This window comes from Lynx canadensis, chromosome C1 (genome assembly GCF_007474595.2).
Source record: "Lynx canadensis isolate LIC74 chromosome C1, mLynCan4.pri.v2, whole genome shotgun sequence".
In the NCBI taxonomy this organism is placed as follows: domain Eukaryota; kingdom Metazoa; phylum Chordata; class Mammalia; order Carnivora; family Felidae; genus Lynx; species Lynx canadensis.
The window spans coordinates 17,548,059-17,619,085 of NC_044310.1; the positions used below are offsets into that span (position 1 = coordinate 17,548,059).

General features: G+C 43.5%; 2 protein-coding genes and 1 pseudogene across 8 annotated transcripts; 1 reads left to right on the top strand and 2 right to left on the bottom strand.

Moving 5' to 3' along the window:
- The first annotated feature begins 7,745 nt into the window (after positions 1 to 7,745).
- On the top strand, positions 7,746 to 12,022 carry PNRC2 (proline rich nuclear receptor coactivator 2). 2 transcript variants are annotated; one of them, XM_030327025.1, is made up of 3 exons: positions 7,746 to 7,984; positions 9,475 to 9,680; positions 9,946 to 12,022. In XM_030327025.1, the coding sequence occupies exon 3, from the start codon at positions 9,964 to 9,966 to the stop codon at positions 10,381 to 10,383; it is 420 nt and encodes a 139-aa protein (XP_030182885.1). In that variant the 5' UTR covers positions 7,746 to 7,984; positions 9,475 to 9,680; positions 9,946 to 9,963; the 3' UTR covers positions 10,384 to 12,022. The 2 variants fall into 2 exon arrangements, with proteins under 2 accessions (XP_030182885.1, XP_030182886.1); XM_030327026.1 differs by lacking the exon at positions 7,746 to 7,984 and adding an exon at positions 8,424 to 8,605.
- Positions 12,023 to 13,449: 1,427 nt separating this feature from the next.
- On the bottom strand, positions 13,450 to 27,214 carry SRSF10 (serine and arginine rich splicing factor 10). Of its 6 annotated transcripts, XM_030327023.1 has the most exons (7): positions 27,039 to 27,212; positions 25,477 to 25,581; positions 21,802 to 21,905; positions 19,572 to 19,734; positions 19,291 to 19,344; positions 19,056 to 19,157; positions 13,450 to 15,682 (listed from the first exon to the last, which is right to left on the bottom strand). In XM_030327023.1, the coding sequence occupies exons 1-7, from the start codon at positions 27,101 to 27,103 to the stop codon at positions 15,622 to 15,624; spliced, it is 654 nt and encodes a 217-aa protein (XP_030182883.1). In that variant the 5' UTR covers positions 27,104 to 27,212; the 3' UTR covers positions 13,450 to 15,621. The 6 variants fall into 6 exon arrangements, with proteins under 6 accessions (XP_030182883.1, XP_030182881.1, XP_030182880.1 ...); XM_030327021.1 differs by lacking the exon at positions 19,056 to 19,157 and having other exon boundaries at positions 19,291 to 19,341; XM_030327020.1 differs by lacking the exon at positions 19,056 to 19,157 and having other exon boundaries at positions 27,039 to 27,211.
- A 16,222-nt stretch (positions 27,215 to 43,436) lies between these two features.
- LOC115522293 lies at positions 43,437 to 45,216 on the bottom strand (annotated as a pseudogene).
- Between the last annotated feature and the right edge of the window lie 25,811 nt (positions 45,217 to 71,027).

Sequence of the window (71,027 nt, forward strand, 5' to 3'; positions counted from 1 at the left end):
GCCAATGGGCAAAACATCCATTTTCATGGCAAGGTGACCTTTTTGCTTACTGCTAGGGAGGGCTGACATTCAACCAGTATGTTCCTGATGGCCCTATTGGCTGTCTAATGTTGATCAATCAGATGTCTGATTGGATGTTGTGTGTGCGACACTAGTTGATCTTTTCATTGTCACTCTTTCTTTTGGGTAATAGAATTCAGCGGTCATTTTAAATTTTAAATTCAATTTTGATTCAGTAATTAAAATTGGTCAGCCCAGGGAATAATCAGAACTCTGAGCTTGATTGACAGTTGAATGCTCTGTCCTTCCTTCCTCGGCCTTCTGCAGCTGGCTAACTGCCAGATCCCTGACATCTCTGGGATTGCAGTCAGGGAAGAAGGGTAAAGGAGAGCAAGAAATTTCCTTCTGGACCAAAAATCTGGTCAGATGGCTTTATGGTTTCCTAGCTTGATGGATATCTAAAGCTGCCTCTTTCTATCATGGGCACTTTGGGGGGCTCTTCACCAACTCCTCCTCATGAGTTCACCTGGTTGCCATTTCTCTACGGTGGGCAGTGTTCCTCCTTAGGCCCTCGCTGCTGCAGAAGCTCCTTCAGCTTCTGCCTCTTAGCAGTATCCTTTCATGGAAGGATGCCCCCTCATGGGCAGGATGCCTTTGAAAACAACTCCATATACAGAGGAATATATAAATACTCTGTTTTTTCTTTGCTTTCTTTCCAAAAGGAGTTAAGAATATATGTGCAAGTTTACTGGGCTGATGATAGCCTGGACTCAGAAGAGTGGCTACCTCCTGTTCTACAGCAAGCTGTATTCTGAGACCCTCCTAGAAATACGGGCTCTGAAGACTGTGCCAGCATAGCAGAGTGGCTCCAAGCAGAGGTTTTGGTATCACACTCGCCCAGGTTTGAGTTCTGAGTGTGTGACTTTGGGCAAATCACTTAACCTATTTCTCCAGGCCTCAGTTTTCTCATCTGTTAAATGGGGATAAAAATACTACTGACCTCAGTAGAGTTGCAGCGAGAAGCAAACAAGATAACGCACATAAATTGCTCAGTGCGGCGTCTTCCTCATAGTAAAGTGGTCAATACTTACTGCTAACGAGGAGCACCTTTAGGGAATGCAAAAGAAAATCCTTGAATATTCTTGAATTCTAAAAGGTAACAGTTATAACAAAATAAAATAACGATATATCAGTTAAAGGCAGGGAGATGATATAAAAATTCATCCATGGTGAACCAGAGTCAAGAGATCGGATTGTCCTTAGGCAGGTTACTTCTCTCCGTGGGTGGGTTAATGTGGGTTTAACGGAGGCTCCCTTGATGTCTGCTATTCTCAGGAGTGGGAGGCGTCCCATTGGTGTCAAGTAGGCTAAACACTTTTAATCATCTATTAAAACTATGTCAGTCTGGGTGCCTTTTTCTGTTGTGGCAAAACATGAGCTCTTGTGCCATGGCAGCTTGACTCACAGTCTCTGCAATCAGCTAGAGGACAAACAATGGCCTGCCTGAGTCAGTGGAAAAGTCCAGATGTTTGTGGCTCATTAACTGCCGGACTGACAGCTATGGAGGTTGTCACCTATGATGAATAAGTACATCTTATTGGCATCAAGTCCCCCTATAGAAAGACGTCCCACACGCATAGTTGTTAAAATTGGGGGCAATACATAACCTGTGGTCTTTTAAAAAAACTTTTGGGGCACTTGGGTGGCTCAGTAAGTTAAGTGTCTGACTTTGGCTCAGGTCATGATCTCACAGTTTGTGGGTTTGAGCCCCGTATCGGGCTCCGTGCTGACAGCTCAGAGCCTGGAGCCTGCTTTGGATTCTGTGTCTCCCTCTCTCTGCCTCTCCCCTGCTCACGATCTGTCACTCTCTCTGTCTCTCAAAAATGAATAAATGTTAAAAAATAAATTAATTAAATCAAAAACCTTAAAAATTCTTTTGACTATTTCTTTTCTATGTAAATTCACCAACTCCTCTTTCAGATCCGATGTCAGAGAAGCAGTCATAAATAACCGGGTGGGAGTATAGTATCCTTAAGGCCAGAAACTGGAGACTGGACTTTAACGCCCTGATGGTGGGGGGGTAAGTCAGAAGTCTTACCTAGATATTTACTGTAGTAATTTCGCCTCTACAATTTATTTAAAGGAAATTTATTTAACAAAATGAAGATTTATCTACAGGGACATTCAGATCAGCATATAATAGCAAAAAATTGGAAATGACAGTAGGGGGTGGTGACATTCATAACACGGTCATAATATAAAATACTGTTAATGATCTAGGTATGTATACATACACAGAAACAGGTTCACAATATATTGGGTTTATTTTTTTTAATGTCTATTTTTGAGAGAGGGAGAGAGCGCAAGTGGGGGAGGAGCAGAGAGGGAGACACAGAATCTGAAGCAGGCCCCAGGTTCCAAGCGGTCAGCACAGAGCCCAACACAGGGCTCGAACTCATGGACTGCAAGATCATGACCTGAGCTGAAGGTGGATGCGTACCGACTGAGACACTCAGGCACCCCATCACAATGTATTGAGTTTAAACATGAAAAATAAGGGGTGCCTGGGTGGCTCAGTTGGTTAAGCATCCGACTTTGGCTCAGGTCATGATCTCGCGGTTTGTGAGTTCGAGCCCCTGCATTGGGCTCTGTGCCGACAGCTCAGAGCCTGGGGCCCCCTTCAGATTCTGTGTCTCCTCCTCTCTCTGCCCCTCCCATGCTCGTGCTCTGTCTCTGTCTCTCAATAATAAATAAACATTAAAAAAATTTTTTTAACATGAAAAATAAAAGGTAACAAAAGAAAATATACCATTCATTACCATTTTTATGAAGAGAAAAAACCTACAAAGATCAGTAATTGGAAGCTTTCTCAGTACTTCAAAATTGTTGATTTCAGGCATTGTTCTGAGTACTTCCAATATGTTGATTTGTTCAATCCTCACACTAACTGTTAGGTGTTGTGATTATCCCCATTTTACAGGTGAAGAAACTAAAACAGAGAGGTTGAAAAGCTGCAGAGCGGAGACTGCGGGCAGGCTGTGGCGTCTGTGCTCTTCTGCACACTGCCTTTCAGTATGGAAAAAAGACTGGAAGGACATTCCCTCAAAACCTTAACAGTGGTTACCTCTGGGAGGTAAGATGTTGAGTGATTTTGTCGTTGTTGATCTGCCTTCTACGGTTAATACGTGTTACTTACGTAACAAGACACACTCTGACAAAAATGTTTAAGGTGGATGTCTATTGCAGACTTGAACCAGTCTCTCAGAGCCTCGGTTTCTTCACCTATAGAATGGTAATAATGCCTATCCTGTCGTGCTAAGGCTGAGATTGAGTGAGATAATGTATGCGAAAAAACTTTGATAGTGTAGATTTGGAACGTGTTCAAAAGGCTATAGGTGCTGTAATACAAGGCAACACAAAGTAGAAAGCGGGAAGACAAAAACGTCCACAGAAATTCAGAGACTGTCGAGCTGAACAAATATGGCAGGAGCTTGAGTGGTTTCCTATCTCACCGGATTCTCTTTAGAGCCTTCCATGATACCTAAGGACAGTGTGTCTCTTCTTCTCCTTTTCTTCTTCTTCTTCTTCCTCCTCTTTCTCCTTCTTCTCCTTTTCTTCTTCTTCTTCTTCTTCTTCTTCTTCTTCTTCTTCCTCTTCTTGATAGTGTGTTTCTTCTTCATATCATAGGTGTGAATAATTGGGAGACAGGTATAGTCATGGTCTTACATAGAATTCGATGGCTCCCATATTCCAGTTTTTTTTTTTTCCAGTGAGTATAGTATTGGGTGTCCCAGACTTCTTCTTGGTATCAATCCGGTTGCCAGTCTGAGCCTGTCTGGATTGTTCTTCTCAAGGTTGCTGCCCACCTTTCTGTTCATACAGCTTCTGGCCTGAAGGACTGGGAGCTCAGACCTCACAGTGGAGCAAGAAATGGACAGTTTGGATCAACAGACTAGCAAGGAAACTGGTGGTAGACCTTGGGAGTCCGCCTGTGTGATGAACACTTTAAAAAGCTGATCCAAATAACTCTGGGTGTTCATTTTTTGTGGTTGTTTGGTATAATCACCGCCTTTGAGGATTACAAAGGACAAAGGAAGTCCCCTTCACACATACAAACCACCTCCCTCCCATCAGGGGAACTGCTCTTGGAAAAACCGAGACCAGTTCTCAACCAGAGTGAGACAGTGGAATCAGCTGTGTCAGGGAAACAAAACCTTAGCTCCACCCTCTCAGGGTCTCTGGCCTGAGAATTAAAATGACAGAAGGCATTAACAGGAGAAAAACACACAGATTTATTTCATATAAATTTTAGGTGAGAAGGAAATAAAGACCCAAAGAAACAACAGCACCTAAATGCCTTCCCATTAGGTGGAACAAGAGATAAATCGTGGAAGAGTAACTAAAATACATGGGGAGGGTAAAGGAAGGTAAGTTCTTTTGACAAGGTCTGTTAGGACAGAATTCTCCAGGCCTCCACTCCCATCTCTGGTGATAAGAATGTTTCTTTCCTCCTGGTGTTGGAGGACATCTTTCACATGGGAATTTTCTGTTCTGTCTTCAGGAAGACAAAGGGAGGAGAGGTCAGAGTGGCCTTCTTGCACCTGCTGTTTTTCAAGTGCCTTTAGTTCAAAATAATCCTTATTTGCCACAGTGGCAAATCTGTGAGTGGCACATTCGCCACTCTTGAGCTCTGCGGGAACACCCACGCAGCCACCCTCAAAGATTCTGATTCTGGGGTGCGAGTCCATGCATCAGAGTCCCTTAAAGGTCCTGGAGGCTGAGAACCCCTGGGTCAGAGTCACAGGAAGTGTGGGAGTTTAGCACTGACTTCCTGTACCCCATTTAGTAATTCAGCTGAAATGGCTGTGATGACTGAGAACTGATTTGCAACAGCTTGGGAATGTGTGAGCAACCGGGGAAGCGCAGCAGATGCTTCCCCAGGAAACGCATTCACGGTGTGTGGAGGGGTGTGTGTTCTGATACCAGTTTGGCAACAAGAGTAGAGCCCTAAGGGACATCAAAACATCAGACAGGTGTTCCACTTTGCTTTTTTGGCAAGTTCCAAGAACTCACTTCTCCTAACTGAAATTAGCCATCAGTTGACTGGCCTGCAAGCGTTCAAAGTTGTATTTTGAATTCACAGGTGAGCTTGAGAAAGACAAATAACCAAACCAGCTTGTTTTGAGATAGACAAACTGGGAGGTACATGATGAGCCTGAAAGCCAGTGGGTCCAATTAGAGACTTGTTTGAAAGGTGTGGCAAACCTGGGTGATTGCCTCACTGCCCTGCCACTCACCGGGTCTAAAATACAGTATCAGCCTGCAACTCACCAATCCTACAAAGCCAGACTTTCCAAAACACCCTTTTGCCCCACTTCTATTTACAGATTAGGTGGGTAAATTTTATGTCACAGATTTTGTTGATTTTGGTTCCTGCTGAGACATAATTCAAAATGCATTCTCCTGGGAAAGGATTCCTTCGAGTGTGCGAATCCCTTCCTTTTCCCCTCCATTCCAGGGGGTCCGGGTATAATGTCTGTAACCTGCACTCCATAGCAGGTTGATTTTTGGGTTTACAAGTGGCACTGTCTGTCCTTGAGTCTTACGGGAAGAACCGAGGAAATGAATGTCCCCAGACATCCAGTTTTCCTCTCTGATAAATTGTCCAGGGAAGAGCCTTTCAGTTCCTTTACCCTTGGGATGGAGCCTCATTCACTTTTGTATCCCCAGGGCTTGGCAGAGTGCCTGATGCAAAGAAGGCAGCAGATAAATCTTGGTTAAATAAATGTTTTGTATTAAACACCCACATACTTATTATGCATTTGGCTCCCAGCGTTGGTGGCTGATCTACATCCTGAGAGCTGTTTCTCTGTATCACCATTTTCCTGTTTGAACTGAGAACCACTAATTGGATTGTGTTGGTGGCACTGACTTTAAACACTGGCAGGGGATAGGCAGAGGCTGCAGGGGATGTCCTGAATGGGTTATGTTTTTAGCTCCTGCTCTCTGGTTCTGAGCTGTAATCAGCGCCTGGTTAAGGATGAAGGATGAGGCAGGAGCTATACCGAGAGGCTGCTGGGAGTCTGGGACATGGTAAAGGCTTTTGCAGTGCTCTCCTGAGGGCAGCCTGGCTCTGACCTGGCAGAAATGGAGGCTTCGAACTGCCCAAGCAACCCCGCAGCCCAGTCAACAGGTACTCAGCGTCTGCTCTGGGCAAAGCACCTTTCGGGCACCGGGAAAGACAGAGGTGACTCAGACACAGATGCTGCAGGGAACGCAGAGCCTGGGCTCCAGAGTCTCAGCACGTGGCTTTCGCCTTTAAACTGCCTGGGCTTCACATTCTTCATCTGCACAGTAGAGATCAAAATAGCACCTACCCCAGAATTTGTGCAAATAAGCAAAAACAATGTAGCACAGGGAAGGGGGCGGTGCAGAGAAAATAGCCAATACATTGTGTGTGTTTTCAATACACAAGGGGGCGCCTGGGTGGCTCAGTCCCTTAAGCAGCCCAGGCCATGATCTCATGGTTGGTGAGTTCGAGCCCTGCATGGGGCTCTGTGCTGACAGCTTGGATCCTGGAGCCCGCTTCGGATTCTGTGTCTGCCTCTCTCTCCGTACCTTCCTGATCAACACTCTTATCTCTTTCTCTCAAAAAATAAACACTCTAAAAAAAATTTTTTTTTTTTTTTTAAATAATCCAATATACTACACGGGTAAGAATCAGAGGGCAGGGCGATTGAATTCTGTAATACAATGTGGAGCCAAAGAATTTTTTTTTTCTTAAGTAACACAGTAATAAGATCCTGTGGAGAGCAGAGAGAAGAGCACAGGGGTGGGAGTGTAATAGGGATGAATTTGAAAGGTATTTCGATGATAGGAAGAAAAAAGAAATAGAAGCAGCTGCTCAGACTGAAACCTTACAAACCATTACATTAAAAAAAGTTTATTGCAAGGGTCTTTTTCGAAGTTAAAATCTTGAAGTCATTAAATACAGCCTGGCAATTACCGGGCATCTTGAGTTTTTAGGAAACAGATGACACTTTGAGTAAACTAGCTGGTGCTTATTACATTCATCTTATTTGACTATAATATGATTAGCACCAGAAAGCCCCATGCTCAAAAATATCTCTTCTATGTATTTCACCAAATTAATTTGATTAACAAACTCCTCTTTTAAAATGCAGCAGCTTCAGTAGGTTTTCTTAAGAAATCTTAACAGCCGTGACTAGAAAAACATAGGGGTGGGGGTGGGGGATGATGGCAGCGAAAACCTGAAGTCTAAAAAACGAATTACGTGGGAGTTAACAAAAAGTGGACATAAACCGGCAATGAACATGCTCATATGTACAGAGAATATGGCGTTCTCTTTTGCAACACTCATTTTGGGTTGCTTATCCATTTACCCCAAAGAAGTTGTCCTTTCCCTCTTCCCAGCACCTCGCTGGCGTAATCACCTAAACTAGATCTTTTCTCCCCGTTCACACTTACAATTGGGCAGAAAGGGGAATAAGCGAGCCCCCGTTCTCGCCACAAAGTTTTCTTGTTCGAGAGGCTCTGTTCAGAAAACTAGAAGCCGGCCTCGCCCTTCGAGGACGTGGTGGCGGGTGGGTGCGTGGGTTTCAGACACAGGCAGCCGCAGTTACCGTGCGGGACGCCGAAGGGCTCTAACTGAAGTTAAGGACCAGTGGGGGCACAAAGGAGGAAGTGATGGACTCGATCCGCGCATGTGTCGGAAACGCCTTCACAAGGGCGGCCACTTGGGGAAGTTTCGAGGCTGGGGCGGAGGACACGAGAGAGACCCGCAGGAGAACCGCAAGCTTTGGGAGCTACAAAGAAGGTCCCGTGATGTAGGAGAAGGAGAAGAGCGTCAGGAGCAAAGTGGGGAGGGGCCAGGCCTCGGGAGGCAACTTTGTGGAGTATCTTCCGTCTGTAAAAACCGGTTACGCGGCACTACGAACCCACCTCGGGAACCGACGCCGCTTCGGTAATCCGCACCCCCCGCCCGTGGGTGGGAGGCTGGGCCACCAGGGGTCTCAGGGCCACGGAGTCCGCGCGCCGGTAGCCCGGGCTGAAGCTGCGGCCCCGAGGGCGGCTGACGCCCCTTCCCAGACGCCGAGCGCGCGCGGGCAAGACGGGCGCCTGGGGTCGCGGGCGCCGCCGCGTCCAGTGGGGCCGGCGGCAGCGGGGCAAGCGCCTTCGCGGACGGACGGACCGGCGGGCGGGCGGCCGCCGGGGCCTCAGCAGTTGTTCCCGACATGCTCCTCTCGGGGAGGATTTCAAACCCTGGGCCACAAGCTCGCCTCCCTCGCCCCGGCCGGCCCCAGCAACAGGCGGTGGCGCGCGTCTCATTGGCCGGGCGGCGCGTCGGCGTGTGTTGATTGGCCGCGGTGCCTCCCGGCCCCGCTTCGGCGCTCGTCGCCTCCTCCATTTTGTCGGTAGAGGCGGAAGGAGGAGGTCGGGTCGGGAAGCTGAGGCGGTCAGCAGCTAGCTCATCGGTGCCCGTGGGTTTCGTACGTCCCGCGCCTCGTCTCTCCCTGGAAGGGGAGGGGGGCTTAGACGCCGAGCGAGAGCCGCCGCCGCCGCCGCCGTTCCGAGCTTGAAGTCGGTGAGTGGCGGCGGCGCCGCGGGCGCGGCCATGTTGGCGGCCGCGCTCCCCATTGTTGGGGGAAGGAGGGGAGATCGGGAAACCGGGTCGGGCGCGGGCGGCCGGGAGCACCGGGGCCCCGGGCCGGGCTCGAGAAAGGGAGCTGCTCGGAAGCCAGGCCCCGTCGGAAGGCCCGAACTTTCCGGGCTCGCGCTGTGAATGACTCACGGGCTGTTAAAATAGTGTGCAAGGCCCTCTGAGCCTTCCGAAAAGAGGGTTTATTTGTTTGGGAACTTGGTTTCTTGGGGTGTTACATGAAAACTCGGAATGTTTAATGCTCACTGTAAGGAGGCATCTCTTACAGTTCAGAGGGAACATCGGCTTGGGTTATGACTTGGGAAAACTTTAAGATGAGGTGGAGTCGAGAGTTCGTAACTAAAGGAGACACTTCTGGACGTAGGCGTGTTGGGCGAGGAGGCTTTTCGAAAACGGATACGCGATCTCCCGCAAGATTGGAACTTTCTGAAAAGATTTTAAAAACATGGGTCTCTTTAGGAAACTCCTTTTAAGCCAGCTTCTTGGCATGGCTGCAAAAGCTAATGCTTCCCTAGTCTGAACATACTGGTGACAAAATCCGTGTGAGACTCAGAAAAGTTCCCCAGTAAAGGTAAAATAATTTGTGGGACTTGCAGACCCCCGTCCCCAAATTCCCCACTTCCTGGATCTCAAGGCTGAGAAGAGCTTTTAAATGATGACAGTTACAAGGTTATTTTCTACCATTGTTAGTTCAGGAAGTAGCCATTCTTAACTGTATTTCCGCCGTAAATCTAAGTGATCGCTTTCCCCCGTGTTTTTGAGTTGAAGTAATGAACTAGTCTTTGCTTTTCTAGCTAGGACTTCTCTCATACTTGTGTGCTGAGGAGACTCAGATGTTGGCCTCAGCTCCTAGGCTGAATTCAGCAGATCGGCCCATGAAAACTTCTGTATTGAGACAAAGGAAAGGATCCGGCAGAAAGCAACATCTATTATCCTGGGCTTGGCAGCAAGGAAGGGGACAGGTAGTGGAAATCCTGCAATCCGAGAAGCAGACTGAAAGGTATAAAACTCATGTTGTGGGGCAAACATCCTAAACCGTTTTGTTTTTATTTTTTGTTTTTGTTGATTCAGATTTGTGGAGAAGCTTGTTTTTAAGGTGATAAAGGTTGTGAATATGTGTGTACATACATAGGATGGGGTTAAAGCAGTTGAGTAGCAATTTTAAAGTTTCTGGAATTACAAGTTGAGGCTTATTTATAGAAGCTTATTAAAGTTTTGAACTTTTCTTACTGGAATTTTGCTCAATATTTTCCCTTTACTTACAGGTGACAAAGAAGCTGAAGATGGGTGGTGGAGAGAGGTATAACATTCCAGCCCCTCAATCGAGAAATGTTAGTAAGAACCAGCAACAGCTTAATAGACAGAAGACCAAGGATCAGAATTCCCAGATGAAGATTGTTCATAAGAAAAAAGAAAGGGGACATACTTACACCTCCTCGGCAGCTGCACGGCAGGCCATGCAAAATGGGGGGAAGAACAAAAATTTTCCAAATAATCAAAACTGGAACTCTAGCTTATCAAGTTCTAGCTTGCTTTTTAAGTCTCAAACTAATCAGAACTATGCTGGAGCCAAATTTAGTGAGCCACCATCACCAAGTGTTCTCCCTAAACCACCAAGCCACTGGGTTCCAGTTTCCTTTAATCCTTCTGATAAGGAAATAATGACATTTCAACTTAAAACCTTACTTAAAGTACAGGTATAAGATAAAATACTATTTAAACTTAGTTATATTGGAGGGTAGTTGTCAATTGTTTCAGACCAAATTCACTAGGGAACTAATCTATTTGTGTAAAATTGCTAATTAATGTAGAAAATCTAATTAGACTTCATCTTAACTTGTTTTATGTGTTGTGTGCACTGTGATGTGATGGTGGGATCAGTGCAACTTAAAATAACAAAATTATTCATCATAGTACTTAATATTATGTGTTCTCAACTGAGTAACTTAAGTGGTTTAAGTTTAGATTTGGGGAATGGTAATCAACTTTTCCTATCTGTTGGGTGAAAATACTAATTTAAGATTATCATTCATGGATCACTAGATTGACCTGTTGAAAGCTAGTGAATCTGATTTTAAGCATCTAGTTAAGACATACAGGGACTAAGAAGTAGTTGAGTATTTGAAAGTTTAAAGTCCTAGAAACACCCAAACCAATAATATGCCAACAATCCTATGCACTGCCAAAAAGAAAATGTGACTTTCTTAGAGAATGGTTGCATTTTAGTAAACTGTATGCTGGTGAATGTAGAAAGGGCACTCGTGGCTAATTTAGAATGAGACCACATACCCCAATGGCCATTTCTTTCATGCAGTGAGTGGATAAGCGTCTGCCAACTAATGCACCAAAACCAGTTTTTATAGAAACAGTATTTGGTGATCACTGAGTAGCTTTCAGAATACATTTTTTTGTATTCTAGCACTGCATAAGCTATTCTGACAGTGATCTGGTCTCAAAAGTTATCCCTGCAAAGCTTACTTAAGTGGGGAGCTGTATAATGTGAAAGTTTTAAGTACCTAGGAAAGAGCCATGTAAATATATGTAATAAACTTGTAGCATATGTAAAGTTTTGTTGGCATTTATCCTATAAAAATAGAATATTTTAGTATGAATTTGCTGAATGTAAGACCATGACTCTTGTTTTTTATGCTATGGCCTGATTTTAAAGGTCCAAAATAATTTGTTTTTAAGGTTTGCCCTTGTGCTAAAGTGCCGGTGTATGTATAATTGATCTGGTGGTAAACTATATTTCAAAGTAAACCCTAGTGTAATAAGTTTTATATAACTGAAAAGGTTTTAAAGCTGCTAAAACACTTCCTATTTTTAAGAGATGTGAAATGCAGTATGGGACTATTTTAATTTTTCCTCCTTAAGCCCAAAGATTAACCATTAAAAGGTCCCTCCAACCTTAAAGATTCATTTTGGCTTTTAATAATTTTTGTAATCTATAACATGAATATAGTTTAGTGTATGATGCCAGTATATATATTTTTTTGTTACTAGTAAGTGCAACCCAGGGGACCACTTAATGTAAAAGATGTAATTTCTTGCATAACTTGATAACATATTTTACCTAAATATAAATTAACCCAATAGTGAATTACAAATGTGTGTGGGAGAGTCAATTTAAAATTTCTGATTTTAGGTGCCCTATTCTAACTTGGCAGCTTTTGACATTTTAAAGGAGAAGGGTGAAGTTGTATTTCTCCAAGTAAATTCAGATGAGGTAATATTGCCCAAATCAAATAATGGTATTCTAAAGACAAGTTTACATAGTACTTAATGTACATATGCAAATTTCAAGCATGAAATTAAAAAATAAAATTGCTTCTTCCCCCCCCCCCCAGTGGTTGGTTTGTATTTTGTAAAAAATTACGACTATTTTTAACGCACTCATAATCCAACTGAAGAAACGGTAGGACTGCTCGTTTTTACAAGGCAACCAATCTGCCAACTGATAGACACATTTGGATCAGTTCAACAGCTATACAATTAAACCTGCTGTTTATGACCAGCCCCCACCCCCCCCCCCAGCCCAAAGCAGGGCTAACAGTAAAAGGACACAGCATACTTTGGAAACTAAGATTCTAATTCAAGAGAGTAAACCAGGTTTAATTCCCTGCATCTCTCCCTTTTCTCTACATTCTAAGATGACTGAGGTTTATAGAAAACAACATTCCTCAAACTGACAAGAATGGTTTCATATGTTCCTATGTAAAAGTATAATTTCCACCAGGAGGCTTTGGGGGGGGTGGGTTAAGGCATCAGAATACTCCATAGGTTCCAAGAGATAGGGGTAGCTTAAACTAGTTCAAGAATAGGTTGTTACCACGGCAAGGCCATTACTTTATCATGCAAACCATAGGAAATAAATGATTTGGAGGAAGGAGTCTCCATTTTCCCCCCTATTCTCTGTGTAATGTCTACAGGCAGTCAGTGCCAAGGACTGTCAAATTCTTTACTATAACCAGTGGAATTTCACTAGATTTAACAGTTCTCAGCCTAAGTGTGTTAATTCTGGATTTATGCAGTATTAGGTGTTTGGTTTGGGATGGACTCCAGTGGTTAGTTGTTCAGACTTGAGGGTGGGTGTAGAAAGGCTTCTAACTGAAGTTTTTAAAAGTTAAGGGTAACCTAAAGAAAAGGTTAATGATTTCAACATCGCACATCCCAGAGAGGTACTAATAGTTTTGGTTAGCCTACAGGAATTATAGTGACAGAAATTCCCTAACCATTGTAGTTGTGAGAACCAAAAAGTTGTTTTAGAAACAACCTATCCTCTAAGACTGAAGTCAGCCATAGCGTGAATCTTAAGTCAGTCAATGTTCATGTTTACATTTGTCGTCATCTTTTTGATGGCAGTGTATAGTATGATAGAATAACTGTAACCTATCCTTACATCTAATTTCTGGTTGGTTAAGTTCTATTCTTCCCAAAAGCAAGCACAAAGTGGAAAAAAAACTGAAGGTTTGGGTAGGTTTTCTGGTTTCTTTAATTGCATTCTCATTGGCAATTACTTTGCAAAACAGGAGGGACAAAGTACATCTCTAAAGCCTCCTACTCAAATGAGGAAAGCCCACCCAGCCACAAACCTGGGGGGCAGAGTTAAACCTAAGGAAAAGAGAAGGGGGGGGAAACCCCAAATTGTTTGGCTCCTAGACCAGTTGTTTATTTCACTCTCTAGCATTCAAAGAGATGTGGATCTACAAAAACTAGACACAAAGGCCTTTTACTTCTTTACAAACTACTCTGTCAATTATCAATGAAAGGAATTTACATGCCTTGCTTTTTATTCCAAATAAAGATTCCCACTTTAATAAGGGTGAAACAGCCATTAGGAATACACAGAAACACAATGCAATAAACATAATAACCAACACTGTTGGAGGAAGGGGCAGAGACAAAAACCCTGGAGAAGGAAATTTTTCTATAGTAACTACGTCAATAGTTGAACGAAAACAAGTAGGTTGCTTACTTCATTTATCAATGACAACAGTTTGTTCCTAAAAGCTCTGACCTGGTAGAAATGCCATTAAGATTATTCCTCCACTATCATTGTGCTGTCTCAAATCACAGCCTCCTCCTTTCAAAGTATCTCAGGATTTTGTAAACAAGAATATGGTCAAAATGCAATACAATGCGACTGAAATTTTGGAAAGCCAGGATGGAGAGCCTGAGTCACAATAGCTTGAGATCTTGGGTTACATTTAACCTCTTTTTCATCCACAAAGTACAAACAAAATACTTTTTGATATTAAATCTTTTTCATAAATCTATTAAATCTTCCCTCTGCATGAACTCTAGATTCCATTATATTAATTTTAGTAAGTTCTAAAAAATCTTCCATTTGATTAAAAAAAAAAAAGGCACAAAACAGGAACCAAATGAAAAAACCGTTAACTCTAACACAGGATCTGCCACTTGCTGTGTGATCTTAGGCAAGTTTGAAAAAAAATTTTTTAATCAAACGGATAAAAATACCTACATTTCATATCTCCAACCGTTATGTATATTCTGCAACTTTCAAATTTTTTTTTGTAAAGGCTTAAACACTTCCATACTTTTAGATGAAGAACTTCACACGAACAACTTAAAATATGTGGCAGAAATGACAAAAATCAAGTATGAGTGATGGAAGAATCAATGTATAAACAAACTTAATATCCTAATAAGGAACTAAGGAATCCAAAACATTTTTGTGATACTATAAAAGTTATTTATTCACTATACACAGAACATGTCCCCTATAAAATGTACAAGTAAATCACTAAAAAGTATAATCTGGTGAACATTTTCTCAATTACAGAACACACTAAATCAGTTGGGATAACAGCTCTCTGTCTGCCTCAAAATAATCTAATTATAGCACCCAGAGTCTCCTTTAGATCTAATGCAAAGTTACTTATTTTTGGGATTATTTCCTAATGTGTGTTTGAGGAGGCAGAGTTAACAATTTAATATAACTCTAGTATATTACAGTCACTGCACAATGAATCAGTTTATTACAGATTAAAACATCATTTTTTCATTATTTGTATTAATGGGATGCAAACAAATACTGGATACTTTTAAATGGCAGATAACCACAAAATGATCATTGATAGTATTCTGGGTTTTATAATTACATTAAGATATGAATGGTGTAAAATATCGTTACGAAAAATACACCTCAAAACAATGAGGCCATACTGTAATGATTGACTAGATTGTGCTCAGTAGGTATTTATTAAGTCAATTTCCTCTATTTTTCTCCCCGATTACCCAGGACAATTTTCGCCCACAGTAAGGGCTCAGTAAATAAATGTTTGCTGAATATACTGACTTAGGACAGAGGTGAGAAGAGATGGACCCTCTTAGCTAGATGTCAAGTATTCTAATGGGAATTTATCTGGAAAAGAGAGTGTAAGATGTAAACTGCACATGGCATACAAGTAAATAAACTCAGATGCCAACAAAGCAAACCATTAAGCAGAAAAACACTGGCACTGGAATAAACAAAGGCAAGATTTGCCAATAGCGAAAATGGAACTGACTTTAAGAGATAACCAAGAAAAAGTTTATATTGGACCATACCTTTTCTCACCCAATTCAGTTTGAGACAGACCAATAGAGGCACTGTAAGAGACTATGGCTGTCTTCCTTGATATTCAAACATCCTAGTTTCCAATAGTTTATTATGGACCTGTTACCCACGAATCAATATAAACCTATTCAGATTTAGGGATTAGTTTCCACAAGTACAAAGTTGAATTTCTTTTTATTTGTCCTAAAATGCTTACTTTCAAACTTGAAGGGACTTCAATTATTCCATGTAGTTTCGATAACATTCTTTTATCTTTTCAGACCAGAGTCAAAATATTCGTACAGTATTCATACTGCAGCACCTTCCACCCACCCTTTGGTCGCTTGAACTGCCCTTCTTTGGTTCTTTTTCCGCTTTCTCAGATCTTTCTTGAAGTGTAGTAAGCAGAACTGTACTGGGTATTCCAGCTGCAGTTTGGTCTTAAATAAAAGAAGGATGTTTGTCAGTTTGGTTTTCTTTATTCTTCTCTGTGGTATACAGGATTTTGTTAGTTGAACTGGATGTAGCAGCTTACTGGGCCAAATTTGCAAGAGAATAGTACAATAGTTCCCAGGTCTTTTCCCTGGGTTGTAAACTTAACAGCTCATACTCTATGTAGCACCTTTCCTTTCTCACTGAAGCATTATCTGTCATTTTTCTTCTTGCTTACTTGGCTTCAAAACAAAACAAAACAAAACAGAACAAAATGCAGAGAGATCTTAAGTAAAAAGAGAGGTGAAGTGTCAGTCCTCACTGCGTCTTGATATGATCTACTCTAATAGTGACAACAGTGCCAGACACACAGTGGATACTCCAGAACTGTGGAACTAAGTAGCCCAAAATTAAAGCACTGTGTAAGGATCCTCATCAACTATGAGCAGGATCCTATCCTGGGTTCAACTATAATTTAGTCCTTCTGAAGCTCATTAGGTAGGTCACTTTAGGAGTAACAAAAAGTTCGAAAGGAAACCATGTGAGTCATTTTAAGTGACACAAATAAAAAATAAAAATGAAATCATCAGGCCTTCTATTTCTGCACAAAGACTGAGAACAGTTTCAATGGGCTATCCACCTCCTCAATCTCTCTCTCTCTCTCAAATTACAGTCCATTGAAAAGAAAAAAAAGTCACGAAGGACCAGGCCTGGGCTCAAAGCTTTGATCTGCCTTTTTTACAGCCTTTTCTTTGTATCTCGATTTCCTTATCTACGATATGGGGTAAATCAATATCTTTCTCAAAGGGTTTTGTGAAAAATAAATGAGTTAACACAAAATTTTTAGTAGCGTGTCTGGCACATCATAAATGCTAAGTATCGGCTATCATTGTTGTCATTATAAGTAGCTAGAACTCAAACCATAAAACACCTAAATCAGTTCCCCAATGTGGTTATCACTTAATATACTAACTGCTCACTGACATTCAATGCAAACATATTTAAAATCAAGCCATTAATATAAGGCCCAACGCATCTTGTTTAGGACAAGGAAGAGCAGAATTATTGGTCCATTCAATAATGAAAATATAAACTTACAATTTAGCTGACTCAAATTTCATTTTAATACTTAATACTACCAATAATCTCTAAGTTATTTAACCCAAGGGGCTTAATAAGCAATCATGAAACAACTTTGACATTACATAAGGAATTTTTAAGTAGTATATAAAAGATGTACCTTTCTGGCAAGTTCTATCATTTCCAAAGTAAAAGTTAGTTGTGCCTAGTGCAACACTGTGATTAAAAATATTCCTAAATCTACAAAGGATTGTTTCCACTGTTATTTTAGAATCTCATTCAAAACTATAATAATTCCAGTTAATCATTATTTCCTTCATTTTGTTTTTATTATAGCATGTTTGCTTAATTTACAGCAAGCAGAAAATAAGCTGGGTCTTGTTTTGATCCAAACATTGATGTTTTAAAGGTTGTACACAATATTTGTTAAAAAGAACATATAAAAATACCTTTTTAGAAGCTTCTATAAGAAAGAAAATACAAAGTTTAACCCCACAACTTTCCTCTTTGCTAGAACTGCAAACTACTGCTACAGTTTTAAATAGACTTTTTGTTGTTTAAACTATACATCCAGGAAAATCTAAAAAATTAAAGAAACGTGCATATAAATGATTGCATAGCAGAACATGAACATTAACTGCAAACAGTAAAGAAATGAAAGTTAGAAATACTATCAAATATACAAAGGTTCTAGAATCAATCCTTTAAACACATTCCACAAACAGTATTTAAAAACCATCTTTTGTTCTTTACAGGCAAGGCCTATATTACTAAAACCAAAATCAAAAAAAGTAATCCTCTAAAAGGAATCGTTTCCCCACAATATTTACTTATACCTGCAAGCAAGCAATCTAAAATTTTAAAGATGCTAGCTTTTATTCTGAAATGAGACTGGACATGTCCCTTTTATTGTCCCCAAAAGATCTCTCAGAGAAATGCTAAAAATTATAAATGGTTAGGGTATTGGTTTTTTTTGTTGTTTTGTTTTGTTTTAGTCAGGTACTGCCAGGTACTACATTGATAATCAAACTCAAAGAGATGAGATTCCTACTGAAAATTCTTTTTCCAAAATATTTTAAATTTCATGGCACCACAGAATCACCTAGAGTGGGAGTGTTCTCCTTCAACTTGCCTCACATGAAATAAACTGAAGTGTGAAGAACAAGCCTCCTTCATAAAGTAGCAGGCAAATTTTGATACAAACGCACAGACCGAGTGCTAGAAGCATCAAAATTCAGTTTTACACTATGCATATGCATAAACAAAACCTACTTTGAAACAATTTACTTGCTGCTTTTTTTAACAGCAGTAAGAAAACTAAGCAAAACGACCAACAATGCTCCTTAAAGTTTAGAGTAACTACATGAGAGCATTTTTTTTTCCCTTGAAATTATTTCTGCCATCATTGTCCTGCTCAAATTTTAAGGTTTGAGTTCTTCCCGTGTTTATATGTTCCAACTCTTCATAGAAAACAGAAAAAAGCAGTGAAGGCTCCATGTTTCGGTCAAAACACTCAATCGTCCCCCAAATCCTACTTAACCCAGTTGGCATCATTCCCCAAGACAGTGGGGTTATTAACAAAAGAACTATTCCACGCTGTCATAAATTAACTATTATTATCACGGGCCTAAACATCTCAACAAGACAAAAAGGTCCACCCTGAACCTAAATGTGTCTGATCAGTCAGTGTTGTACTGTGGCTACAACTCACTTTTGTATCATTCTATCTTATTAGCAAGCTACATTTCTAGGTTAACAGTTCTACCAAATATGGATATGAAAGTTTATTTTTAATAAGACAATGTTGCAAATTATGGTCAACCAACATCTTTTCACCAATACTTCAAGCATAAAAAATGAGAATCTTTACAAAAATATACAGAGACACCACAAATTGGTAGCTGCCCATAACATTAAACAAACTGGACTCTTAAGAGTGGCTTCTCAACAGCATATCATTTTAATTATAACCATTTGCCTGGTACAGGGAAAACTGACAAGTGTTTTTTTAAGCATCATTGCAACATTGTATTCCTGATAATTTAAGTAAACCAAACTATGAGTAAATGAATGATACATGCCTAAAAATATCAAGGTTTATACTATCAGTGGCCACTGGACTTAGGACTAGTCCAAGACCTTGATCTAGATTTTGACCTAGACCTAGATTGTGATCTTGACTGAGATTTGGATCTAGGTGGTTCTTTTTTCCTTGATTCCTTTTCATATCTTGAGCCAGACTTATAATGTGTTTTGGAATCTGTTTTAGAGGTGCCTCTAGTTTTGGTGTGAGATGCAGACCTAGAACGTGATTTAGCCTTCATTTCTTTCTTGGGCTGGGACTTGGACCGTGATCTTGAATTGGATTTAGATCTTGAAAAAGATCGATTTCGGTGTTTGAATCTTTCAAAACAGAGGAGAGATACAATTAGAGTAAAAATTAGATTCTATGTTAATCAAATTTGTTATTTTTAGAGCAAAAGTTCACTCTGAAATTGAAAAACGTAGAAGTCGTTTTCAAAGCAAAGTTATTTACCTATCATTGTCGGAATGGCTTCTGCTACGCCGTGGTCTTCCAGCCGGTCTACTGCTAAAAAGTACATCAGAAAAAGCAAACAGTGACAAATGTCTATTTACACTCTTCTCAAGTTTCTAATTAAAAAAACTGAACCATAAAACTTTTAAAATAAAGCACTAAAATAATTTTAGTCTCAATGAAGCATACAATGTATATAATTAAAGTGTACAAAAAGATAAAAAAAATTAAAAGCTAACAAATCTTTTCTGACAGATTACTGTACTACACATCAAACTTACTTTCTAGGACTATAAGATCTTCTATAGTTGTAATCAAAGGACCGGCTTCTTGATCTTCTTCTTTCATAACTTCGGCTTCTAGAACGTCTGTATCTGTCATAATCATCATAGCGTGAAGAACTGTACACATTCCTCCCTTCCTTGGCTTTCATTTGATTTGGAGCTACGAAATACACAGAACGGAGATTTAGAAAACAGAGATATTTGAAACCTAACCTAGTATTTTAAGTCTTCAAATTATAGGGAAAATGTCTGCATTCTCTTCTCTTATACCCCCAATCTGTGTCAAGGTTAAATGTGAGACTATTAATCTTGGAAAAGGTATTTGTTTCCAAGGAAGTCTATAAGAATACTGTTTTAGGGTTAAAAATGATACTCTCAAATATCTTCCCAACTATTTTCTTTCAGAGACCTTTCACCACCTAGCTTGTCTAAAAATATGCCAACTGGGGCGCCTGGGTGGCTCAGTCGGTTAAGCAGCCGACTTCGGCTCAGGTCATGATCTCCGGGTTTGTGAGTTCGAGCCCCGCGTCGGGCTCTGTGCTGACGGCTCAGAGCCTGGAGCCTGTTTCAGATTCTGTGTCTCCCTCTCTCTGTCCCTCCCCCGTTCATGCTCTGTCTCTCTCTGTCTCAAAAACAAATAAACGTTAAAAAAATAAAATAAAATAAAAATATGCCAACTATTTCAACATTGAGGAAATTTACCATATTTAAAAGTTTTTTTTTTTTTCAACGTTTTTTATTTATTTTTGGGACAGAGAGAGACAGAGCATGAACGGGGGAGGGGCAGAGAGAGAGAGGGAGACACAGAATCGGAAGCAGGCTCCAGGCTCCGAGCCATCAGCCCAGAGCCCGCCGCGGGGCTCTAACTCCCGGACCGCGAGATCGTGACCTGGCTGAAGTCGGACGCTTAACCGACTGCGCCACCCAGGCGCCCCGAAATTTACCATATTAAAAAAAAATTCCAAATTAAAATACAAAATGACTTTGAACCATATACTAATTTGGAATTATTTTGCATGTTTTTCATTTATTAGAAACACAATTAACAACGACAAAATACTTATTGGTAACCTATGGACAATGCTTTAGCATCAAAATGCAGTAACATATGGATATAGGGTTCTGAGATCACAACAAAAGTAGAAAAGAGTGAACGTTTATTGGATGCCTTAGACCCACCCACACCCCTGGACAGTCCTCAAATTCCTATGTTATCTCATTCAATTCTATGAAACGGATACTAAATGCATACGTGCGTTTAAGTAAATAACACAGTGAATACTGAAGGACCCATCACCCAACCCGAGACAGAGAATTATAGCCTGTGTCTGAGCGCTCCTCTCTTCAGCAGCTATTTTCACCTCTAACTTAAAACAATTTTTTTTTCAACGTTTATTTGGGGGGGTGGGGGCGGCGCAGAGAGCCCCAAAGTCAAAGTCAGACACTTAACCGACTGAGCCACCCAGGCACCTTCATCTCTTTTACTATCTTGCCTAAGGTAACAAAATAATTGAGCCAAAATTTAAACCCTGGTCTACCTGACTCTGAAGCCTGTACTCCAGCCTCATTAGCATGCAGCTAACACCTAGTACATGCCTGCATAATAAAACCACATACTAATATAAAACGGATTCTAGTAATTCCGTAATCATCTGTTTAGTTCTATCTGTTCATTTCCACAGCCACACACCTACACAAATACCCAATTATACCAGGGTGCCGGTATATCAGTCGGTTAAGTGTCCGACTTCGGCTCAGGTCATGATTTCATGGTTCATAGGTTCAAGCCCCACAACAGGCTTTGAGCTGTCAGCACAGATGACACACAGCCTGTTTCTGATTCTGTGTCTCCCTCTCTCTCTGCCCCTACCCTGCTTGTGCTCTCTTTGTTACAAAAATAAAATTAACATTAAAAAAAAATAAATAAAACAAACAACAATACCCAATTATACCTTGAAAATCTGTATGAAGAGAAATGGCTGAAAAGACCTAATACTTTCCAAATTATTTCCCTTTTAATTCCATCCCCAGAATATTAACCATGCCAGAGTCCAATTTCTGTCATTCTGATTTTCACATTCTACCTTTCTGCAAAGTATCTGAGTTACTCTATCAAGATCTTTTTAGATTTTAAATAAGACAAATTGCAAATACTTCCAATAAGAAACATCAAAGCACTGTTTTAAAAATGACGTATTATACGTATAATAGGCATAAGGGTACTTACTCTTCCGATCCCCCTGTGCAAACTGTATTTCAATTTGGCGTCCACAAATCCATTTTCTGTCCAAATTATGTAAAGCGTCTTCGGCATCACGTACATCCTCAAATGTGCTAAATGTTAAGGGGCTTGGGAAGTTTTGCATACTTTGATAACGAGTGAACATTCAGTTGGTAAGTCTGGAATATTTCACAATCTCTCAACATTATTCTAGAAAATCATCCAGATCTCACTTAACTTAGGTTGGTTAATTCAGCTACAGATACTTGACAGCATTAAAGCACTTGTGATTTCCTACAGCATACATTTGAAAACACATGTGAATATATAAAATTATTAAAATAAGATCTGTTATAGCTGAACTACCAAGTAATCCTATCAAAAAATTTTCCTGAGTTTTAAGTTTTAGAAAACAAAAAAGAAAAACAAATGTCACTTCTGTTGTATGCTAAAACAAAAATTTCTTAAAATAAAACCAAAACTGCTTTTCATGTTTTTGTTTCAAAGAAAAAAAGAAAATGCCAATAGTTCTTGTGTAAGCAAGCATAATATACCTTACCTTACAAAAGAATTAACTTCAAATTTATTTTGCTGTTTTTCTCAGATATATCTAACACTATTATTTCACATAGCTGTCTCCCTTATACTATACAGGAAAGATTGGTATGCTATCCATTTGAGGATACCAAGATAGAATCAATCAATCAATCGTCAAGACATCGCTACACCAAAAGCATATTACACCCATGCAAAGACTATAAAAGCATGCGGTCAAGAAATAACAGACCATTTCTAAAGATTCCTGGACTGAAAAGCCCTAACCATAATACTAGACATATAGCTTACTGCAAAGAAGTGAATTTGGGACTGGTTTTCAACCTGAGAAACTTCAAGGTAACATTTATAAACCTGACCCAGGAACTGCTGGTACCCTGACTGGAGAAGCTGCCTTGCCCTCTTCCCTGTCAGCAATAGTACTATGACAACTCTTGGCTTTACAAAGTAATTCTGTCCAAATTTAGCTCCTTTCCTAAAACCACCATTCTGACGGAAGCCAAGCAAATCAGAGCAGTGTTTGATATAAAAGCTCTGGAAAGGGACCTAGGTTAAGTTGGAGTGCAGATTTTCATTCTATCCTAAAAATTACTATTCTAACGTGTCCATTTATATTTCTCAAACTTGAGAGACAAAGAGTGTAGATCTTAGGCTGATTAAAAAACAGTGCTGATGAGACATACTCTCTCCAAGACTGATACTAATATCTGTTTATTTCAAGTACTAAAACGTCTACCTCACCAGATTTCCTATTTTTCATTCTGAAAGAAATTAAGGACCATTGCCCGTTCCCAGGTCTCTCTTCCCGAATATATTATGTATATGTTAAAGGAGGAGAGGTTTTCCCAAGTCTAAGTCATAGGACTTTCAACAAAAAACGAAAAAGGTTGATAGGGAGTTCAGAACCTTGAGTACTATTATAATTCAACACCTGTCAAGGTTAATGCATTTGGGCTCTAAAATATTAAAAAGAGTAAGCTGGCTTAACATGTATACCACTTTATTTATTATCCCAAGATGCAGAATACAATTAGTTTCTAAAGGATAAAATTAAAAGGTGTAAAAATTATTGAGAGTAAATCTAAATCATTCTTTGGGTCTACCCGCAAAAACAGAATCCTGAGCTGAATCAACCATGGCAAAGTTTTACTATATACAAAAGAGAAGCCTAATTGGGAAGTGTCAAATATCACTCTGATGCTAGTTATGGAGAAATCTGTACTTGGGATCTTTCCAAAATCCTGAGACCTACTTCTTTTTAACTATTTTAAGACCATAGAAAGACTTTGTGTATATAAAATACATGATCCTCCTTTAGATGACAACTCTCGTCTAGCTCAAGTATCACATACTCTTGAGGCAAACTAGTGTTGATCCTAGTTCCCAGGCCACCCCAAACCAAGTAAAAGCAGGTCAGCATTGTAAGCCAGAAAGCATCGCCTTTTAAAAATAGACAAACAAACAAAAAACCAAGCCAAATATAGCTCTTATCCTCTCTGTAACAGAACTTTGCAACCAATCCCCCCAACTGTCCTTGATCATTAGCTTTGTAGAAACAGCAGCTTTCAGCATTTCCCCAAGTCTCACTAGGGCCCCTGCTAAGTTTCAAGAGACCCAATGAATTTAACAGGAAGAACTTTTCCTAGTCTGACACCCACAGCCCAAACCCTTGCTGTCTCACTGAAGGAAGTAATGTCACCTAAAACTCTGGGTCAGGGCATGACTTCCCATAGGTCCTGATTAGGTACCTATAGCAGGGATAAGGCCTTCTGCAATCCACTCAGAGCCAACTGATCCTATGTGCTAAAGCAGTGCAGGACCAGCAGACTTCACAGAGCTAAGTTTAGAAGTCAAGAATATGTGTGTGCCCATAGCAGCCACTTTAAAATCTCTAAACAGGTAGTATCTCCAGTGGATTTGACCTTACAAGACCACCAGAGTTGTTTCTAAGGAGGTCCCAGTGCAAGCACCTGTCTCCCTTTAAGCACGGCTCTGTGGAGTTAGCCTGACCCTAGAACCTCATGCTACTCCAAAGAGCATTGCCTATTACCCTATGGCATCTGACCATATGGCCCAAAACAAAAATATGCTGAATTTAAGCTTAACAACATTACATCCTGATACACTTTAACTTGACAATCTAAGAGAAAGTGCATTTATACAAGACCACAATCACAACATCAAAGGCCCACATAAATCAAGTTACAGGTTTTGTCACTAGACCAAACCAGAATAGTTTTGAAAATTAACTGCTTACAAACATTAAAAAAAAAAAAAAAAAAAAAAAAAAAAAAAGGAAAATAGTTATTCTGTAGGATACATCAGGTATGACTCCTTTAATCTTGGCCATCATTCAACTTCATCTTGACCTTTAACTCTTTAAGTGCTTGTCAGAAGGACTTGTCATGAGATGCTTGGCCAAATATGACAGATGGCTTTATCTTTAACTTTGAAAAACAACCTTTTCCCCCTTTTGTAGATAAAGCGAGGCTTTGTCTCCCATTAGGCTTGTCCTTCTTCCAGCTTTTCTTTATTTTTTCTTTTCCCAAACTCTCCCTTCTCTTCAAGCCTGATCCTTAAGAGGTCTTTGGCTTGTCTACTTGCCTTAAGTGTTGAATTCTACTCTAAAGGTTCTTTCATGCTTTCTCTTTGGGGTCGCCATAACTGTACAGCTTTACATTCTCTGAGGTAACAACAGAGGACAGCAAATTAGGGGACAATATTAAAGAAGTTTACCTCATTGTTATACAATTTGTTTTTGATCAAGTGATTCAAATTAACAGACAATACCAAACTTTAATTGCTAAGCACAAGAACATATTAACTTTTGACTTACATTAAAGGTGGTAGCAACCAGAGTGTATTCAAATTTAAATCACATATTATAATCATTGATTTGAGTTTCAGCAGCATGAATGGGAATTTAAATATCTTATTATTTTTGGATTAACTTTAAGAAATAATTAACACCAATGTGTGAGTCATAATTAATTTTCAAAAATTTGAAGACAAAACATTTATTATTAGAGGACAAAAGTAAACTACTTTTTAGATGTTACCTCTTACATAAACTTGAATTTCAAACTTCAACACCCCTCACTAATCAGCCATCTGAAGAAAGGATATTGAACATAAGCAAATCCTCTTGGACGACGCGTGTAGAAATCAAGTGGAACATACACATCAACTATAGGACCATAACGACCAAATTCTCGTCGTAAATCTTCGGACCTAAAACATCATAAAAAGACCCCCAATTTTTATGTTCACTCCCTTAAAAGAATGTCTCTGTAAGAAATAGATAACTTTCTGTAATCTGTCATTTAACGAAAGGGACTGTGATGTATCCCTGGGTTACCTGAAACAGACAAGCTTTCTAAGTCTCAACATCAAGAGCCAACTTTAAGAACGTGCAAAAAACAAAGGAAAGCTAAGATCCAAGATTCTGGAAGATAATGCAGTTTGTAATAAAACCCATTACTATTTTACATTATAACAGGAAAACACATCTAAGGAAACTTGGTCACAGTTTACCTACTGTTTCTAACCACATCTTTTAATTTTTCGTAGAGGGTACAGTAACATTAGGTTGTATTAAGTATTAGTGTTTTTTTTTCTAACACTATCAAACTAACATTAGTAGTCTGAAAAATACCAATCACTTTCATCCCCAAAATTATAGAGACAGGGTTAGACACTTAATAGGAGGTAGACAAAAGTTGGAAAAATAAAAGGCACAAAAATATATGTAACTCCTTAAATAATAAAGGTCAAAATGACCTAAGGAGGAATTTTTCTGGACGCTAGAATACTGCTTACTTTCCTACTTAAAGTTAGGACAGAATAATGTAAATCACAAGGCTACCAAAATAAAACTGACTTTTGGGGGTGGGGGTGGGGGGGTGTCAGAGTGATTGTGAAAACGCAGTCTCTCCTTGTGGTAAGATCTGTTCCAAAAAATTCTGACGGCAACTACAAGCAATTAAGGGAATTGGTGAGAACAAAGGCACGGACTGGATTAATCCAACTTAGCTTATCAAGGCCCAAATGGTAGATGCTTCCTAAACCTCACTTCTCGAAGGGTGACCAGTTATATTTCCGGGAAATGAGAAGAGCTAGTTCGCAGGGTCTACTGGAATAATTTTACCTCCCAATTTTCGACATTCTCTTTCTCTAAACATCTCCAACGTTTTAAAAAATCACAAACGTAACACGACAAAAAAGGGGTAGCGAATGCTTCGCCATAACGCCCCTCCCCCGATCCCGTTATTTCGCTGCGATTTTTTAACTACGGGAAAAAAAAAAAATCTCTGGGCCGAGGGGGCGTGTACCCCAAGGAACGTGAACTTCAAATCCATGGGGAGCGGATGTTCGGCCGCGGCGGGGGCTGGACGCGCCGAGAGGAAGCGGGGAGGAAGAGAGGCCGAGCTGCGGAGGGGGAGGGGCACCGAACTCGCGCCACGCGGTCCGCGTTCCCGGCGGCTGCCTGGGAGGACCAGGGGCGCCGCCCTCGCTCCCACGAGGCGGTTGAGCCGGCGACGCGGCCTAGTTGGGCCCGAAAGCCCGCGCGGGACCCGCCATCTTCGCGCTTCCCCTCCCCCGGCTCAGCGCGCCGCCGCCGCCGCACGGGTCCTCCCCAAGCGCCTGCGGCCTCCCGGGCTAGGCCCAGAGTACCTCCTCGTACATACCTGGTATCGTCGGCCACGTTCCTTACGAACAGAGACGTGTTGGGGGGGCGCAGGTAGCGGGACATGACGGCGACGTGAGTCTCGGCAGGGGCACTAACGGGCTCACTAAACCGTCCGCGGATCCGGCGGCGGATCCTCAGACGCTCAGCCAGAGGGCTCCGCTACGAAACCTCCTCTTCTCGCGAGACTTCACTCCCGCCTCCACCCCCCTCCTACCTGGGCGCAACGCCTGGACCGGCAACGGTTCTTTCCCGCGAGATCACCCGACGTACGCCTGCGCAGGCGGGCGGCTAGGGTACGTGCGGCAGCCTCGGTCTCATTCATTGGCTTCTTGAGCTGTGTCTTTCCCCTCCCCCAAGCCCGCTCTTTCTTTCTTTGGTGCTTTATTTTCCCGCCCTTTTCTGCCTTGCAGCGGTTTTTCCTTTCCTTCCTCTCTCCACCCCAAGTCAGGAAACAGACGTTTTAACCCCTACGCCAAACTTTACAGTTATTGCCAACTTAGACGGAGTTTTAAACCTTAGCCTTGAGAGAGACTGCCATACGGTTTCCTGTCTGGTCCAAGTAATGCCCTGGCTTTTATAAGATTGCTGATCAGCCGCTCGTATTGAGTATGAAAGGGAAGGAAGTGTGTGTCCTTGAGAGGAGGTGGGCCTGCCTCTCCAGGGCTTTCAGCACGCCGTGGATGCACTCCCAGAGGGCCTGTGCCAGGGCTGCCCCTCGCCCACACCCTTCTCACACCCTGCTTCCACCTGCCCACCCTGTTGCCTCTTGATCAAAGGCCCTTCTCAACCTTTTGATTGGACCGCAAACCTCACATTTTAGTCTCCGTTGTCATCCACAGCTAGCCCTTGTTGCTAACGGCCTGTGTCGCAATAGTCTTTTCAATTTTTTGGTCTCAGAATCTCTTTACGCCCTTAAAAATTATGGAAGACCCCAAAGGGTTTTGTTTGTGTGGGTTACAGTTAACTAATATTTACTGAACTAGAATTTAATTTTTTTTAACGTTTATTTATTTTTGAGACAGAGAGAGACAGAGCATGAACGGGGGAGGGTCAGAGAGAGAGGGAGACACAGAATCTGAAACAGGCTCCAGGCTCTGAGCAGTCAGCACAGAGCCCCAGGCGGGGTCGAACTCACAGACCATGAGATCATGACCTGAGCCGCAGTGGGACGCTTAACAGACTGAGCCACCCAGGCGCCCCTACTGAACTAGAATTTAAAACAGAGGAAATTTTAGGGCGCATTAACACACAAGCACACAGCCCACTGCCCTTCATCACACATCCTGTGGCCCCTGGGAAGCTCCGCTCTCTGCTTGTGAAAGACTGTGCAAATGAAAAAGATAAATAATGTTTACTATAGTTTTGATCCCTTGAAAGGGTCCTGGGGACCCCTACCAGACATTGGGAACCACTCCTCGCTCTATCAGACTCAATCTTTGGAGATGAGGGATCACTTATTAAAATGCCTCTGGCATGTAGCATAATGTCAAACAGATAGCAGGAACTCAAGTACTGTTTGATTGTATGAACTTTTATTTTATAAAAGGCAATAAAAGCATTATTTTTGCTTCAATCCAAAGCAGTTACGTGACAAGGATGGTGATGGTCGGCTCTGCTCTGTAGCAGAGCTATTGTTTTCCTGTACTTATGTTTTCCAAGAAGCTTTGGACACAGTTTGTTAAAACACTTATTAATTATGCATTATGTGTCAGACATTGTGCTAGATGCTGGAAATTCAGGGCTGAAAAAGATGAAACTTAACGTTTTCATAGAACATAAAACAAGGGGTGCCTGGCTGGCTTGGCTCATTGAGCATCTGATGCTTGATTTTGGCTCAGGTGGTGATCCCAAGGTCAAGGGATTGAGCCCCTCATCAGGCTCCATGCTGACTGTGGAGCCTGCTTAAGATTCTCTCTGTCTTCCTCTGCCCTTCTCCCTCGCTCACACACACACACACTCTCTCTCTAAAAAGAAAGAAAGAAAGAGTAGAGAAAAAAAATATTCAAAAATTATTAAGATGACGGACAATAGCGGAGCACTAAGCCAAGTGCAGGGTTGGTTTTTTTTTTTTAATGTATTCATTTTTTGAGAGACAGATGGAGATAGAGCATGAGTGGGGGAGGGGCAGAGAGAGAGGAGGAGACAGAATCCCAAGCAGGCTGCAGGCTCTGAGAGGTCAGCACAGAGCCCGACGCAGGGCTCGAACCCACAAACTGTGAGATCGTGACCTGAGCCGAAGTCAGATGCTTAACCGACTGAGCCCCCCGGGCGCCCCCAAGTGCAAGGTTGTTTTGAGTGTGGTGCCCTGTGTAACTGCACAGGTGGCATATGCCCATGAAGGCTGTTCTAAATGTTAGCCATTACTCATAATGTTTGAGAAATAATGGGAGCAGGTGAGGTGTGAATATTTACTAACTGGAATTGCTTTCGGCTTCACATACCAAGTGCCCCTTTGATCTTTTGTGTTTTAGAATCCCGGAGCCTCAAAAAAAGATGCTGTTGGGAAAAGCAGAGAAAGCCAGCGTCTTTCAGCCAGCAGGAGCTTGAGGTGGACGGTTTGCCATAAAAGCACCACATTTCACTCCGAGCACACAATACCAGGACTGGTCATTTTTCCGAAGACCAAACGTTAATCTCGGAAAATGGTCTGTAAGCACTGTGCTGCTTCTTGAAGAAATTATGTTTTATTGGGATTTATGTCAGAAAACCACTTTCCTTGGGTAGTATTCTCAGAACCACACAAAGAAGACCAAAACGTACAATAATACAGCTATGAATTTCCTTGGTCCTGAGACTGCTCTTTCTTGATTTACGGGCCGTAGCACAGACGTCATGCCTGAGCGAGTTGTGCTATTTGCTAGAGGGAGACTCACAAACGCAAAATCCAGGTGCTAAGGCCTTGGAATGATGAGCCTGTCTCCATCAGCAGAACCCAAACCTTGAGTCAATATATCAAGATTAACTTTACTGGGATAACCGTTGAATTCCGATGATTGTCACAGACAGTGCTTAGCACTGGGCCTCTGTCTCCATGGGCAAACAGTCAATTAGAAGCATGCTTTTTAAATTTATTTCATAAGACATGCCTGATTTTCCTATAAGCCTTCTCACTAATGAGTAGGCAACAGGCCAAGTTCCCCAGACTGAGGAAGATTTAAACATTCCTTATTTGTGGGTTGGGAATTTTGGAGCACACGCATTATGTACACATTATCGATTTACTTGTGTTCAGGTTCTTATAACCTCTGGCTCTCACTAGTTCTGCTCTGAGGGTGAAGACACTGTGAATATGCACATGTGTTCATCATATTCCTTAGATAATCTATTAGCACATAGGTTGCTACCTTGAATTTGCTTAAGGTAAGAAAAAATTACTTGGTATATCTTGGCCTCATTTTAAAATAACATTTAAAATATTAAAATAACATTTTTTGTAGTTATAAGTGTCCAGCATGTATTTAAAAAATTTCCGAGGGGCGCCTGGGAGGCTCAGTCGGTTGAGTGTCCAACTTCAGCTCAAGTCTTGATCTCGAGGTTCATGGGTTCGAGCCCCACATTGGGCTCTGCACTAACAGCTCGGAGCCTGGAGCCTGCTTCAGATTCTGTGTCTCCCCCTCTCTCTGCCCTTCCCCTGCTCATACTCTCTGTCTCTCAAAAATAAATAAACATTAAAAAAATTTTTTTTTAATTTCCAAAATAATTTCTTTACTATAAAGAAAACAGGGGCACCTGGGTGGCTCCAGTCGGTTAAGTGTCCGATTATTGGTTTCGGCTCAGGTCATGATCTCGTGGTTCCTGAGTTCGAGCCCCACAGCACAGAGTTCGGGCTCTGTGCTGGCAGAGCGGAGCCTGCTTAGGAGTCTCTCTGTCTCTCTCTCTAAAAATAAAATAAATAAACTTAAAAAAAAGTATTAAAAATGAAAACAAATATCACCTGTGATCCTACAACTCAGAATTCATTACTATTAACACTTTTATGCATTCTATGCATGTATCTAATTGTTAAAATTGGAGTCATACTGTATAGTTTCATAACATGGGTTTTTTTTTTTTCCACCAGATAGATTATAAAGAATATCTTCCCTGGCCATTAAATAGTTTTAATAAATACAGTTTTTAATAGCTTCTGTAGCAAGTATAAATTGGGTTCAATTGCCAGTAACAGAAGCCTGAAATAATCTTGATGATGATAGCTAACACTTATTGAGCACTTCAATGCCAGGCACTTTTCTCACAGAAAAGCAAAGAAAAAAACTCACATAGTAGAATGTTACAGTTTTAGCAGCCATTTAACTCATGATTTTCAATTATATGTCTTTTTTTATTGTTTAACTTTATTTTTTATTTTTAAAAATTTACATCCAAGTTAGTTAGCATATAGTGAAGCATTGATTTCAGGAGTAGATTCCTTAATGCCCTTTACCCATTTAGTCCATCCCCCCTCCCACAATCCCTCCAGCAACCCTCAGTTTGTTCTCCATATTTATGAGTCTCTTCTGTTTTGTCCCCCTCCCTGTTTTTATATTCTTTTTGTTTCCCTTCCCATATGCTCATCTGTTTTGTCTCTTAAAGTCCTCATATGAGTGAAGCCATATGATTTTTGTCTTTCTCTGACTAATTTCACTTAGCATAATACCCCCCAGTTCCATCCACGTAGTTGCAAATGGCAAGATTTCATTCTTTTTGATTGCTGAGTAATACTCCATTGTATATATATCCCACATCTTCTTTATCCATTCATCCATCGATGGACATTTGGGCTCTTTCCATATTTTGGCTATTGTTGATAGTGCTGCTATAAACATGGGGGTGCCTGTGTCCCTTTGAAACAGCACACCTGTATCCCTTGGATAAATGCCTAGTAGTGCAATTGCTGGGTCGTAGGGTAGTTCTATTTTTAGTTTTTTGAGGAACCTCCATACTGTTTTCTAGAGTGGCTACACCAGCTTGTATTCCCACAAACAACGCAAAAGAGATCCTCTTTCTCCGCATCCTCGCCAACATCTGTTATTGCCTGAGTTGTTAATATTAGCCATTCTGACAGGTGTAAGGTGGTATCTCATTGTGGTTTTGATTTGTATTTCCCTGATGATGAGTGACGTTGAGCGTTTTTTCATGTGTCGGTTGGCCATCTGGATGTCTTCTTTGGAGAAGTGTCTATTCATGTCTTTTGCCCATTTCTTCACTGGATTATTTGTTTTTTGAGTGTTGAGTTTGATAAGTTCTTTGTAGATTTTGGATACTAACCCTTTATCTGATATGTCATTTGCAAATGTCTTCTCCAATTCTGTCTGTTGCCTTTTAGTTTTGCTGATTGTTTCCTTCGCTGTGCAGAAGCTTTTTATTTTGATGAGGTCCCAGTAGTTCATTTTTGCTTTTGTTTCCCTCCAGAGACGTGTTGAGTAAGAAGTTGCTGCAGCCAAGGTCAGAGAGGTTTTTGCCTGCTTTCTCCTCGAGGATTTTGATGGCTTCCTGTCTTACATTGAAGTCTTTCATCCATTTTGAGTTTATTTTTGTGTGTGGTGTAAGAAAGTGGTCCAGGTTCATTCTTCTGCATGTCGCTGTCCAATTTTCCCAGCACCACTTGCTGAAGAGGCTGTCTTTCTTCCATTGGATATTCTTTCCTGCTCTGTCAAAGATTAGTTGGTCGTATGTTTGTGGGTCCATTTCTGGGTTCTGTATTCTATTCCATTGATCTGAGTGTCTGTTCTTGTGCCAGTACCATACTGTCTTGATGATTACAGCTTTTTAGTATAGCTTGAAGTCTGGGATTGTGATGCCTCCTGCTTTGGTTTTCTTTTTCAAGATTGCTTTGGCTATTCGGGGTCTTTTCTGGTTCCATACAAATTTCAGGATTATTTGTCCTAGCTCTGTGAAGAATGCTGGTGTTACTTTGATAGTGATTGTGTTGAATATGTAGATTGCTTTGGGTAGTATCAACATTTTAACAATATTTGTTCTTCCTATCCAGGAGCATGGAATCTTTTTCCATTTCTTTGTGTCTTCTTCAATTTCTTTCATAAGCTTTCTATAGTTTTCAGTGTATAGATTTTCACCTCTTTGGTTAGATTTATTCCTAGGTAGTTTATGGTTTCAATTATATGTTTTTTAAAGTCACATATATGAACCCATTTAATCCTCACACCAAACTTACAGGCTACATTGCTATTATCCTTTCCATTTTTTGATGGGGAAGCAGATTTACAGAGTGGGCTAAACAAATCAGGAGTTTCACTTATATACTTATTTTTTTGTATAATTACAAGTCAGAAATAGGGAGTCCAGGACTGGTATGGCAGCTTTGAGATATGCAGGCTCCTCCTTCTTTCTTTCTTCTCCATTAACCCCAGTACTGGCTTCTGTACTCAAATTGCCTCATGGTCACAAGATGGCTGCTGGAGCTGTAAGCATCATGTCTATATCCCAGGGAAAAAAAGGAAAGGTCCTCAAAGTTCAAAAGGCATATGGTAGCTAAGTCACCACCCACCCCCAACACCCAAGGTACTTTTGTTAAACCTGTTCGAGCAATTTCCACTTATACTTAATTGGCCAGAACTGAGTCTCATAGCCAACCTTTTCCTCAAGGGAGTCTAACCATTGTTACTATCTACAAAATCAGAGTCTGTAAGGACAAGGGAAAGAAAGGATTTTGTCAACATGATAAAAGGCTTCATTTGAGGGAGGTATTATGACTCTGACCATTATATAGATGAGAAACTGAGACTTTGAGACACTGTGATGCTCTCTGACAATATATAAGGCTTACAGGATAAAAGATAATTTAAGATACCTCCTGTGTTTTCAAGGGGTTCAAGGGGTACAGCAAAGTACAGGGTATTTGTAAAATTGAATTTCAGGTTAGTTTTATATTGTTCGTAATTCATTTGTCTCAATTTTAATCAGATTAGTCTATGTCAGCTAAGCTGCTCAACAGTAACTATCCAATCCCAGAGATAGGATAGGCCAAGTCCTAAAGGCTGTTGCTGACTTGTTTATAGTTATCTACTTATTTTATGAGTGTCATGGACTATAGTCAGAGGTTGTTCGAAACACACAAAGTAAGCAAACAGTCAACTTGACTGCGCCATGGGATGCCAGACATTTGATCAAACATTATTCTGGGTGTGTCTATGAAGGTGTTTTTGGATGATCTCATCCAACATTTGAATCCCATAGACTGAGTAAAGCAGATTGTCCTCCCTAATGTGGACGGGCCTTTATCCACTCAATGCAAGACTGAAATAGAACAAAAAATTGGATGAGAGGAAATTTTGCCTCCCTGTCTGATTGAGCTAGGACATTTGTCTTCTTGGGCTCTTAGATCGGAACTTATAACATTGGCTCTTGTAGGTCTCCAGTTTGCTAATTGCAGATTTTGAGACTTCTCAGTCTCTGTAATCAGGTGAGCCAATTCCATACAATAAGTCTCTCTATATGAATGAACAAAAGAATGAATGAATGGATAAATAAACACCCATATCCTATCGGTTCTATTTCTCTGGAGAACCCTAACACACATGGCTGTATTATAATTTGTTTATTCATTCACCAATTGCTGGACATTTGGATTATTTCTGGCCATTATGAATGAAACTTCCATGAACATCTGTGCACAGATACACACACACACACACACACACACACATATATGTTTATATATGTGTGTGTGTGTGTGTGTGTGTGTGTATGTGTTTTCAGTTCTCATGAGTAAATATCTAGAAATGGAATTGCTAGATTAGGTTATCTGTTGTGTCCTCCAGGAAGAAGATACCAAGATGGGTGAGAAATGCAAGAGATTACTTGGTGTTAATGTCTGTGAAATAAAAAGGGGGGAAGGAGTAAGAGGGCAGGGAAGGTCTTCAGACCGGATCTCACCCTGTGAAAGGAAAGGCGGAAGGAGAAAGATTGATTAGGAAGAACCTCATACTGCAGCGCAGCTCTGAGAAAGTTTTACCAACTCATCACCCCTTGAGGGGTCCTTTGTTGGACAGAAATGGCCGGGCCCTAGGATCCCCACTGTGCTCAGTCTTTGGTTGGGTCTGCCTGGGAAGAGCATGGCCTCGGCTCAAATGTTGCCGTGGATCCTGAAGGCTCTGTGGCCGAGACTGCAGGCTAACTACAGCCTTTGGGGGGTAGAGTCACCCCGATGGGAGATGTAAGTGGCACACTTCCACGGCGGTCAAAGTTCAAGCCTTGCTCCATGCAGATCCCCTTCTCTGTGCATTACTGAGGAGCAGCTCCGTTATGGGTCCCATGAGTGCCTCTTACTAAGAGGAAAACTCAGAAGAGGGAGGCTATTGTGATGGACAATAGCCCCTGTAGCTGCAGCTGGTCTCAGGCCACAGCTGGTACTCCTACTCTGTCTTCCTCCTCCTCTTCCTCACTAGCGCTTCTGCAAGTCCTGACGCATGCCCAGTGGTGGTCTGAGCTCCTGGTCACCATGCCCTTCTCAGGCCAGGGTGACAGCACTTGTCCCTTCACAGTACAACTGTTAAGGGATGTCCAGAGGGATCTAACTAGATCACCTGGGTTCCACACATATTCCTCCCAACCCCCATGGTGGGACAATAATAACCCTACCTCTTCCTACTGATGTACTTTAAAATGGTTAACATGGTAAATTGTTATATTATATGTATTTCCCCACATTAAAGAAAAACACCAGGCTATAAAAATAGAAAAGACTTTAATCATTCAGTAAAATGCTGGATCTTTGCATTTACCCTCCCCCAAATTTTCATTATTAAAACTCACCGCGAGTGGGGCGCCTGGGTGGCTCAGTTGGTTAAGCGTCTGACTTCAGCTCAGGTCACGATCTCGCGGTCTGTGAGTTCGAGCCCCACGTCGGGCTCTGGGCTGATGGCTCAGAGCCTGGAGCCTGCTTCCGATTCTGTGTCTCCCTCTCTCTCTGCCCCTTCCCTGTTCATGCTCTGTCTCTCCCTGTCTCAAAAATAAATATACATTAAAAAAAATTTTAAATAAAAAAAAAAACTCACCGCGAGAGGAATGTCATTGCATATCCAACGTTTTGTACATTTTGGTTGGGACACATTCCTAAGTGTTGACTTGGTGGGTCAAAGAATATGAATTTTAAGAACTTAATATATATGGTCAAAATACGCTTTGGAAAGATTCTACCAATTCACCCTCCTTATTCGTTCAAGAAACTTACAATAAATATGTGTGGGGTTTATACTCTGTGCTGCTGGGATACACTGGGATATATCTGAAGAATAAGCTACAGTTCTTAGGGCTTTGAAATCTAACTGGGTGATACAGTCACGTAACCAGTAACAAGAAGGCATGACAGATGTAAATTTAGGGTGACCCGGGACGTGAGCAGGAGGACTTAATTCAGCCCTGGTTGCGAAGGGAGGTGATGCCTAGGAAACCCAGGTTTCTCAGCCTGGGCCAGCCACCCTCTCCAGTTCTGGACAGAACCTTAAAAAAGAAGTTGCCATTTTTAGAAATGAAAACTTTTACTTCCCTTTCTTTTAAACATTTTTAAAAAAGCTTATTTAAGTCATCTTTACACCCAACGTGGAGTTCGAACTCAGGACCTCAAGATCAAGAGTAGCATGCTCTTCTGACTGAGCCAGCCAGGTGCCCCAAAACTTTTACTGCTTAAAACCGTGTTTATTTGATTGCTAGCGAAGATGGTTTTTCTCATGTTCATTGACCGCTTATTTATTTCTGTTTCTTCTTTTGCCCATTTCCCCATTGGGATATAAAGGTTTATCTTAGGATTTTGAGGAGTTCTTTTTATTGTAAGGACGCTTCTGTTCCAGTTATTTTCATGGCAAATATATTCTGCTGATTTGTAGTTTGCTTTCAAATCTCCTGCAGGGTGGTTTTTTTTTTTTTTAATTTTTTTTTTCAACGTTTATTTATTTTTGGAACAGAGAGAGACAGAGCATGAACGGGGGGAGGGTCAGAGAGAGAGGGAGACACAGCATCGGAAACAGGCTCCAGGCTCTGAGCCATCAGCCCAGAGCCCGACGCGGGGCTCGAACTCACGGACCGCGAGATCGCGACCTGGCTGAAGTCGGACGCTTAACCGACTGCGCCACCCAGGCGCCCCGCAGGGTGGTTTTTAAAAACAGCTTTATTGAGGTTTAATTTATATACTATACATCAGTGATTTTTAAAAAATGTTTATTTATTTTGAGAGAGAGTGCACGAGCAGGGGAGGGGCAGAGAGAGAGAGAGGGAGAGAGAGAGAATCTTAAGCTTCACACCCAGTGAGGAGCCCAACCTGGGGCTCGATCTCATGACCATGAGATCATGACCTGAGCCGAAATCAAGAACTGAACACTTAACCGACTGAACCACCCAGACGCCCCTTAAAAATAAAATAGTTTTTTTAAAAAAATTTTTAATGTTTATTTATTTTTGAGAGAGAGAGAGAGAGACAGACAGACAGACAGAGCATGAGTGGGGATGGGGCAGAGAGAGAAGGAGACACAGAATCTGAAGCAAGTTCCAGGCTCCCAGCTGTCAGCACGGAGCCCAATGTGGGTCTCGAACCCACAAGCAGCAAGATCATGACCTGAGCCGAAGGAGATTGCCTAACCAACTGAGCCACCCAGGCGCCCCATAAATAAAATCTTAAAAAAATAAAGACAGCCTCCACCCACTGGAAAAAAAAAGTAAAATTTAGGAGCACCTGGCTGACTCAGTAGGAAGAGCGTGCTAATTTTGATCTCGGGGTTGTGGATTTGAGCCCCGCATTGGGGGTAGAGATTACTTAAATAAAACTTGAAAAATAAAATACAATAAAATTTGTAGTTTGTATGTGTATGTATATATATATATATATATGCATGTATGTGCATGTATTTATTTATGTATATATGTGTACATATGTAATATAGAGTTTGTGTATATTATCACTATGGTGTATAAATATATGGTAACAAAGAATTGTGTAGGGATTTTTTTTTGAACACATACGCACGTACATATATACACTTATTGTGTGTAATTATAGTTTTCTTGTTATTTTGGGGCTCAAATTATTGCAGAGATTTAAAAAATACCAGTAAACAAGCTTATTAATGTTCTTCTTGGAACCATATTTCATAACCACTTGTTATTTATTTCTGTATCTGGAACATGAGAAGAGGCCCACGATTATGGGGAAAAATCGCATTAGGTTTATTTTTCACATGGAGAGAACTTAGGCACGAAACGCAAAGACACAGAGATTTAATTATTTACTCTTACTGTACTCACGACTATGTGACTTGGTGACCGGCCGGCCTGCTGGCATGTGGGAGGATCAGGTGACTTGGAGCTCTCAGTGAAAAGTTCCAGGTGTTACTGGGTTCTGATTTAGGGCAAGATGACCTCTGCCCATCTTTTGACTTTCCTCTCTCCTGGCTCCTATGCACAGTGTGTCCCACTTTAGAGCATCTGTTTCTTTCTCTTTTTCCTTTCTTTAAGTCTGACGCTTTCTAGAATCCTCTTTGCTCACTGATAACTGTTGGAATGGAATAACTTCTGGACCATTCCTGCTTTTATTTGTTTCTTAAAAAAAATTTTTTTAGTGGGTTCTACACCCAACCTGGGGCTTGAACTCCCAACCCCTAGGTAAAGCATCACATGTTTTGCCAACTGAACTGGCCAGGTGCCCCTGGACCATACCCATTTTTATTTAATTATTTCTTTATTAAAGAATTTTTTTGAAATGTGTATTTATTTTTGAGAGGGAGGGAGGGGCAGAGAGAGAGGGAGACCCAGAATCCGAAGCAGGTTCCAGGCTCTGAGCTGTCAGCACAGAGCCTCATGCAGGGCTCGAACACACGAACCGCGAGATCCTGACCTGAGTGAAAGTCAGACACTCAACCAACTAAGCCACCCGGGCGCCACACCATACCCATTTTTAATGGGCATTTCAGCTTAGTTCCTTGCCCTGATGATCCAAACATAATCACCTCTAGCTGTGCTCCTTATGGGTTCAACTCTCTCCTGGTATCCAGTCTTCTTTTTCCCAATCTTGCCATACCCACGAGGGGGGGGGGGGCGGGCAAATCCCTCAGGTTTGTCTTTGTCTCCTGGACTTTCACCCTGTGAAGTACGTATTATTATCCTTATTTTTGGTTGAGGAAGCTGAGGCTAAGAGAAGACAAGGGGTTTCCCCAAGATCCACAGGCTGAAACTGGGTAGACATTTGCTGTTCTTATTTCCTGTTCGGGGGATTCCCGACTTTATGTGTCTCACTGAGAAGGAAAACCTGCCTCACAGTTTAGATGCTATAGAAGTGGACGCTTTTTTTCCCAGCCTCCCTTGCAGCTAAGGTGTGAAGCTGCGATCTAGGCTTAACCCATCACATACCTCTTTTCAGGATTTGGATAGCCTGGGCTGGAGTCACAAAGAAGCAGGGACCGCAGAGAACTCTCCTTGGTGGCTGTGGTGGTCACAAGAGTGGCAGGAACCAGTGCCTGGCCAGTCATCAGCACTCCAGGACGGACAGCTCCTCTGATTTAAGTGTGGCGTTGGAGCCTTGGGGTTCAAACCCTAAGCATCATGGGGGTTTTGGGATGAGTGGGGTCTCTATGGCTGGGCTGGGCATGGAGGAAGGGGATGCTATGGGCTGTCAACTTTTTTTTTTAATGTTTATTTATTTTTGAGAGACAGAGAGATACATGGCATGAGCTGGGGAGGGGCAGAGAGAGAGAGGGAGACACAGAATCCGAAGCAGGCTCCAGGCTCTGAGCTGTCAGCACAGAACCCGACGCAGGGCTCGAACTCACAGACCGCGGGATCATGACCTGAGCCGAAGTCGAACGCTTAACCGACTGAGCCACCCAGGCGCTCCTGTCATCTTTTAATGGGCCATATCATTTTGGGTAATGAGCATCTTACTGTCAACTTGGATAGAACGAAGACAGAGAATCTTCCCCCAAATTTCAGGATTGCCTAAATGCTCTGATACCCAAGTACAATTCTGAGAAGGATGTGGGCCTCTATGCAACTAGGATTACATTTTCCCATCCTGATAAGTAAGAGTTCAGAGCCAGCTATACTTTGGTGTAGAAAAATAAGGAAAAGGTTTGTATCTTGCATCCAAGTACTAGGGAGCATAAAATATTAGCTGTACTTGGGAAATAATGCACACGTGTTCTTAATTTTACTTAGATCTCAGCTTGTGTCCACCCTCATCATCACGCCCACAGTGACTTGACCACTCGTAGCGAGAGGGAAAACTGGGTCTGGGTCTGAAACTTGGGCATTTGCTCATTCAGATGTCTTCTAGTTCTATTGAGCGATGTCAAATCAAAAGACAGCGTCTGTGAAAGAGCAAACGCTTCACCTCTGCTGGAGCGTGACTCTCACATCGACCCTCTTTGGGAATGCAATGCGTGATCCATTGGGAAAGATCCCCAACAAGCTGGAGACGTGAGAGGGAAGGAAACAAGGGTTGATGATAATAATAAGCGAGTGTCTCAAAGGCTGCCAATTGTATGTAATAAACTCTCGGATCTGGGGTCTTGAGGGTGAGGAGGAAAGCACAGCAGTGCCCTTAGGGAGGCCCAGAGAAGCAGGGACCACAAGGAATTCTCCTTGGTGGCTATAGTCATCATAAGAGAGGCACAGGAGTTTAGTTGGAGCCCAAAAGACTAATACACTTTAAAAGTCAGAGAATGCAAACAGCTAAATAGTTGTCGCTATAGGAATTGCTGCTACTTGCATATCCTAAAAAGGACCCAAGCCATCACCCCTATTTGACAGATGAGAACACTGAGGCCCACGGAGAGGCAAAAACATCTGTAGTTAGTGACAAGATCGGGATGGAAATTGGCGGGTGCCGACTTTCCTTCCAGTGTGTTTATGCTGCATCGCTGCCGTTTCCAGCTAACTGAATGTTGTAATTACTTACACTTGTTCACTGATGTCCCAAGAGTGTCAGGATTGTGGGGGCATTCCAAAGCCTACAGCAGGCGAGATGGACAGTGGAGTTAAAAGAGAATGAACTTTGGAGTCAGAGGTGGGTCTGAATTCTTGTCCCAGCCACTTTCTGGTGGAATCCTGGGCGGTTTCCTCAATATCCCTTATTTGAAGGATAAAGATGATAATCACAGGATTTCATCGGGTTTAAATATATGTATGCTGACCATGGGTAAGAATTAATCCTTGAGAGTACTTTGTTCAGTATCATTATTAATGTAGTCTTATCTCTGCTGGTAGGGACCCATGGTAGGGAAACAATGGATATTAAGAAAATAAAAAATGAAACATTAAATATTTATAAGATTGGAGAGTATCATCAAGGTTGCCATGTATGGATGTTTAGGTTATATACCACCCAACACAGGGGTATAGTTTACACAGAGTATAATGTGAATGGTGAGCTCTGGATTTGTTCAGTGTGCGACCTGAGCAGTCATGGTGGTGGCCCCGAGGATAACCTATGATTAATGGTTTTCATTTAATAATGGGATGTTTTGTAACAAGGAGAGCAGAAAGCAGTTAAAGAATTCTATGGTTGGAAGGTCCCTTGGAGATTATATGGTTCCACTTCCTCATTTTTCAGATGTGAAAACTGAGATCCAGAGAGGGAAAGGGACAGGCATCATCCAGGGCAGAACTGGGACAAGAATCATGTCTCTAGGTTCTTTGGTAATTGCCCTTTGTGTTTGTGAATAATTTTCTTTGTCGGTAGGAGTTAGTATTCTGCACCATATTTTAAAACTTCCACAGAGAAAGAAGATCTGCGGCTGTTTTGCATCTTCTAAACTTTGTTCAGAATAGACTCAGGAGGGCTCAGCAGAAATTTATTTAGTTCTGGGTCCTTGCGCTTCAGTGTCTTGGAAGTTTCCTCAGGCCAAAAAATCCCTATTGAGCAACACCCCTTGCAAGCACTTTGTTTGCTTCTGTTTTTGACTTGATATTAGTTGGCAAGCTGTGTAGTTTACTAACACCCTCGACTAGGTTGTTAGCTTGGTATTAACTCAAGAACAGTGTCTCTGGAGGCCAAGTGAACTCCTTTAAAGTTTGCTGTGCAGAGTTGACAAATTGCTTCAAATTATAATTCAAAATCAGGGGCGCCTGGGTGGCTCCGTCGGTTAAGCGTCCGACTTCAGCTCGGGTCATGATCTCGCGGTTCGGGGGCTCGAGCCCCACGTTGGGCTCCGGGCTGACAGCTCAGAGCCTGGAGCCTGCCTTGAATTCTGTCTCCCTCTCTCTGCCCCTCCCCCACCAGGCTCTGTCTCTGTTTCTGTCTCTCTCTCAAAAATAAATAAACATTAAAAAATTAAAAGAAAATAAACGGAGTATGGAGAAATTATGAAAGGGAGTTTGGTCTAGCTTAGCAGGTCCTTAAACCTAGGCTGCGGGGTTTGACTACTCCTCTGAAAGTTTTCTGTCTGTAGCTTTCTCAAAAAGATGCTCCTTGTTGCCCACTTCTCCAATCCCTGGGGCAGGACTTGGGTTAAGAGCCCTTCTTCCTTCCCAGTGCCGCTTCTGAACCATTTCTAGCATGAAGGCCTTGTTCCTACCGCTATCCTATCATCCAGTTCACCCACCTCTGCCCTGTCCTCTTCCTAGGTTATTTCCTCTCATCCATTGCAGATTTTTTGGAGGTGGTATATCATCCAGAATGTAGGCTTGAGGAGTCCGGTATTCCCGGGCTCTGGTTTCAGGCATGCCGCTTTGTAGCTATGTGATCTTGGGCAAATTACTTAATATCTGAACTTACCTTGCCTTAGATGTAAAATGGGATAGAAATAATACCTTGGCATTCCATGCTCATTCAGCTAGAAAGTAAACAAATAATCATCAATCGGTGTATATTCTGTGAAGGGCTTGAGGTAGAGAATAAAGAGGGCTTACATCGGGGAGGGGGTCTGGAGAGGGGGGGTGCCATTTAAGCCGAGACCTGAAGAAAGAAAAGAAAGATTAAATGGGATGAAGATACGTGCGAACACTCAGCACAGTGCTGGCCCACGGTAGGCACTCGATAAACGTTAGTGATGATTACTTCTGTTGGTGTTGCTGTATTGGGCACCTGGCTCTGAGCCTCCTTCTGCGTCTTCAATGTCTATGCAGATGGCCCATTCCACATCCACCCTGGTAGCTCCTTTCTCTTTTCCCCACTTTCTTGAACTTTATTATTTAAAAAAAAATTTTTTTTTAATGTTTTTATTTATTTTTGAGACAGAAAGAGACAGAGCATGAGCAGGGGAGGGGCAGAGAGAGGGGGAGACACAGAATCCGAAGCGGGCTCCAGGCTCTGAGCCATCAACACAGAGCCCGACGCGGGGCTTGAACTCACGGAGTGTGAGATCGTGACCTGAGCTGAAGTCGGACGCTCAACCGACTGCGCCACCCAGGCGCCCCACTTTCTTGAACTTTATTAAAGAAAAAGCAATGACGGTCAATCTCTAGAACATCCTCAATTTTCCGGGGTCCCTCCCTGGAAAAGGTGGCATTGGGTTTCCAAACGCATGCCAGAGTGTACGTGATTCCCAGTTGCACGAAGCAGGTGAAAAGCTGAAATCCTAAAATGTTCATCCTCCAACTTTCCCCGGTCTTGGTTTGTCTTCCCGCTGCCACCGGCCCCCCCACCCCCCACCTTACTGCCCCCACTTTGGTCTCTGGATCCACAAGAATCACCTGAACAGCTGCTATGATTTCATGAATTTTTGTCTGCAGCTCTCTGAGCTCTTCCAGGTGCAGAGATAGCAGAATTTGAGCAGCTTTCCTAAGAACTGCACTTCCTGTTCTGAGATAGTCTTATCTAAGGCGCCAGGCAAGCCCTCTTTTGTTTGATTTGCTTTGGCAACCGCATCCTGCCGTCAGGAGCTGTAAATCGCCTTAAGCACGACCAGGTCGTCACCCTGACTTCCCCAAGAAGGTTAACCGAAGCCATGGCACCAGCCCGAAAACCAGAGTTATTTACAATCCAGACCGATGGATGGTTCTGCATTTTCGTTGCACCACCAATACGTTTGCATTATCTGGTACCAAGTTCTTGTATTTTTCAGCATTATCTCCGTGTTCAAATCGGACAGCTAACCCAAGAAGGCAGTCTGTTGCGTCTTGGCGATCTTGAATCTTGAAAGGACAGTTAACATCTCTGAAATACTTTTCAGAGACACTGGGCCAGTCTCCGCTGTGGATGCTTCTTAAGTTACTTCTGTCTTCGATCCTGTAGTGTCTGATTTCCCTGGTCTTTGGGCTAAATAATAAGTTTCTGAATCGTGTATCATCTTTGCAGTTGAAGCTGGCATGCTTGCGGCATGGTCCTAGCTCCTCGCTCTTTTACCTTGGGCGTTCTGCCGGTGACGGGAGAGGTGAAGAGGAGTGGGCAGCACAGGCCGCCAGTGACACGGCAAGGGCAACCTGCTAGTCCTGTGACCCTCAATACCAGTGGACTTTTACCCTCTGCTTCCCCTAAGTGGCTACAACCCTGCGCCTTGCCTCACCTAGGACTCTCTCATTTCTTAATTCTTAAATTCAGGTCTTGAGCCTTAAAGGCTCCGTAGGGGAGACAAAGCTTCACCCCCATTCCATCTGGGTTTCCGGCCAGACCTGAGAATTAAGTTGACCAGGACAGATTAGCAGGAGAAAGGCACATGGATGTTTACGTGGCCATGGGAGCCCCCAGAGGAAAATGAAGATCCAAAAAGCAGAAAGGCCCAAGGGCTTACACACCAGGTTGAGCAAAGGGAGACAGTTGTGGAAAAGTAACTGAAATATATGGGGGGGGGGGGGCGCCAAGGGAAGGTAAGAATTATTTTGACAAGGTCTGTTTGGACAGAATTACTCCCCATCCTTGGTGATCAGAATTTTTCTTTCCTCCTGGCATAGGAGGACATCTTTCACATGGGAATTTTATCTCCTGCTTTCAGAAAGAAAAGGGCGGTGGCGGGTGGGGGGGGGAGCAGACTGTCCTTTGTACCTTCTGTTTTTCAAGTGTCTTTAGCTTAAAATAATCCTATGCCAAAGTGGCGTATACTGGGGTGGCGTATTCTGCCACTCTTCAGCTCTGTCTGGACAAGATCTTTTGATTAGGGTTATTCATGGAAGTGAAGCAAACAGAGAAAGGCGGCTAGATCTCCAGGTGTGGATTGTCAAAGGACCCCCAGAGCTGTCCCACACAGCCTGTGCTGCCCGGAAGGCAACTGACACACGTCCAAAATAAAACTCACCACCTTCCCCCTGAAATCCATTTCTCTTCCTGCGTTCCCTACCCAGTTCATCTGACTACCATCTGCTCATAGAAATCAGTGTGTGAACGCTCGACTTCTGTCCTTTGTTTGCCCTTCCCCTAAAGACGTAATCAATCTCTAATCAATCGCCGCCCCTGGCAAAAGATATGTTGAAGTCCTAACTCCCAGAACCTCAGAATGTGACCTTGTTTGGAAAGAGGGTCATCGTGGGTATGATTAGTTAAGAGGAGGTCATGTTGGAACAGGGTGGGTCCTTGATCCGATACACCCGGTGTCCTTGTAAGAAGAGGATATGAAGGGGCGCCTGGGTGGCGCAGTCGGTTAAACGTCCGACTTCAGCCAGGTCACGATCTCGCGGTCCGTGGGTTCGAGCCCCGTGTCAGGCTCTGGGCTGATGGCTCAGAGCCTGGAGCCTGTTTCCGATTCTGTGTCTCCCTCTCTCTCTGCCCCTCCCTCGTTCGTGCTCTGTCTCTCTCTGTCCCAGAAATAAATAAACGTTGAAAGAAAAAAAAAATTAAAAAAAAAAAAAAAAAAGAAGAGGCTATGAAGAGACAGCCACACAGGGAGACACCACGGGACTACAGAAGCAGAAACGAGAGTAGGCAGTTGATGGCCACCTCCAGAAACTAGGGAGAGGGAAGGAAGATCCTACCCAGCTCTTGGAGGGAGCATGGCCTGGCCGACACTTTGCTTTCGGATGTCCAGCCTCCAGAACTGTGAGATAATATGTATCTGTTATTTAAGCCACCACCACGTTTGTGGCACTTTGTGATGGCAGCCCCAGGAGACTCATACACGCCTGTCTCGGAAAAACCTGTGTCTTCTTTACTTTCACAGAGAATGCTTCTGACACTTCTGGTCAAGAGTTTGTGGGGGTTTTTCCAAATGCCAAGCGATTCTGTGACACCAGCTGGGTACCCTACAACTTAACTCACTTTTGATACTGTGTACCAAGAGATAGTGTCAGATCCCACCGGTTAAGAGTTTGGTCTCAGGAGACTGTTTCCCTCCCCCTCGCCCCCCCTCCCCCCACTTCAAATGCCCACTGCAAGTGTAGGTCCCTAAGTTACCCACAACTTCTGTCTGACTTGGCTACCAATTGGAAGTTTCCATGACTTCTTCCCCCTTGGATTTGATTATTTGCTAGAATAATCTGGCAAAACTTAGGGAAACAATTGCCAGCTTATTAAAGGATAGGATCAAGGGTACAGATGCACGGCCAGATGAAGAGATACGTAGGGTGAGGTCTGGGAGGGCCCGAGCACAGGAGCTGCTGTCTCGGTGGAGGTGGGGACTGTCACCCTCCCCGTATGTGGACAGGTTCACCCACCTGGAAGTTCTCCAAACCCTGTGCTACTGGGGTCTTATGGAAGATTCCTCATATAGGCATGATCGATTATTTTTTTTAAAAATTTTTAATATGTTTATTCATTTTTGAGAAAGGGCGGCGGGGAGTGGGGGACAGAGAGAGAGAGTGAGACACAGAATCTGAAGCAGGCTCCAGGCTGCGAGGTAGCCAGCACAGAGCCTGACATGGGGCTTGAACTCACAAACTGTGAGATCATGGGCTGAGCCAAACGATTAATTGACGGAGCCACCCAGGCGCCCCTAGGCATGATTGATTATTAATTCTATTTCCAGCCCCTCTCGCCTGTCTAGAGAAGTGGTGGTGGTGAGTGGCTGGAAATTCTAAGTTTCTAATGATGGCTTGGTCTTCCTGGGGAGCAGCCCCCATCCAGAGCCATCAGGAGCCCACTCAGGGTCCCTTCAGTAAAACAAAAGAAGCTCCCAGTGCTCTTCTCACTTAGGCATTTACAAGAGTTTTGAGAGCCCTGTGTCAGGGACTGGCAACAAAGACCAAATCTGTATTTCTTATGATAAATCACAGTATCACGAGGCCCTAATCCATCCACTCTGCCTCGGTTTACCGGATCCCTCATTTGCTGCAAAAGCCACTGAACTGGCCTCCCAGTTTCCAGTGTTGCTTTCTTTCCATTCATTCTCCATATAATAGCCTGAACAAGATTTCTAAAGCTCAAATTCCTGCCCTTAAAGATCAATTCCGGACTCCTTTACCTGATCCCGAAGGCTCTACGTGGCTTTCCAGCATTGATTTGCATCATGCTCCCCAGCTCCTCTTGAAGATTGCAATCCCCCAAAGTTCCTGTGGTGTCTGACCTCGGGACTTAATTCTGACTAGCTGTCCCTTCTCCCAAGCCGTCCTCGGCTCCCCAAACACTGAGAGTGCCCCCGCTGCATGCTGTCTTAAAGCTTGGTTCCTACCCCATCAGAGCCCAGATTCCACTAATTATGATACATGCCTAAGGTCTGTCTACCTCCCTCATCAGCTCCCGGGGGCAGGGTCTGGGTCTTCTACAGTGTTTATAGCATCAATGGCCAGCAGTGACTGCCCCATTTCAGGTGCTCAGTATGTTGGACTGAAGGCAACAGAGGGCTGACTGCTTTTATTGTCCTTCGCCCAGGTTTCAGATTTTGAAAGCTTTGCACCACTAAACACGATTTACTTATTAAGTTAACCTGTTTGGACTTCTCAGGGGATTTAATGAGTGGGGTTCTTTTTCTTTTATTATTGAAAATTGCTTGAAGATTTGCCAAGCTGTTTGCTTCTGGGGGAATAACTCAGCACCTAGCAGTCCTGTTTTTTGGGTTTGCTTTTGTTTTTGTTTTGTGTTTTGGTTTTGTTTTTGTAAGTAGACCTCGCGCCCGACGTGGGGCTTGAACTCACGACCCTGAGATCAAGAGTCAGACGCCCCACTAACCGAGCCAGCCAGGCACCCCTGGTTTTCGAATATACTCAATCTCCCCAAATTTAATTGATCAGGAAAGTGAGGTCGAGGGAAGAGGAATGACTTTGTAAGGTTTACGGTGAGTTAATAATGACATGAAGTTAAAACTCAAGCTCTCTGACTCCTCTCCAGAATTCTTATCCGCTCTTTCCACTGGCTAAGCCAGGTGTGTGTTTGGTGCAATGCTTAACAACTGGCTCCCCAGAGGGGGAACGAAAAGCCTCGATTTGTAGCATTTGTCATTTTCTGGGGTGTCAAGACTTTCACCTTGGCTAATTTCAAGCCACCTATACGAACTCGTTGAACACAAGAGCTGGTCCGAGCAGGCTCCAAATTTCCATGCTCTCTGCTCTCTCTCAGCCTTGTGGTGCTGGAGGCTCCAGCCTCTGAGAGTGTAGCTGTTGCCAGAACGCGCTAAATTCTGGAGATGAAATGATGCACGCGGCTATAAATAACAATAAAGGATCCCAAAGGGATGACCTGCTGAAAATATGACAAGATGGAAAACGTGTATGAATACAGAGTGTTGTTCATTGTCATGCGTTAGAACCAAAAGCCAGTGATAACCTCCACAAAGATGAGTTAATGAACCAGAAATACAAGTCCCTTGCAGCTCCTCTTGGTAGATTTTCTGATTTCTCGCAGGCAAAATAATTCCTCCTTGGCCTAGGAGTTTCGATATATCTATACCAGTCGCCTTTTTATTTTTAGAATTGCCTACAGAATGATATCCAAAGACTCCGCTCGCTGGCAGAGGGACCTTTGTCCCAAGTAGTTTCAAAGGAGGTGGGGTAGGGTTGCAGGAGACACAGGCCTTGGTGGGCGTGAGCAAACTTTGGGTTCAACTCCTGCCCCACTGCTTAGCGCTCTGAGGTCTCAAGCTGGTGTCATAACCTCCTGGCCTCAATTATCCTCATTCTTAATACCTGCCTGGTAAGGTTGATACAAAAGGGAAACAACTAAGACATGTCAGGTACCTAACACACCACCTTGCATGTGTTAAGGATACAAGAATACCTGTTCTCTTCTTTTACAGGTAAGCATTTCTGCCTGTTCAAATCGTCATTACGTTTTTGAAGAGCTTGCTTTCCTATGAATGATTAGTTCATGTATTCAGTCTCCTAACAAATACTTGGAGCGAGAGAGTTTTCTCTGTGGACTCCATCTCTGGTTCCTTATCTTTATTATCTAGTGGTTTTGCAGAACTAGGAACAGGGGTAGCTCTTGGGCTCAGGGGTCGGGGAGGCAAGGTAAGATCCAATGAAAGGTGTTCTTAGATATGGACCAAAGTGCTAAGGGGCAGTAACGAAAAATGTGTTCATGATTACGTCTCACCAAAGGAGAGCTATAACTGTGAATAACACTAGTGCCCCCACTAAGGGCTGGGGTCTTAACCCACAGCCTTAAGCCCACTGCTTTAACCTTCACGCGAACCCCATGGGGGTAGAATTATCCCCATTTTGCTTCAGAGCAGTCCGTGCATTCTATAATGTTCCTTGTGCACCTACCAAGTGCCAGGCACCATTCTAGGCACTGGATGGAGCATAGACGAAACAGACAAAAATCCCCGCTCTCACGGAGCTGATACTAACAAGGCAACAAGCAGGATAAACAAGTAAATCGTGGTGTGTCAGGTGGTGCTTAGCAGCCATGGAGAAAAATCAAGCAGGGCAGGAGTTGAGGGTGGAGGGGAGGCTGCAGTTTGATCTAAGGTGATCAGGGAAGGTCTCCTGGAGAAGGGGAGACAAGGAGGAGAGGGGAGGGAGTGGGCCATGTGGATAACTGGTTCAGAAACTTGCTGAGATGGCACCAGACTCGGTTTGTCAGGCTCAGAAGCCAGTGCTCCTATTGAACCAGTTCTCTTTTTCAAGAAGCAGTAGGGCTGTGCTCCAAGGAGGGGGTGTGTGTGTGTGTGTGTGTGTGTGTGTGTGTTTGAGAATGTGTTACATTTCCCTGGACTGATCCTGCTGTTGGGACTCAAGATTCCCTACTGACCCCTTCCAGAGGCTGAGGCCTCCCGCAGTTGATTTTCATGGAAACTTGGCTACTTTCTAGCTGCCCCGCCCAGCCCTGCACCACATTCCTATGGCTTTATTTGTGTGCTTTGGAGCTCTGCCAGGGCTGGGCCTGGGACAGGTTGCCATGGCGATCTCCCACTCTTTCCAGATAGAACTTCTCAGGGATGTTGCCCTTGGGCCTGAAATAGTCCAGGCCTGCTCCCAGCCCTGCTCCCAGCCCACAGCAGGATGAACTTTGGCATGGCGAACTGAGTTAGGAAACCGGGACCCTGGGTGAGAAAGATTTCTGGGGAGTGTGCTGTGGGGCCCCGCAGGTTTAAAGTTGGGGATGGCTTTCCTTAGGCCGCCGGGACAGCTCCTGCTTCCAGTTGTTACATTCCAGGTGTTAGATTCAGAGCCCGCTTCTGAGAGCCCTGCTGAAACAGAAGCTGTTTTAAGAGATCGGCCTCGTGGAGGTATGGCTCGCACATGATAAAATGCACCCATTTCGAGCGTACAGTTTGATGAGTTTTGACAATGCATACACTGGGGTAATGACCACTACAATGAAGGTATAAAACTTTTCTGTCGACCCCCAACGTTTCTTCTGCCTCTTTGCAGTTATACCACCCTCCCCCCCTTCCCCCTTGCCCCCCCCCCCCGCCCCGGCCATGGCGTGATCTTGGTCTGTCACCACAGATTCTAGAAGCTCTTACAAATGGACTCATCTAGCGCAATACACTTGGGTGGTGAGCTTCTTTTCTTAGCGTGTGTTTGAGATTCATCTGAGTGGCCACACTCCACGCTCCACGCCTTTTCGTTGCTGGTTCCGTTGTGCGGAGTGGCCCGCCATTTGTCTGTTCTCTTGTTGATGGGGCATTTGGATTGTTTTCAGGCCTTGGTTACCGCAAATCCGGTTGCCAGGTACATTTGTGTACAGTCTTTGTGGAACATATCCTCTCCTCCTCATGGCCCCCCAAGGAATGGCTGGCGGTCCACGTGGTGGCAAATGCATACTTACCTTTTTAAGAAGCTGCCAGACAGCATGCGTGGAGGAAGACATGGGGGCAGTTAGGGGTTTGCTCCCAGGGGACTGGAACAATCAATGGCTCCTGGTCCGTGCAGGGGGATTCCAAGGCAGCAAGAAGGGAGACTGGGGGCCGTTATGGTAACTTGCCTGTTTACTTGGGGAGGTCCATGAACACCTCTTGGTAGGTATGAGGTTTTTGGGGTGATAGTGGGGTTTTGTGGGGTCCAGAGCCAACGGCCAGGAAGAATTCGTGAAGACGTCTTTGGTGCAAAAAAGGTGATTTTATTAAAGAAACGGTGACCGGACCTGTGGGCAGGAAGAGCTAACCCGCCTGGGACCATGAGGAGAGACTAGTTATATACTATGGGGGTTGGGGGAGGTAAAGTCCAGGGGAAGTTTCCAGTGAGGTTTTCATATGCTAAAGAGACTCTGGATACCGGAGGCCTAGCTGTTGTCAGGCTAAGGGTTGTTTTTTTTTCCTCTAGCAAAGCAGTAGCGTTAAGACAGCAGGGAGTTCCTGGAGATGCATTCCTCTTTGCCTGCCTCAAGTAGTTCTCATGGGCTGCTGGTTATAAGGAAATTTGATTTTATCTGCCATTTCTTCTGCCTTTGTTTCTCAAATCAGTAGTAGCTGTGAACAGGGCCAGGTAGGGAAGTGGCCGCAAGAAGTAATGTCTGAAGACAATGGCCCGCGACTGGGTGAAGGGGGGGATTGTGGGGATTTAGAAAGATGTGGGGGGGGGAGCGGGATTCAGATCACATACAACCAAAATCTCAGCACAACGTCTGGTTTTCAGTGATCACAGCTCTTTTCAGGCCAGCTTGCTTTTCTGTCCCATTTTCACTTTGTTCTATCTGCTCTTGTCCAGGAGAAAGGAAGGCAAAAAGCGGAACCCACGTTGCCACGTCGGTGCTGGGTGCTTGACACACCTATTTAATCTTCTCAGTGACTTGGTGGGGTCTGCGTTCTTCTGGTTTTTGGAGACCGGCAGTGGTTATAGAATTCCTCCAAGGAGAGTGCTAGGAGGAGTCATTGTATTCATAGAAAAGGGGCAGCCGGACCTGGGGGCTAAGGCACCAGGGTAATCAGTAGCTAGAGAATAAAGAGAGACTGGAAGAGATAGAGAGAGAGAGAGAGAAGAGAGAGAGAGAGAGGAGAGATGGAGAGGCAGAGGCAGAGAGAGAGAGACACACACACACAGGGAGGGAACACACTGTGGCCACTGCCAAAGGGAGAGAAATTTGAGGAAAGCACTGAAGGCCAGCACACATGCTACCCCAATATATGACTGTGGGACCTCAGGACCTTCCACCCTCAAATACGTTGCTTTGGCATATGATTATTTTGAGCCATAGGCAATTGAAAGACACACAAGCAGGGAGAGGCTTTCTCTGAACTCTTCTCAGTCTGCCTAAAACTAAGTCTTCCAAAAGGAACTCAATTGTCATAAATCCGCTTCCTGGGAGCTCATCAGTCAGAAAAGATTGAGTGGACTCTTATCACAGGAGAGACTAGAAGTGCATCGCACTAGGAAAGCTAACGCGTCTCCCGTGTGTTCCTCTAAGGGCCCGTCAGCTTATCTCTGGGAAAAAATCACCCTCTCTCCTCTCCTACATCCCCTCTTCCCCTCCCCTATTAAGATGGTGTTTAATCCTGAAGTCTAAAGCTAACTCTTTGGTGGCTTTTTGTCTTGTTAATCTTTCTTGTTAGTCCTTTCATTACAGGGATCTCAGCCAAGAATTCAGAAGTGTAAAGGGAAATTGTTTTTCCTCCCTTACAGAATCAAGATTTTGGGAAGTTTTCTATGTGATATGTACAGTGATTCCCTCCTCCAAGTAGTGAAATAGGAAAAAACACTGAATTCAGAAAATTGAGTTCAAATCTGGATCCAGGGGTACCTGGCTGGTTCAGTCGGTAGAACGTGTGAGTCTTGATTTCGGGGTCATTTGTTTGGGTCCCACATTGGGTGTAGAATTTACTTACAAAAGAATTTTAATACAACGTTTATTTATTTTTGGGACAGAGAGAGACAGAGCATGAACGGGGAGGGGCAGAGAGAGAGGGAGACACAGAATGGGAAACAGGCTCCAGGCTCCGAGCCATCAGCCCAGAGCCCGACGCGGGGCTCGAACTCACGGACCGCGAGATCGTGACCTGGCTGAGTCGGACGCTTAACCGACTGCGCCACCCAGGCGCCCCAAGAATTTTAAATACAATCTTTTTAAAAAAAATCTGGATCCAGATGTGGGATCTGGGGCACTTGAAGGAAAAAACAAGACCACATTATTCATCTTTGCCTTTGCAGTTGTGTGTGTGTGTGTGTGTGTGTGTGTGTGAACATTTAAATTTTAAAAATGTTATTTCTTTTTGAGAGAGAGAAAAGAGAGAGAGAGAGAGAGAGAGCAGTGGGGGAGGAGCCAGAGAGAGACGAGACATAGAATCCAAAGTAGGCTCCAGGCTCTGAGCTGTCAGCACAGAGCCCAATGTAGGGCTCGAACTCATGAACCATAAAATCATGACCTGAGCCAAAGTTGATGCTTACCAACTGAGCCACCAGGCACCCCTTAATGTGATTACATGTGAGATTGACTTTAGTCTGGGTAGGTCCAAGGATGCTTAGTTACATTTGAGTGACATGTCAATGGAGAAACCAAGAATAATTGGTTTGAGAGAGAATATTTGCCCAAGATCCCACATCTGGATCCAGATTTTTTTAAAAAAGACTTTATTAAAATTTTGAGTCCCAATGTGGGGCTCAAACCCATGACCCCGAATCAAGACTCACATGTTCTACCGACTGAGCCAGCCAGGTACCCATGGATCCAGATTTGAACTCATTTTCTGAGTTCAGTATTTTTTTCCTATTCACTACTCAGTCCTACTAAGAACTTGCCTTGGATATCAGGGCAAGACACCATCTTCTGTTTCATAATTTCCAAATTTTTCCAAGATTCCAACTGCAGGTGCAATGTGGCTGGTCCATATAACCTGTGAAGGAGACCAGAATATGTCGCCCTAGAACAAACAGAGGGTTGATGGGGGTGGGGGACAGGGGAAAGTGGGTGATGGGCACTGAAGAGGGCACTTGTTGGGATGAACACTGGGTGTTGTGTGGAAACCAATTTGACAGTAAATTTTATCTACCTATCTATCTATCTATCTATAAAAGAATATGTCACCCTAAAAAGATGCCTCTTTCATGTAAGAATTATTTTGCGCTAAAGGCAATTAAGAAACCACAAAATCAGGGAAAGTTCTCTATACCTTCCCCTTTTTTGCCTTAAGACAGGATATAAGTTTTCTTTACTTTAGACTCTTGTCAGCCCAGAGACGGCACCTGAGGATCCTTACTCTGTTAGTTACTCTTCATTTATTTATCTTCGTACAGTTGCCACCCTTGGAGCCTGAAGCCGCTTTCCTGTGTCCTGCCATTTCTCTTTGTTGAAGATGCTACATAAGCCTGAGTTCTAAGCCACTCTTTGAGTTACTCAGCCCTGAGTTTCTCCCACATACACATGTTAATAAAGTTCTCTTTGTTTTTCTCTTGTTAATCTGCCTTTTGTTATGGACTTAGAACTTAAAATGGGTAGAGGAAAACGTTTCCTAGCCTACACCTGACACCTGAAATTCAAAACATATGGCATCTGAAATCACAGAACACAAAATAGTATTTGCCTGCAGATGTCTGATTAAGAAACTCATATTTTTAGCTCTGCCCACATATTGAGCACTCCCTAAATATGGTGTTAGTTTTGGAATTTGTGCTGTGTGAGAAGTATGCCACCTGTGCAGAGAGAGAGAGAGAAGGTGAAGGTGTAGAGCTTCAGAACTAGAAGTGGCCCTAAGATAATTTAGCTTGATTCCCTCATTTTGGAATGAAGATCCAAAGCCCGATAGGGAAGTGCCTCCCCCAGACCACCGCCCAACTCTCAGGCCCTCTCCCAGTTTGCTCAATCAGGACCTAGTCATTTTTAAGGCTCCCCTGTGGACTATTTCAATCTGTCCTGTGTTCAGTGTTTTCATTTCCCGCTCTGTCCCATAGCATCAGTCATGTGCTTCTTTTGCCCCTCCCGCCGCCCCCCTCCCCCAATCACTATCACAGTGTCTGCATGACTCCACTGGTCTGTTTGCATGTCATCACACTCAGGCTTGGAGCTTCCTGAAGGGAGGAATGGTGTCTAGCTCATTTTTGGACCCTAACGCCTAGCATAGTGCCTGGTACATAGCCAAGTACTCAGTGAATCTCCTTTTATTTAAATGTAATGCACATTGTAGACACCTAAACCTACTGAGAGTGTGCTTACTTCCCCCACAGCTCCCGTCTCTAACCCCTGGTCAGTCTCTTACGTGATCTTCCAGATATTTTCTCTGCAGATACCCAGAATGCACACCTTTAAAAATAGAAGGCTCACGCTCTAGAAGTGATTATATTATTTATTTCTTTTTCCCACCAACGTTTTGTCCAAATTCACTATATCAGTTATCTGTTTCTGTGTAATCAACCACTCTCCAGCTTTGTGGCTTATAACAACCATTGTTTTGTTTGCTCTGGCTTCTGTGGGTCAGCTATGTGGCCGGGTAGGGCAGTTCTTCTGCAGGTCTTGCCTGGGATCACTCTACAGCTGCAGTCAGCGGGTGGGTTGCTTGGGCCCTCAGTGAGGATGAGTCACTGCTCCTTGTGGTTTTATCCTCAAATAGGCTGCCTGGGCTTCTTGGCATGGCAGGCTGGGGTCCTTGGAAGTCTGCTGCTTTCCCAGCCTCTGCTCAGGAGTGAAGTTCAGGGACCTTCAGGGGAAGATCCTGGAACTTATGCAGTTCTGGGGGCCTTCTCATGAAAATTAAAAAAAAAATTACTACTATAAAATCAGGCACAGGACCTTGGAAGTCAGGGGCCCAAAAACTTGGAGCTTCATGATCCCCTGGTACATCCACTTATGGCCTTCTCTGCTCTTGGGCCCTCAGTGAACCTTTATGGGATTCCACTGTCATTCCCATTCTTGGGAAGGGACCAGAAACTGAGGGTGGCAGGGGGAAGGGCCCCCATACGTTTCCCTGCTGTCCTCGCAACCCTGGGCCTGGAAAAACTGCTCTTACTTTATTTCACATGCTTCTGAATTTCTTGAGATAGAAATGTTATGCTCTGAATCTTTCATGACTAAGATTTAATTTTTTTAAATGTTTCTTTTTGAGACAGAGAGAGACAGAGCATGAGCGGGGGAGGGGCAGAGGGAGAGGGAGACACAGATACCGAGGCAGGCTCCGGGCTCCGAGCCATCAGCACAGAGCCCAGTGTGGGGCTCGAACTCGTCAACGGCGAGATCATGACCTGAGCAGAAGTTGGACGCTCAACCGACTGAGCCACCAGGCGCCCCTTTCATGACCAAGATTTTAAAATTCAACATCCTCTTTCCCTCACCTCCCTCTGCCTGCTTTTTTTTTTTTTTTTTTTCTCCTTCAAATATGGCCTTGGCCATGAATTTCAAGGTCTATTTTGAAACTCGAAAGCTAAGAATGGAGTCTTTGTTCTGCTATATCCTCCATCACTTCCCAGAGGGAGAGCTTCAAATGCCCTGGCTGCTTCTTGCTGAGGGGAAGGATTCAAAGATAAAATCCACATCAGATTACACTGTAAAGTAGGAGGAAAAAAAAAAAAGTACCCGCTGCATGGTTAGAGCTGTTTATGTACGTAGGCCTAGGAGCGCCAAGGGAAATAATTTGAACTTTGCTCTCACTTGGGATAGAATTTGTTGGGCTTATTTGGTGGGGGTGGTGGGTGGGTGGTGGAGTGGATTGGCAGGGAGTGGATGAATTCACTGTAGGTGGACTGTGTTCCAGGGAGAGAGGTGACAGTGGGGAAGAAGGAATCTGACCCCTCTGAGCTCAGATTTGGGGCCTTGGGTGGGATGTGAGCAGTGGCTCTCTGCCCAGGCTGAGGCTGTATCTGGAATCCCTTGGTGGTGGCTCCTGGTTACACAGGACAAGGAGGGTGCTCTGGGCAGAAAAGCTGAGAGGGTTGTAGCAACGGGAGCCCATCCAAGCAACAGAGAAAATGGAGTTCTTCCCCTGCCAGCAGCAGACTGGCAACAGCAGAGACAGATATATAAGTGGCGACTGGTGGTGGTGCATTTGGCACCTTGTGGGCAGGAACAGAGAGAGGTTGGAGGCAGGCAGGCACGTAGCAACAGCAAGGTCCGTAGCCTGAGGGTGAGGATCTGGGTGATGGGTAGTGAGAGTTGCAAGAAATTTTGGCACACGATAGCTCTGTCCAAACCTCTGCACTTTGAGACCTGACCAACCCTAGCAGGGCTTCTAGAAGCCTAAGGTGGAGTCTCTGGGTTGACCCAGCCCCCTTGTGAGGTCCTGTCTGGAAAAACTCAGGCTGGTCAAAAGAAGTTACTGTGTTCTAGCCAGAACCTGGCATAGGCTCTGACCTCTTTCTTAGAGCATTTACTAAAAAGGGCTTAGAAGTCCTTCTTCTGTCCTTTTGAGATGTATAAGTATTTCCTACAAGTCAGGAGTGGCTTTCCCGAGGTCCCAAGAGCCATTCCTTGGAAAGTAATTGTCAGGAAGATAGTGTCCCAGTGTCTTCCCTCCCTACTCCCTCCTCTTTCCTTTAAAACACCCAGTCACCTCTGCACAAATTGGAATAGAGCTCAGAAATTTTCCCGGCTGTCAGTGGTTACTGAATAGACTCTGTTTTTGCTGCTTTAGCTCATGTCCAGCTTTGTTTGACAGTTGCTAAGGAGGTGGCAATGGCTGTGGAGAACTCAAAGCCAGATAAGGGACAATCAGAGCTGAGCTGGGTGTTCAAGTCAATGTGACGCCAGTGGGGAGGTGACCAATGGGACTGGTGCCTTAGGGCAAGAGTGGTTTGGGCAGTGTTGGCGACCACATTAGGGGTCACTACAATGGTGCACAGGGGCTTTGGTCGAAGAGGGGCGGCAAGATGTTCAGTCAGAGAGGCTCGATGTGGGCTGAGGATATGAGAGACACTCCCTGGAGAGATCCAGTAGGGGGCCAGGAGCCCCAGAGAGGAGGAGCTGGCGTCTTGCCCTATCACACGTGTTAGCTGGTGAAACAGCAACCTTTCTATCTGTTGATAGGCCTTCATATGTGCACACAAACCACAGAAGCAAACCCCCATGTGTCACTGTGGCAATTCTGGGAGATTCCTGTTCACCCATGAATCTCTTTGTTGGGTATCTTTGCTGGAGGTCAGAGTCACTGACCTTTCGACTGAAAGACTTTTTTTTTCTTTTTTTCCAGCAGGAGAGAAAATTTCCTTTTGAGGAGGAAAAAAAATGGTGAAAAGAAAATTCTAGTAAATGGGAAATGATTTGGAAGGCTTCCTCTGCTCTTGGAAAATATAAGAGGGCTCCCAGGGTGAGGTCAGACTTTTGGGAAATTAAGGAAGTCCCGCCAGGGGGGAAGATAGCTGGAAACAGTATGAAGCCGAGAGCTCAGGACGGTGTGGGGACTTGTATGGGTTGGAGGGGCCGCCAAATGTGGGGTCCTCCAATCAGGTGGAGGCCTGCAGCATGGCAGTGAAAGAATTCACCGGAGGCAGAACAAAAGCAATAGAAGTTTTTGAATACACTGCAAGGGAGCAGAGGGCAGGATAGCAAAGGAGACTGTTCACCATGTGGTGGTGGTGAGGGGCTATAGTTATAGGGCAGAGTGGGGGAGTATGCGGACGTATGGAATTTTCTCTTTTTTGGTAATCTTAGGACCTGTGCCTGTCTGTAATTGGTCAGTTAGGGCCTATGGCTATTTTGAGGTGGGTTCCTTAAAGAGCCTGTATGCATTTTGCTAATAGTCACTGTGAACCCTTTTGCCTTGCTCTACAGACAGGCAGGAGAGGTCCTTTCCTGTCCTTTGGGGATGAAGAGTGATAATTTCAAGCCTGGATTTCAGTGATCTTCACGTGTTATATGAGGACTTAATGTTTGTGATATTACACAACTAGGTTTCCTTCTATATTTTTGTGCTAGGATGAACTGTTGTTCCAAATATTTTTTCCCAGATAAGTGGAGCTGGGCTCATGCTAAGTGAGTAGGTACCCAAAGTAAATGGTGCTTCGCTGACACAAGGGCTTCTGCTAGAGGAGTTCAGCCAACCTATATTCAAAAGTTAGCTCTGTTTTTTAGATTTAAAAATATATTTAGGGTTGAGTGAAAGAAGCAAGATAAGCTCAATTTTGCACTTGAAGTTCAAGAGCAGGTAGAAACTAGTATATGGTTGTAAGAGTCCGAACAGTGTAACCTCTGAAGGGGCTTGACCAGCAAAGGTTCCTGAAGTCTCATGAAAAAAACTGGGTTGATAAAAAGGTCCTACTGTTACCCACACCTGGGTTCACCTCTTGGTGGGTGTCGAGCCAAAGACACAACCAAGCCAAAGAATAGGAAAAAGAGGTTTTCCTTGCAACAAAGACCACCAAGGAAATTTCCCAAAGCGGTGTCTCCTCCAACAACAAAACTCGGGAAGGTGCACATGTATTCATGCAGGGGCTGCACGATGGGGAATTCAACATGGCATTGGGGCGAAAGTCATCTTAAGACGACAGAGTCCAGGTCGAAGTCACAAGGGCAGTAAGGGTCAACACCATCAATTTTCTGGCTTCAGTTGGTCCTGTACCTGAGTACTGAAGGGGGTTTAAATCCTGCAAAGATAACTTAGGAATGTGTATCAGGTCAACCTTTACTTTTGAATCAGCACTGGGAGTTTTACCACTGACTTACTGTCCCTGATGTGATTAGGTCATCTCTTGGCCTGACAGTGGCTGTTCTTATATTCTTTTGTTCCCTTAAAATCACTGACTCCTGGGATCTATTCTTTTGCAATCTCAACATATCCCAGGAAATTCTGTGCTTTGGGAAAGTAGTGCCGGTCAGGCATAGACCTCAGTAAGATGTCCCAGGGCCTAAAATGACTTCTCTTATGTCAAGAGAGCTATGTCTCATCTTTCTTTTTCTGGGGACTCCTAACCCTTTCTACTTGTTTTAGGTATTGGTATTATTGTTTTATATATTTGTCAAAACTCATCGAACTGTACACTTAAGACCTGTGCATTTTTCTGCTTGCAAATTATACTTCAACAATAATTTTAAAAAAATCTTAAAAGGGGCGCCTGGGTGGCTCAGTCGGTTAAACGTCCGACTTCAGCTCAGGTCACGATCTCGCGGTCCGTGAGTTCGAGCCCCGCGTCGGGCTATGGGCTGATGGCTCAGAGCTTGGAGCCTGCTTCCGATTCTGTGTCTCCCTCTCTCTCTGCCCCTTCCCCGTTCATGCTCTGTCTCTCTCTGTCTCAAAAATAAATAAACGTTAAAAAAAAAAAAATCTTAAAAGACACAGTGACCTCCCAAATTTTAAATGGCAAACTAGTTTGGGTTGCCATTGTAACCGAACCCAAGTTCATGAGCCCGATGTGCAGCAAAGCTGATCGCGGAGACGTTGAGTGTGCCGCAAGGAAAAAGTTCATTCGTAAGGCTGCCAAATGAATGGGGTGGAGGGGGTGGGGGGGTGTTGAGGACACAAGCCTCAAATCCGCTTCTCCAAAGGGAAGAGTCACGGATTTTTTAAGGGCAAGCAGAAAAGGGTCTGGCTGAAGGGGAGAAGAGCTACTTAATTCAAAATCAGGTAAAAGAAGTCACTAAGTAAAAGAGGGTTGATTTCTTTTTTTTGTTCGTTTGTTTTTTGTTTTTTGAGCTCAAAGAGGAGGTCACTGGTCCTGACTGGTTCTGGTTCAGTCTGGCTACTTCTCCTCCTCCTCCTCCTCCTCCTCCTCCTCTTCCTCTTCCTCTCCTCCTTCTCCTTCTTTCTCCTTTCCCTCCTCCTCAATACAATGTGGGACATTGTATTGCTTCTTTAAAAATCAAATGCTTTGGGGGCCCCTGGGTGGCTCAGTTGGTTAAGCATTAGACTCTTGATTTCAGCTCAGGTGATGATCTCATGGTTTGTGGGATCAAGCCCTGGGTCGGGCTCTGCTTTGACAGTGCAGATCCTCCTTGGGATTCTCTCTCTTCCTCTCTCTCTCTCTCTCTCTCTCTCTGAATGTGGGGAAACTTGTGTAGCTGACCTGCTGTCTGAAAGATGTTTGCAGTTGAACTGGCTTTTGTCATCAACTTGGTTAGGGGGCTTCAGATATTTATATCTTATTGTGGAGTCGGAGGAGCATAATTAAAAATTTTTTTTCTTAATCTTTATTTATTTTTGAGAGCGAGAGAGACAGAGCGTGAGCAGGGGCTGGGCAGAGAGAGAGGGAAACACAGAATCTGAAGCAGGCTCCAGGCTCTGAGCTGTCAATACAGAGCCCGATGCAGGGCTTAAACTCACGGACTGTGATATCATGACCTGAGCTGAAATCGGACGCTTAGCTGACAGAGCCACCCAGGCGCCCTGAGAAGTATAATTTTTGAAATGTTTGTCCAATACCGAGTGCCAAGCAGACCTCCACACTCTCCTCCATTATTCCAAAGAACAATTATCAAATTATAGTTGGATAAGCATTATGTCAGAACCATTTCTGCCCCCCTCCCTGTTTGGATTTATGTATATATTTGGTTAGCTGCCTTTTCTTTTCTTTTCTTTTCCTTTTTCTTTCTTTCTTTCTTTTTTTTTTTTTTACTGACTTTTTGATTGGGACCAGTTTTATTTGTCCATAGGAAGATTTAGGGCATTGCTATTTGCCATAAAAAAGAAAGGTGGCTCAGTCGGTTAAGCATCAGACTCTCCATCTCAGCTCAGGTCTACGTCTCAGGGTCATGAGTTCAAGCCTCGCCTTGGGCTCCTTGCTGGGTGTGGAACCTACTTAAAAAAAAAAAAAAGGAAAGAAAAGAGGAAACAGACATAAAACTAACAGGATGCTTTTTAGTACTTTGGGGATTTTTCTTCTTAGCATCTGTCAGTGGCAACTGTCCAGTTTGTGCAGCTGCCTAGAATAACCTTTAGAGGTTTTACAGCAGCTTGAAATTGTTCTTTATCATTGGCTTTGATGTGTCTATCTTGGTTTATGAAGCCACATCATATTTGATAGATTTGATAGATTTAAGCCTGTACTTCTCTTTGAGCAGTCAGCAGATGATTCGACTATTTGATTTCTTACCATGCTTCCTAGGAAGGATGCTGGCCTCCCTCCCTTCCTCTCTTTTACTTTTTTTTTTTTTTTAATTTTTTTTTTCAACGTTTATTTATTTTTGGGACAGAGAGAGACAGAGCATGAACGGGGGAGGGGCAGAGAGAGAGGGAGACACAGAATCGGAAACAGGCTCCAGGCTCTGAGCCATCAGCCCAGAGCCCGACGCGGGGCTCGAACTCACGGACCACGAGATCGTGACCTGGCTGAAGTCGGACGCTTAACCGACTGCGCCACCCAGGCGCCCCTGTCTTTTTTTTTTAAGTTTATTTATTTTTGTGAGAGAGAGAGAAAGAGAGAGAGAGAGAGAGGGAGAGAGAATAAGAGTGGGGGAGGGGCAAAGAGAGAGGTTGATAGAGGATCTGAAGTGGGATCCTCCCTGACAGCAGAGACCCTGATATGGGACTCGAACTCCCAAACCCTGAGATCATGACCCAAGCCGAAGTTGGACGCCCAACTGACTAAGTCACTCAGGCACCCCTCTTTTTTCTGTTTTCTATAGAGGAATAGCATACGCCTTACAAAGTTCATAGCCTGTACTGACCCTAGGTGCTTAGTGGATTTTTACATATGGACACATCCTTGTCGCCATCACCCAAATGAAAATGGAGAATGTTCCCTGTGTTTTTTCCCAGTCTACGCCACCCCACTCCTGGGGCTACCTACAATTCTGACTTCTATCCTGTTTTACCTGTTCTCGTGTATACAGTGTGGACTTTTGTGTGTGGCTCATTTTGCTCAATATTCTGGTTTTGAGATTCATCCATGTTGTTGAGTGTACCCATGGCTGTTGGTTGCCGTTGAGTAGTATTCCCTTGTGTGACTATACCAGTTTTTTTTTTTAATGTTTATTTATTTCTGAGACAGAGAGAGACAGAGCATGAGTGGGGGGAGGGGCAGAGAGAGAGGGAGACACAGAATTTGAAACAGGCTCCAGGCTCTGAGCTGTCAGCACAGAGCCCGACGCGGGGCTCGAACTCACGGACCGTGAGCTCATGACCTGAGCCGAAGTCGGACGCTTAACCGACGGAGCCACCCAGGCGCCCCATATACAAGTTTCTTATCCATTCATCTGTTGATGCGTTTGAATTGTTTCCGGTCATTGGCTATCAGCATTCAAGCTGTTCGGAACATTCTTTTACGTGTCTTTCTGTGCAGTTACTTCTCCTGGGTGTATACTTAGGATTGGCATTGTGGAATGTGAAGGTAGGCATGTAGTTAGCTCTAGAAAAATCTGCAAACAGGTTCCCAAAGAGGTTGTAGCATTTTATATTCCCGCCAGCAAGATATGAGCACACCAGTTGTTCTAGGTCCTTCCTAACACTTGTCAGTGTCACTCTTTTTGATTTAGCCATTCTGATGGGTGTGTTATGATATATCCTTGTGGTTTTAATTTGTTTCTCAAGGCTACTTGATTCTGTGGATCATTCTACTCAGACTTTTACTTTTTGTCTGAAAAGCCTTCACATTTTGTGCAGTGGAATATCCCAATTATTTAAAATGATTTTGAGATGACTAGACTAATCTACCAATTTGATTATTCCCAGTCTTGACATCAGTATTCTCACAGCCTGAAAATGCACGCATACACACGTGTGTGTGTGTGTGTGTGTGTGTGTGTGTGTATTTACACCTGGCAAGTCTCTGTTTCTGAGAACAAGCTTTCTCTAGAACGTTCTTGGCGTGTGGAGTCCTGCTGGGTGTTCCTGGAGAGTACCGGACGGTTACCTTGAGGGCATTGTTGTTAGAGTAGTAGTAAATCTCATTACTCTAAATTACACTTCAAGCATCACCTTCTCAATGAGGCCCACCCTGATTGCCCTGTTTAAAAATGTAACCTCGTCCCCCCGCCCCCCACATTCCCGATCCTTTTTCCCTCCTATATTTCCCCCCCACAGCCCTCACCATTTTGTAACATAATTTACTTACTTATTATTGTGCCAACCCACCTTCCCATATTCTTTCTGCTCTGGGATGCTGAATCAGGAAATTTCTGCTTTGCCAGCTGTTACTCTCTGTGGAAGCTGGAGGGAGGCGGCAGGGGAGGAAGAAGGGATTTGCTGCTGCTGGTTTGTTTCCTGCTCGCATTGTTGGGAAAATAAGTGAAGTTTTGTACCATAAGATGGCTGACGGGACTAAAACAAGCTCTAGTTCCCAGCTTAGAGACTCCTCTTCTGGGTTCTTCCTGCCCTGTTTGCCGCGAAAGCTGCCACGAATGCAGAAGATGATGCTATAAATTACTCTTCCCACCTACATTCGGGGCTCAGATATTTGGAGAAATGGTCTCCTCTGAGCCCACTGGTGTTAAATAAATCTCCGATCCACCAAGATCTCTGAGGGCCGCTTGGTTTTTCTGCCAGTGTTCCAGACTGGTTCCGTAACGCCATGAGCTTCTCCCCAGCAACAGATCATCACCCGAGTGCAGCAGGTCCTTCGTGGGGCAGGCTTTGGGGTGTTTGTAACCCTTCCAGAAGCAGCTTCACTCACCCCCTCCCAGACCCCAGCACCAGCCAGGTAGCGCCCCATCCTTAGAGGTCTGAGTTTCTGTTCCGTAGGGCCTCCTATAAACCTCTCCAGAGTGATGTCCCAACCTCCTCCCTGTGGCCCCCTGCCCTGGGGGTGGGAGCTGCTTCCCAAAGTTGCAACCTCCAGGATATCTTGAAATCCTCTTAGCACTTTAACCCCTTACTGACCTTGACAATGACTTTATACCTAGTTAGCAATTCCTTACATAAGTTCTCTCTTCCAATCTCTGGTGTAGTTTCAGTCTCTTGAAACAATTCAGCATATTGTTTATTGTCTGTCCCCTGCCACCCCCCCCCCATTATCATAAGAGCAGGGAATTATCATAAGCTTCATAAGAGCAGGGAATATTGTCTTTTTGTTCACTGTTCCAAGCACCTAATAAAGTGCCTGACACTTTGTAAGTGCTCAATAAATATTAAAGGACTGCATGAATGGGTGGGTGGGTGGATAGGTGGATGGTTGTTAGTTTATGATTTTATTTGAATTATTTGTTTGACAGAGTATTCTATTTAGATTTTTGTTAGGTCTGAGCCAAGATTAACTGCAAAATGAGATTTAAATAAGTTATAGTTCTATGTTCTTTTTGGAGGTAGAAACAGTCCCCAGAACTTGGATATTTCGACCTCAGTTTCATCTAGTGAAGTTTGGGGAGTCCCCTGGATCGGCAGGTACAGAAGGAGGATAAGACCACTAACGACAGGGACAACAGAATACTACTGTGGTCAGCAGTCAGCTCAGGACATCAATATATTTAACAAAATATGCTTGAGGCAAACATCGGAAACTAGTGTTTTACAGTCTGTGATGTGGAGACTCAGAGCCCAGCGAAACCAGGCTTTCATCAAGGTTCTTGCAAGAGCAGGTGTCTGACAGATACACTCAGGGCACTTAGAGCAGACAATTTATTTCCTAGCATGCAAGTCCCTTCTCCGGTTCCTCATTGGCTGAGTGCTACAGAGGTTCCGGCTTTACCTGGACATCGACTATGCCCAGGTAAGGCAAAAAGCAGCCTGTCAGTCCCTCCTCCCTTTGTTCTTTGGCGTGTGCTCATTAGCACAAGTAAGCCCTCTGAACAGGCGAGGGGAAGAAGAACCAAGAAGTGAGGTGTCTAAGGCTTTGGGACTCCATCGTGGGGGTAGGAGGTGGGGGGTCCATCCATGTCTTCAATAGGTTGTAAATCTACTGTTAACTAGACAGCACAGCTTTCACTTGGCATTTCTGAAAATGAATCATCTCCCTCACTGCTCACACAGTCAGGGCAAGATGGCTGTGACAGGCCTCCGGAATAGAGAACGATCTCTTCGGCTAGAACCACCAAGACCTCAAGAAGTCATGGTGGCAATTAGTCCAGTCAACAGACTTCAAATGCATTGGTTTTCCATGGGATCAGAGAACATGTGGGTCGTTAGGATCCAAAGGTGTCTTGAAGGGACACTCAGAAAGTCACTGTTTATTGAAATTATTTTTTCACAAGTTTTATAAACACTGTCACAGGCCGCAGGGACAGTTTAGTCTGAAACTACACCACTCACCAGCAGCACAGATCACAGAGTTATTGCTTTAAGTTTCGGCCTCCTGGAGAAAAAAATGTGATCACTGAGTGAATTTGGGTCAGTTTTTTTTTGGGGGGGAGGGGGATGGTAAAATTTAACCTAGAGTGAGATTGCATAGATATATGTTCGGTGCACCGTCTTTTATTATTAGGGTTATTATGTCTATTCAATGCTTTAAGAAGAGTCTGGTCCACTGGGTCTTTGTATGGGATAGCTATCTTCTTATGGAGTGACTTGAATAGCCACGCTGTAAAGTCCTGGTGCTTCCGGCAGTTTCTGGGCTCAGGAGAATGAGGTAAGGTCTCTTCCAGGATGAATCTAAAAAAAGTTTTCCTTTAGCAGTCCTGCAAATGGATCTATCAACCAGGGTATAAATTGATGGCAGAGACAGGGAAGGATATAGGGACTTGTTCTGTAGTGCTGTGAATAATATTTCACAAAACCCATAAAGACTCGGCAGGAACTTACAACTCTCTGAGTGCTTTTGAAGGTCTTTTTTGTTTGTTTGTTTGTGTTTTTGCTTTCTTTTTGAATGATAAGGGTAAGCCAGGGTTATTTTTTATGGGTCTTCTTCTGACAAGAGGGCATGAGCTCAGATTAATTTACCTGCTGGAGTTTCTGCAATATTTATTAGCCAACAGGAAGCAATTTAGGCCATTTGATATTCGTCATGACAAGTATTTTGGCTAAACTTGTCTTTAAGGAAAAAAAAAATTAAATTTCTTCTGAACTCTGAGGATCATAGGGACAATATAACCTATGGTGAATCAGAAAGAATTTTGAGATTTTTGGAAACAATCTTCTGGGACGCCTGGGTGGCTCAGTCGGTTAGACCTCGGCTCAGGTCATGATCTCATGGTTCATGGGTTCGGGCCCCACATCGGGCTCTGTGCTGACAGCTCGGAGCCCGGAGCCTGCTTCGGATTCTGGGTCTCCTTCTCTCTCTGCCCCTCCCCTGTTTGTTCTCTCTCTCTCTCTCAAAAATAAATAAAACATTTAAAAAAATTTTAAAACAATCTTCCAAGTGCAATGAGTACCTCTATTACTTGAAATGGAGAGGGTTGGTCTCCTGTAGGCGTTAATATTAAAAAAAAAAATCTTAATAACAAAGGCAGAGACAATATTTGTACATAGGAGGGCTTTAATTCTTCTGGGGGAAAAAAAACCCCACCTCATTTAATTATGAAAGAGATTGATAGGAACCAGCCTTAGGAAATTGAATAAATGCCATTTGGAGGTGCAGGAAGGGACCAAGAGGCATTACCTCTATGGGCTTAGCCTCATCATGGGTTTGGCAGATGGGTAATAAAAAGTCTAGTCCAGTCCGATATAAAAACCGCAGACTCTTGTCCAATTTAAAGTTTCTCGGGGCGCCTGGGTGGCTCAGTCGGTTAAGCATCCGACTTAGGCTCGGGTCACGATCTCGCGGTCCGTGAGTGCGAGCCCCGCGTGGGGCTCTGTGCTGACCGCTCGGAGCCTGGAGCCTGCTTTGTACTCTGTGTCTCCCTCTCTCTGACCCTCCCCCGTTCGTGCTCTGTCTCTCTGTCTCAAAAATAAATAAACGTAAAAAAAAAAAATTAAAGTTTCTCTTTCCCCAGGCTTGCAATCTTGCCGAGTGGGCAAGGATGTCTGGTAGGCATCTTCTCTCTTTCTTCTCCCACTTCCTTCCTGTTCGCTGGCTGCTGGTTTGGGTCTCTGTATGGTTGGAGCAGGGAGGGGGGATGGTCTTTCATCCGGAGTTGGTGCCTTTGGGTGGAAGTCCAAGGAGAACTGTCTTGCGAGGCGATTTTGTGGACATTTTTTGAGGTTCTCCTCTACAGTTCCATGGAGAGGAGAACGCCCCCTCTGGCTGGCCACCCCAACTTGGCTTCCATGTTTGATAGTCCAATATCCAGCCTCTTTCTGCCAATGACACCTGGTTTCTGGCAGGAAACTCTGTCGGTCAGATTTCCTTTTGGGCACCTCACCCCTGGCAGTCCCCTTGGGGTCTGCCCACGGAAAGCATGCCCCTTTACCCTGCTGTACGTTAAATTTCTCTCCTTGGAGATCAATACTTTGTCAGCTTCTTTTCTGTCCTTCTAAGGACAGCCTGTGTTACCGTTTGTGATGCCAGTTAACGATTTATTGTGTCTTAGCACGAAACCCACCCTTTAACGCCCTGCTTTGTGTTACTGAAGCCGGAACCCTGCAACTATTTCTCCTTTGCTGGTGGCCATCACGTGAAGCCTTGTCTGTAGAGCATACTGGAGGGACACTGCCGGGGGAAGGGGACTTCTCGTCCTGATTCCTGTGTTCTTCTTTTCTTGCTCCTGTGATGCATAATGGGCAGTAGTGTTTAGTGGCCACTGGCGTGTGGGACAACCAGGGCTGCTTATGCCTAGTGAGTTTTAGAGTCACCCCCGTGGACTTCCCAGTGAGTTTCAGGGGCATCTTAAGTGAGTTCTATTGGCACCTAGCAGGCAGCTTCCCAACGGTTCTTCTCTGACAAGTAGTTTCCCCCCCGGGGTTTTGTTGATGCTCAAGAGGGCAGATTTCCACTTGCCAGCCCCGGCCTGTGTCACGTCAGCGAACTTCTCTGCCATCTAGTGGGCCAAGCCACATCTTCTCCAATGGGCTCTGAATCTCTTTCGTATTCGATCGTTACCTATAGTAATGCCGGTCTTCTAGGTCAGCTCTTGTTTCATTCTTTCGAGTTCTTTTTACCACTTAGTAACTAATCCCCTGTTATTACTTAATGAGCTTTCCCTGTTCAAATTACTGTGTGGCTTCTGTCTCCTGACCAGACCCTGACTAATACATTTGTCTATTTCCTCCTGATCTTTGGTAATTTTTTGTATATTCTGAATCTTAATGCTATGTTATATATTTGTCATGTATCTTTCCCCAGACTCTCATTTATATAAAAAGTACACATACGTATAATTTAATTTTTTTAATTTTATTTTTAATTTTTAAAAATTTACATCCAAATTAGTTAGCAGGTAGTGCAACAATGATTTCAGGAGTAGATTCCTTAGTGCCCCTTACCCATTTAGCCCATCCCCCCTCCCACAACCCCTCCAGTAACCCTCAGTTTGTTCGCCATATTTATGAGTCTCTTCTGTTTGGTCCCCCTCCCTGTTTTTATATTATTTTTGTTTCCCTTCCCTTATGTTCATCTGTTTTGTCTCTTAAAGTCCTCAGATGAGTGAAGTCGTATGATTTTTGTCTTTCTCCAACTAATTTTGCTTAGCATAATACCCTCCAGTTCCATCCACGTAGTTGCAAATGGCAAGATTTCATTCTTTTTGATTGCCGAGTAATACTCCATTGTATATATATCCCACATCTTCTTTATCCATTCATCCGTCGATGGACATTTGGGCTCTTTCCATACTTTGGCTATTGTTGATAGTGCGGCTATAAACACGGGGGTGCATGTGTCCCTTGGAAACAGCACACCTGTATCCCATGGATCAATGCCTAGTAGTGCAATTGCTGGGTCGTAGGGTAGTTCTATTTTTAGTTTTTTGAGGAACCTCCATACTGTCTTCCAGAGTGGCTGCACCAGCTTGCATTCCCACCAACAACGCAAAAGAGATCCTCTTTCTCCGCATCCTCACCAACATCTGTTGTTGCCTGAGTTGTCAGTGTTTATAATTTAATTCTTAACTGTAGAGACAACTCTTGTGTGTCTTCCTACCGTAAGTCAAGAAGTACAACATTGTAAGCACCCCAAAATTCCTCAGCCTGCCCCCTCCCACTCACAATTCCGTCTTGCTCTCCCTCCGTCCCGCTCCAACTACTACCTGTATTTATTTATTTATTTATTTATTTAAAGGCTTATTTATTTATTTGTTTTGAGAGAGTATGCACACGACTGTGTATGTGACCTGCGTGTGAGAGTGGGGGAGGGGCAGAGAGAGAGAGAGAGAGAGAGAGAGAGAGAGAGAATCCTAAGCAGGCTGCATGCTTGGAGCAGAACCTGACATAGGGCTCAGTCTCACAAACTGTGAGATCATGGCCTGAGCCAAAATCAAGAGTCAGACACTGAACTGACTGAGCCACCCAGGCGCCCCTGGCCTGACTTTTATAATGATAATATCCTTGCTTTTCTCTGTCGCTTTAGTACATGTTTGCATCCTCAAACGATGTAATCGTGTCTATTTTTAATCCTCTATGAACACCGTCTTACTCGATGTGTTCTTCTGTAACTTCTGTTTGTGAATTCATTGGCCTCATTGTGTATAGCTCTAACTAGTTTTTTTATGTTGCTGTAGAGTATTTCCTCGTGTGAATAGATAACATAGAGTGTATCTGTTTTACTGGTGGTGGACCACAGCCTTGTCCACAGTTTTTGGCTGTTAGGAACTATGCAACTAGGAATGTTTTTGAACAGGTCTCCAGGTATGGCTGGGAAAGCTTTTCTACAGGACATACTTAGAAATGGAATTGCTGGGTCAAAGGAATAGAATATCTTCAACTTCATAAGAGAATTCCTCTTTTCCAAACTGGTTGCACCAGTTTACATGTCCACCAAAAAAGTAGGTGACATTTCTCTTCCCCTACAACCACACCAATACTTGTTATTACCAGATTAAAATTTTGTTGTTGTTGTTATTATTATTATTATTATTATTATTATATTTTTGGCTATTTTGGAGGGTATGTAAATAGTATCTCATGGTTTTACCCGGCATTTCTCTGATTACTAATGAGACTGAGACCCTTTTAATCTGTTTATTGGCCATTTGTATTGCCTTCTTGTGTGTGTGTGACATTGTATG

Bases quoted from the DNA above. Each gene is read 5' to 3' on its own strand.
- PNRC2 (XM_030327025.1), top strand. From the start codon at position 9,964: ATGGGTGGTGGAGAGAGGTATAACATTCCAGCCCCTCAATCGAGAAAT.
- SRSF10 (XM_030327018.1), bottom strand. From the start codon at position 27,103: ATGTCCCGCTACCTGCGCCCCCCCAACACGTCTCTGTTCGTAAGGAAC. The intron at 19,345-19,571 runs GTAAGTTTGATG...TGTACTTTTTAG, and splicing joins AGATCTTATAGTCCTAGAAA to CAGTAGACCGGCTGGAAGAC. The intron at 19,158-19,290 runs GTAAATAACTTT...CTGTTTTGAAAG, and splicing joins AGCCATTCCGACAATGATAG to ATTCAAACACCGAAATCGAT.